Source organism: Falco biarmicus, chromosome 11, assembly GCF_023638135.1.
Source record: "Falco biarmicus isolate bFalBia1 chromosome 11, bFalBia1.pri, whole genome shotgun sequence".
Classification (NCBI taxonomy): Eukaryota; Metazoa; Chordata; class Aves; order Falconiformes; family Falconidae; genus Falco; species Falco biarmicus.
The window spans coordinates 7,538,640-7,610,728 of record NC_079298.1 but is presented as its reverse complement, the minus strand read 5'-3'; positions in this window follow the sequence as shown (position 1 = coordinate 7,610,728).

Below are 72,089 nucleotides of genomic sequence, written 5' to 3'. Positions count from 1 at the left end.
TACAATTACAGAATGCAGAGTAGCACGGGGTTAAGCAATAAGCTTAGGAGGAAAACTTATCTGCAGTATCAGATGTGCGTGTGGTAAAATACTGCTCATGGACCAGCATACCTATCACCTTAAAAAAGTAGAAAAAAAAGATATTGTTTATGTTACTATACTTCAAGATCTTTTTCCAAAGAAACAGAGGAGCATGTCACATTTTCAATTCATTGCCTCCTTTTTTATGTTTGGGCAGCTTTGAAACAGCCTTGTTCTTGACAACCAGTTTGCAGGCCAGAGCATCCTAGTGGCGCTCCTGCTGCAGTCAATCTTTCTTCCATTGCACAAAGGGACCACAGGAAATTATAAACAAAGTCCCCATAGAAGACATAGGCTGTATTCCTCACCCTACAAACAACCCTTGAAAAATACTGAAAGGCCTACTTTTAAACGTGTTTAACATTATCTAAGTCAGTATGCATTAAATACCTAAACCCCTTTATAGTGCTCTCTAGTACTTGTCTTCTGTCTCTATTATTCTGCTGGGTATGGGAGTGTTTCCAGCCACCTCATGACACCCTATAAGCTTCGATGAGTTTGAGTTGGTAAAGCTCACTGAGAAACTTGAATGTGCAGTTAATAATTATAAAGTATCTTGCCCTTACAGATTTGGCTGAAAGTTTGTTACTATTATTATTCTGGAAGGCACAGAAAATCCATACAGAAGTGTCTCAAGACAGTTGAACTGGAATAGGCATGGCCCCATTTTCATCCCTTTATATAAAGAACAGAAAATTAGAAAAGGAAGGATATTACATATATCAACAGCCAGGAGGGAGAACATTTTAAACACAGAAGTTAATACAATCAATATAATTTTATATCAATATAACAGAGTAAACAACATAACTCTCATAACATCACAACCTCACATTTCCTACGTCACCAAAGACATGGATTAAAGATTATTTCTTTCAGCCAATCTTCTCTTTACAAGACAACCTTTTTATCCTGTAAATACATTTGTTGGTTTCCCACAATCCAGTCAAACATATAAGAAAAGCCACAAAGATTTCCAATTACTATTTTAAACTTTCAATTAATTATTTTAAACTTAGAAGCTGCAAAGTAACTGAAATCTATTTATCTATTTGCTATCTATCTATCTAGCAAAAATTGGTAATTGTCACACTGCTTGTGGGATATCAAATATAAACAAACATTTGCACACATACTATGAAATCTTCTCCAGCAACATGAAATAGAAGAATAGACAAAACTGCTTTTATTAAAAAAAAAGGTAATTTTTATCATTTTTGTGTAAGGGATGATCATTTGAAACCTTTCTTTGAGCCAAAAAGAATCACATGACACAAGCAGGTTGACGGATTTTCAGTAATTGTATCTTTCACATCTATCTTCTGCATAGATAGCTATGAAATAAATACTGTGTGTGAGCAAGTATAAAAATGTACTTGAGCTACTTCTGTTAAGATAGAATCTCATCTCCTTGAAATTGCCTTTCACATGAAAGATGCCCAATGACAACCAGCAGTTTAACTAGCTAGGAATATATATAGTCAGCTACCACTCAGCCTTAAACTGTTATCTGATTTGTCCCATAAAGCAAAATATATGAGGTACACGATACAGCATGGGGATAATGTACAATAAACATAACTTACACAGCAGGAAAATGAGTTCCCATTGGATCATCTCACAACAGAATCAACTGTGTAAGAATCTGCCCAATCTGATCAAACTGTTTTCTTGTTTATATTCCTGTATCCCATAAGCATAATTAAAATCAGTCTTTTTGGTAAGATAGTTCTTTGATAGCTTTTAAATTAAATGAAGCCTGTCAAAACTAATTTTTTCCCCCTTTTGAAAATACAATGTGCATTACTTGCTGCAGGGGCAAGGAAATAAAATCATATATTCTCTTCTCAGCCTTTGCCTCTGCATCTTTACAGAGCATGCAATCACCGTTGTCTTTTTAGGCCTCTTCTCAGGACAAGAGAAGCCAAGGTTCATAACGAATGGAAGGTATTTAGAAGACTTTCAAAAATTAAGAAGTTAAAAGCTATCAAGACTTCTGAATAACAGCTCACTAAATATGTTTACCATTTAACAAGGATTATTGACTTATGTCTCCATTAAAAGATTAAGGGAAAATGGATTTCTTTGTAAGACTTTTTACAATAGTTATTTTCTCTTAATGAACGCAGACTGTGTGTCAAGTCTTATCCATAGTGCTGCGGTTACGTAATTCTGTACACCTTAATCATCACTTTAGATGCTCGGCATCTCTTTAAAGGTATAAGCGTTTGGAAAAAAAGTCTTCATAGAGCTTGCATTCTCAGAAAAAAAAATCTAGAGAATCAAAGGCAGAAGTTCTGGGGTAACTTTCTTCACCTAAGCATGCGTTTTATAAATGTTTGCATTGAGGAATTTTGAACATGTCACCCACACACCACAGAAAAGCACAGAAGTTGTGGCTTCAAGGCCCAGGGGCCCGCTATGAGTTTGAACTATTAGATACCGAGTAAAAATAGGTCAGGAGGACCCGTGCCCTGAGGAACTTATCATCTACACAGCTGATACAGTCTTTGGCTGGAAGGGAACCTAGAATGCATATTTTGACAGCAACAAGTTTATTATTCTAATTCATGATTTCTGAATGAAGAAAAAGAGCATTATTAGGTAACCTAATGAGATGAGAACAAAAGGAGATGGAGTAGGGAAGTCTGGCACAGAAAGGATGGTGAGGGAGGCACACGTGCAGGAAAGCTGAAACGGGGATACCGTGCCGAAGGGACAGATGGAGTCAGAGCAAGGCTGTGACACAGGTCCCTCCACAGCTTGTGGGTGGGCAGACAACACAAGCTCGGTTCTAATTGCTGCTTTTGCACAGGCAGGTCTATGCACAACAAATTCATTACTGTTTATAAAAACAAGCATGTCAAAACCAGCTTTTGATTCGTTCTAGCCACATTCCTGATTTACACCATTAATGGGCTTCTAAGTTCTATGGTTTGATAGCATTATGCAGACTTTATTTTGAAGAGTTGGGGGGGGAAAAATCACCATAGCAGGTTGGAACAAATTTGGCCATAATTACGTTTGTAGGAAAGAGTAACTCCCCTCATGGTTCCCCAAACTTCCCCTTATTGTCATAGGTTCACTGCAAACAGTCTGAAATTTTGTCTTTTTTCATTGACCATTTCAATCCAGCTTTTTTCTGTTGTGTTTTTTTAATTATTTCTTAATTAGATTACAAATACTTTCTAGAAAAACTGCAAAGCACTGCCTCTGAGCTGGTTCCTGATAATAGTACAATTTAAATGTATATTAACTCAATGTTTTAATTTCAAACTGAATGCAAATTAAATTAATCTTTCAACAGAAACAGTAACTTGTCATTTTCCTCAGTGCTTGCCTCACGCAAAATTTGTTCACTATTTAAAAAGCCATGTTTTAAACTTAAAGTAAAAAAAAAAAAAAAAGGTAATTGACTTCAGAACAAGCCCTGTGTTGTCTTGTGTAACACCAGATGTGTACTTGGTGGAGGGACGTCACCAAGACAGTTTTATCATTTTCCAGTCAGTGCTCTTGCTACAAGCTTACATACAGTCTTGCAAGCTGTTGGAAATCGTATTATACTTTTCTGGTGTACCACTGTCTGCCTCACTACTGTCTGGGAGCCTACTTTGAGGTATTGACGTACATATTTCTTGATTTTCTTGACTTAGTTAAAGAGCTTGGTTTAACCACAAAATCTGTTTTCCTAATAAAGAGCTATAGGGTGACTAGTTTGTGTAATTAATTCCTTCTCACGCTACAGCACTTGCCAGCTTCGTCCAGAAAGCAGTGGAGTAGGGAGGGACCGCTACTTATAAATAAAGCGATACCAACCCCTTGCTGTTTGGCCAGTGACCCCTCGTGTCCCCAGGGAGGACAGCTGGGGAGGCGTCCCTGATCCCCATGGGACTTCACAGGCCTGGAAAAGGGCAATCAGTGCCAATTGCTCATTAACCTTCTCCTCTGCTGGAAATCTATTAGCACGCCTGGTTATGAAAACATCTTTATGAGAGCAGAGCCAGGGAAATGGAGGTGCAGGGTGTGGTGGGAAGGGTCACACATCATCAGCAAGCAACTAAAGGAAGTGGAAGGAGTGGTGACATTACAGGATTTTAGTTTCCATTAGCATCACAAAAATAACACATTCATCAAAATAATAACTTATTTTCCACAGGACCTATTTACCCCTGAGACCAGAGTCTCTTCCTCCTGACAGTTAAATTATGGAGAAGCATCTCCCAGGATTTATCTTTGATTGTAAGCTATTAGTTATTTCTGTTTAGGACACCTCGGAACAATTTTAGCCAATGCTGCCTCGAAGGGTTTGCGGTGAGTTCTGATATTCGGTATCAGCTCTGTGGGCAGAACACAGAAGTGACCAGTTATTCTCAGAGGTTTTCTATGTCTTGAGTCCTTAAAAATAATGTTAACTGTAGAGCTTAAATCAGCACTGTCGGGGGCACCCAGTGTTCCTCTTAAGACAGCAGCCCAAGGCTGCCAGAGGCATTACCATTGCTCTATTGAAGCTTGCTGTGAGGTGGAAGTACTACCCAGGAGTTCGTGACTTTGTAGCTGTAAAAAAGGATATAACCATCAGATCTTATTATACCATCATATGCACAACCCAGTGGAAAGGGAAAATACAATACAGGAGTCTGGGGACCAAGAAATCCTAGAACAGTTATCCATTGGCAGAAAAAAAAAAAGCCAAAATGCAAACCCCAAACAGGTGGAAGAGCACATTTAACTTTCCAGCTGCATAGTACAGACACCGCCACTAAGAGTACACATCCTTACGATCTTCTTGTGACTGACACACTAATGAGCAAATTTCCTGCAGGCTTGCCCTCCCTACTAGTTTTTAGCTGTGCACACCAACCAGCACAACCTAGTTCATTAATAACATTGCATTTGTCGGAGGCTGTGGAGCAGTCAGTTTGCCTAAAACATTTTTTGCAAAGACTTCATCGATCCAGGATGAATTTTCTGATCAAAATCCATGAAAGAGACAGAGATAAGAGAAATCTAGGTTTAAGTTCATGTCCTCCCTAATTCAAGTCCAAGTATTCAGTCTCTCATTCCCCTCCCCTTTAGCTCACTGAATATTTATTCTTACAAAGTGGAAGGGCTTTAAACAGAAGAGATCAAAAGCAACAGAACAAATCCTCAGCCCTGTGGCTGACTCCCCCTTCACGTGGGCTGTAGGACAACCAGTTAAAAGCCCTGCTCCCAGTTACGTGCTCACCCAGCTTCCCCAGGGCTGCTTCCCCCATCCACGCTGCCACCTCACAGTCCATCAGAGGGCTGGGAATAGGAAAAAGCTTCTGATTCTTGGCCATTACACATGCAGTTAATGCCTTTTTGTGTTGTTATTAATAAACATTACCATTTTTAGAGCTGCAGGTCTGTACTTGATGCTTCCCTCCCCATCCTACCAGCCTTTGTAGGAACGTTTCAAGTATTCACTGTTCTTCCCCTTAATGACAGCTTGTTGAAGGGAAACACTATTAATGTTTCAGTGGTGCTCACTGTATGCAGGATAGCAACGCAATATTATCTTAGGTTATTTTTATGTTAGCTTTGTGCACTGAGTAGTAGTATTGCCAGCAAAGCGATCAGGCAGGACTTCACACGTAATTACAGCCTGAGAATGAAGTTTGATGACTGGCAGAAAACATCAGGAGATTGATCTACTACTGAAGAAATAAGGCCCGACTCTAACAACTATTAGAAATGAAAATAAGCATTCCCTTGCCAGGACACATTTGTTTTAATTTTAACACAGACTGATGAGTGACACTATAAACACTGCTTTTGTTAAAATCTTAATACAAGTATCTATGCACAAGGAAGAAATAATTGGGTGGTGGCTTTGCCTTCTGACAGAGGAAAAAGCCTATTTAAAAAAAACCTATTACTTCCCTCAGACAGGCCTTGTAGGTTAGCTACAAGGAACTCATAGGTCACATAAAAGTGCAATGATAAAAAATGCAGGTGCTGTGAAACATTTATAAAGTGAAAGTATGAGGGAGTATGTAGTTTAGAATCTGAAATGACATTTTGGCATGGAACAGATCTCCCATGGGGCAGTTTTGAAACTTCCAGAAATTCTTAAAATGACATCTTTCAAAATGAACAAACATCAAATGCGATGAAGTCGTTACCTCAAAGTGCTTCACTGATAAGTCAGGCTGGGAATATGCTAAAAATAACTTGCCCAGTTTTACATCTTGCAGGACTGATGTGGCAGGCACGTCGTGCTGGGAGCTGTGACCTGCACGGGGAATGCCCGCACCATCCGCCGGTACCGTCTCTATTAACTCAGGTTTGTTTTGGCAGATGGGGAAACGCATCTAGAGGGGTGAGTCAAGGGCACGCCCACACCACGCAGAGGGGCACAGTGGCTGGACACTGGGCAGGCACTGACACCAGTCAGCACAAGCCATCCAGAGGTGTGGTATGACCCAAAATGGCACTGAGGAGGGGACAATAGTGGCATCTCTGCCCCATGACTGCCAGGACAGCATACGCTTGGTTTATGTGGTTAGTGGCACAAAGAGCACTCTCAAAAGGCTGAGTTTATATTATTGAGGCTGTTTAGTTTAGAGAGGAAACGAGAGTGCAGGAAATGAATGGTACAATCCAGGCATATAACCATTTATTTAATAAGTTCTGTGGAATTCAAGAAAAAAAACTGTTAAGAGGAAATTCCTTTTTTGTGCAATGCATAATTAACCCATGGACCCCTTTTCCCCAGCCCTTACTAAACATTAAAGCACAATAGGATAATATGGATTTGCTACTGTTCTTAGGTTTGCTATGGTTCTTTTCTTTCCTAAAAATGGAAAACCTGAGGTGCTAACCATAAGCTGACAGGAGTCTGGCAATTACAGGTATAGTATTTCACAGTAAGTTTCTTCTCTCTGAATTAAAGTTATTAGCCATGGACAAAAACAGAAGAAAAGAATAAATGTTCCATTGCTTTTGCCCACCACTGATTTTCCTTTAAATGCAGGGATGCTTTCGCATTAATTTCCTTAACTTTTACAGGTACAAGCAGAAGTCTGCCTTCTGCCCCCAGATGAAAAGTTTACTGAAAATAAAACCTCTCCACACAATCAGAATAATGCTTTGTACAAAATCTACTATAAACTTGTAGAGACACTTCTGTCACCTTTGCCTTGACCAGCTGATTCTGAGGGAAGCTGAGTTACCTTGCTGCACCCATGTCAGTCCTTTCTCCATCACCAGAGGTGCTAGCCATGCCGATCTACTGCCACCACTCCACATTTGATCTCTCAGTTCTTCCATTTGGTTCTACCACTGGAATCTGGGTTAATTTTAAGATATGTAAGTAGCAGAGTTTTCTTTCCTCCTATATGCACTTCCATAAATCCAGGTTAGTAAACAACTCTGCGTGCACTCCTTTGCTCTTTGGGCTTCCACACAGCAACTAGGGAAAGGAAACAAAACCTCATGTGAAAACCTGATCTACTTAGTCTCTTGTCCACAGAGGAGCCAAAAGAGAGAAGGGAAACACAGGTTCAGGCTAGACCCAGAGCTGCAGCTCTCACACTGCATTAGAACTGAGACCATTGGGAATGTCTTTCCCACACGGTTTCAGTTCAGCCCTGTTCTCTGCTGCCGCTCGATACAGTCCTTCAGTTCTTGGTTGCAGGCTGGTTATACCAGGAGAGGCCATGAGGGCTGTTCATGCAGCAGGCAGCTAGGCGCGAGTCCTTAATCTGCCGGGCCACTGCATAATCCCACACTGTATTTGCTGCGTGCCATTCAAGACTGTCTCTGAAGAGAGAGGTTGCTCTTTATAGACTATTCTATGCAGCATTATGGAATACAAGCTTTCCACAAGTGTTTGTTAACCTCCATCAAAGAGAATGGGTTATCCCATTTTGTAGACAAGAAGCCAATAAAAAGATTGACTTCGGCATTCAAAATCAAGTGACTGGCTCTTAAGCGTGTAGTCCAAAGCACAAAAGGCTAGAATCTACAAAGAAAAGGTCACAAATATTTTAGGGTACTTCTCTTTACAAAAACAAACAAAAGCTTCCCCTCCACCTTCACCGCATTTTCCAGAGCCTTAGTGTGTGGCATAAAAAATTCCCTGCTCCCCAAAGTCAGCTGAAGGCAGACGCTCACCACAAATACATCCGTCTAGCAGTTTAACGAGGATATATAAAGATCTTGCTTTCAATTGCTCGTATCATCAAAGCTATAGAGGAAAAGTCCACTTCACCAATGGCACAAGGGCAGGACCAGGGCACACGCTACCCAGTGAGTGAATGTTTTCTTTGCAGTTATACAATCCAGCTTTATACCAGTAAGGAAACTTAACAGAAAGAGAATTGGTGCCCATGCAACAACTTAATTCAGAGGGACTAAATTCAGCAACCAGAGCAAATGATGACTTTATTAAGTGCTATCCCAGATATTTGTGTGCTTTTAGTACACCCTGATGTGTAATTGTTCAGCTGTTGAAACAGTGGCACAGCTTCACAGAAGTCAATGAAGCTGTAAGAGTCCAGCTAAGTATGATGTACAGAGCCATATACATGTTTTCCCCTTTATTTCTTTCATCATTAATTCTGGTTCCAGAACTTCAACTCTTGAACAGGGACTGCAAAAGACAGCAACACAAGCTGCCCCTTCTTGCATCTCAACCTATCCCTCTACTAATTGCACAATTTTGCCTTAAGCAAACAGTAAAAACGGGACTTTGTTCGTTTTCTCTGTGTCCTTAATTACTGATGGAAAATATCTGTAATATACTGCACATGACAAATGAACTTCCAGTCCATTTTCAGTCTTAGGTAGCTGCACAGGATCTACCGTGGTGTAAGGCAGTGCAGAAGCATTCCTAATGCTGTCACAACTGAAATCCTGCTGGCTCAGTAACACAACAAAATGCAGATGAAAGGCTTTGAGCTACTTCAGCTTAGATAGTTCTATGCACAAATCACACATAACTAGGTTGACTTAACTTCGCTCTAAAATTCAATGATGGTAATGAATTTTTATATCTTCTCTGCTATTAGTGACTTGCATGTAATAATCCCAATAATATTATCTCAAATTCCTATGATACTACAATATTAATGGAAATGTAAAACTAAACTGCGAAAACTTAAAACCGATTAATAAAATATCCCGTCAAACAGATTCATTTCACTTCCTAAAGCAAAGAACTTCACTTGATCTCAGAGCATTAGCTATTTGAAATGCTAAAACATTTTTCTTTCAGTTGTAAAAGATTTTTCCACAGGCAAGAACTTGTTTGTCACTACTCACATGGCAGCCTTTCCACAAAAACAAGAATCCTGCTCTGTATCCTTGCTTAGGCACTGGAGTGTCTAACAAGAATAGTTAGAGATTATTCCAGTGAGTTAATTGGGTTTCGGAAATGGTTTGGAAAGAGACACTCTCTCAGGTTTTCTCCTCTGTTCAGGGAAATACGGCTTGCCAGTCCAAATTAGGAGCTCTGTTAGGAAGGGCAGCATGAGCAGACCTTCGCTCCCATCTACTTAGATAGTCTGGAGATGAGACTAAAAAAGCCAGACTGAGAAGGGTTCCACAGTAAAGCCCCAGATGTGAAATTTCTCAGATCTGAATATCTGAGTTCAATCTAAAACTGTGCTGACCTTATCGCAGGTGACTTGCTATGGGGACGCGTATCTGAGTTTAACAGAAAAGCCAATTTGAAGTGGTAAAGCAACCCAGTACATCCTCAGAAAAATACAAATGTACTTTTCCTGCTTCTTCTCTGGTTTCAATCAAGTTGAGCCCTCGGTACACTCCCCGGTGACACCGACACAAAGAGAATTCCCAAAACACAGGAAAGTGTGATCCCGATTCAGGCACGTTCATGCTGGATGCCAGCTGGGACCAGCACACCCGCCTTCTATGCATCCAGCTGTGCTACAAATCGCCAAGGAGCCTGCAGAGCAGCGCAAATTAGCATGGCAGTGACAGACATCTCATCCTTCCGTCAGGAGAAGTGCGATTCACAAATGAGAGTGCAGAAGAGAGTGCTTGGGGCGTAGATGCTGAGAATGCACCCCACTGAACTTCACTGCCTCGATTAATCCCACTGAAATCACGATTCTGCACATATGTAAATACTTGCAAAATAGCAATCCTGGGTTTGTGCAAGCGGAGCCCATTGGTACGGCTGACGACTTTAACACAGCACTGCCACCCATGGAACAGAGGGGTCCTTACATGAGATGCATTCAGGCTACCCAGACTCAAAACACTCGCTGGACCAGAAGCCTCCAGCTTTCACGCCACAGCATGAGGAGCAGAGGTGAACTCTGTCCTCCCTGATCTGCCACCATGCGAACCTAGGTAGGCAGGTTTGACTTTCTCAAGGTCACTCCAGGCTCACAGCACCACTCACGGGAGGTGGGACCTACCTGCTGGTCTTTGGCCAGTGAGATGCATTTTGGTCTCCTGGGCTTTAAAACAAATAAGAGAAAGAACCAGAGAACTGGTCATACCTCCATAAAGCACAGCTTTCATTTAAAGACATCTAACACAAAACTACTCACTGGGGCTTCTTTGCTTTCACCAGAAGGTTCTTTGTTTTATAAGGTCCATTATTATGGCACTATTAAAAGGTTTAATGATTTAAACAGCTCTCTTGATTTAAGTCAGATGCTTTCACTCTCTACCGATACCAGACCTATAGGCTACTAATTCATGAGAAATCCTCCACGAAATATTCTAAGGCTGATAGTACTCAATTTAGTATTTTTATTTTAGCCAGAAATTCCCCTGGAAATATTAAAGACTCACAATATTAAAAAATAACCCACTCACTTACTACGTTCTAAATGATATTTATTTTAGCTAACGGCAGTATTTTAAAAATCCTTGGTTCTATAAGCCTATTAACTTCTAATACTACCAAGTTCAACTACAGAAAAAAAAAAAAAAGCCTCCTCTTGCCACTTACTGACACTGGATGTCATCTAAATGGCTAAAACACAATGCTGTTCCTAGGATTATTACTGCATGAGAGAAATACATTTAAGAAGGGACTCGCAGAAGCTGCACCCACAGCCCAAGCAGCACAGAGCTAAGCTGTATGGGCAAACACTGCTTCTAATTCCATTGTATTTATAGGTCAGCTAGTTTTATTTTGAAGCGTAAGAGATTTACTAGGAAAATTCATTACTGCCACTTGCTCTGATTTTCTTTCTCAATATAATTAAGCTTTGCTAATTGTCTATCATGATTAAAATCATGCCAATAACAACCTTGTTCCCCTATTTGGCTGTGCTCCAGACTCTTCAGAGCTCTTGTTTAAGGGCAGTTCTTCCTGTAGCAGTTGTGAAAGGTCTTTTACCAAACACGCAAGGTGAGCTGTTGGCCTGTTTGCCAATAAATTCACAGAAGTCGAGATTCTACCCATGGATTTTCCGAGGGAAAGACGATAGTCAAAAGAAAAGATGTGACCAACAAATGTATTTTAAGTAAGAAGTGAGATTCACTGAAGATTCAGAATTCATTCTTGCAGGTCAGAAAAGTGACCTCGAACTACAGACAAAGATATGGAGGTGTTGAAATGACTGATTACTTCAGGGCTGCATTATCCTCCCAGCAATACAAAGCCGATGTAAGGCATGGAAATTCAGCCAGAACACAGAAAGGGGAGAAAAGGGGAGAGAAAAGGGGTGGGGGTGGGGAGGGGAAAGAAAAAAGAAAGGAAGAATCAGTGCTGTCGTTTTAGCACAAAGTGCTATTTCTTAGTTTCCTCCCGTGTGTGGAAGGCAAACCAGGGGTGCAGAGGGCAGGACCAGGAGCTGAAGACAGCTGTGCTTTGCGTTGGGGTTCACTGCCTGACATGGGGGACCCTGAGAGCACTGTCCGAGGGGGCAGGACACAGCTGGGAGGCCAGAGCCATCCTTGGCTTCTTCATACCTTCCCCTGACTGCCTACCCCTTAGGAACTTCCCTCAGAGCTTGGCTTTTAGCAGTGTTCATCAGCAAATTTCTGACAAAACAGATTTTCAGGGGGAAATATTGATTTATTGACACTGAGATATTTTAACCTTCAATGCTTTTGTTTCCCCAATAGCTCATTTGCTGCTTTGCTCGGGAATCAGGACTCCCACTGCCCGCTGCCTTGGGCACTCCTACCCGGCACACACTTCCCTCTGCACCAGCAATGCAGGGGCACCTAACTCACGACCAGGGGCCTCGAGGTTTGGGGGCTCTGTGCTTCCTAGTAAGGGAGAAAAAACACTGCAGGTACCATGATCTGTTGTAATGTTTTTTTAAAATGCTACCTCCACATAGACACCCAAGCAAGCTTCGAATGAGAGCTTATGTCTGCACATCCTGCGAGTGTCCCAGAGTCCCAATCCAGAAGTCAAATAACCAGATCACTGCGTGCCTCGCCTTTTGGCAGTATAATACATGGATCTGGACCTTTCTAGCTCATTCACAACTAACTCTGCACTTCTGCTACGTAACAGATTCCGTGTCTCATTTCCCCTCAGGAAAAGAAAAAAAGCCACCACCTTTTTCTCCACTTCTAATTTACACTGTAACTAACCTCTTTGGTCCAGGACCTGTTTCTTGTTAGGTGTTCGTACAGTGCCTAACACAAAGGCAACCTCATCTCAGACCCTTTTTTAATGCAAATGTAATAGAGAACTGGGTTGTTTGAACAGAAAGGGTAATTTCGGTTCCCCCTTGGTAATGGACTTTTTCTCTGGGAACAGATAATTGGGCTGTTTTGTCATTATTCTTTTTAAGTGAGGTTAAGGTCCTATTGGGGGTAAAGTGAAATATGTATTGCGGGCTAATCAGCAGTCCATATCAGAAAGTGCTGGGGCAAAGCTCACCCTGCATTTACTGAACTCAATAAATGGGTTGTACTAACACAATTAAAGGAAGAATTTGTCTACGTACACACGTAGATCATTATATTCGCACATCTTCCTTTACTGCAGATGATGCAGAGAAGGGTTTGAAGACTAGAGTCACGTCCATAACAGTTATGGGTTTAGACAGAGACCAGCCCAAAGGCATGAGCTATGGTTAGAGCAGTTTAAGTTACTACCCCCTCCAGAGGAAGCAATCAAAGAGGCAGTGGTACTCATGCCTCCCATCTACCACAGCATGCAGTAAAACAGACTGCAGCCCTGTGGCAGGTTAAGCTGAGTCATTTCACTTGGCTTTGCGGAGGACTAGAAGGACACACGTAATCAGGCAACGCATCTCAACTGGGGGCAATAGCTTTTAAAGCAATGGAAGTGAACTGCTGGCAGCTGGTTACGTTTTCTTGCTCCAGAGTCAATAGGGTCAGTGAAGATGCAACTTGGTAAATCCAGTCCAAGGAACAGTAGATTTGAACCTTCATTCTCACACGCTACAGGTTATCCAAAGGCTGTTTCTCTTCACACAGGGAAGTATGTTTTTTGTGGTGCCAGGGTACAGAACGAAGAAAAAAAAAAATCATCAACTTTGTCGTCAAACACATTTCAAATGCAGCAACCTCTATCCTGGTGCTATTTGTTTCAGTCTGAGAGAAAGCAAAGGACTGTCAGTCTTCCATCATTTCTTAGCATGAAGGTCAACTTATCAGAAAATAACATCAGTGGCAGACATTTAAAATACATTTATTCCAAGGTTTCTCCCACCCTTTCCCATAGATAGTAGATTTTAAACCCCTACTAGATAGTCCAGCTTTTCCAAACCAATAATGGGCTATTAATAATAATGTGCTTTTAATACAGCGAATCCGATTTGCTTCCGAGTGCAAGTCAGAGCATGGACACAAATCACAAAGCCATATATGAAACACACTTTGGATCTATTAGAAACTTTTGTCCCCTGCAACAGTCACGTAACAAGATTTAAATCAAAGAGGTCCTCTCCAGTAGCATGCAGAAAGAAAAATCCTTGGCTCCGGGATTTACACCTTTCTTTAGTAAGATGGATCCTCATTCTGACAACCTCCCACAGACACTGCAAAGAAAACCTGCTCATTCCAGCTGTTACCTGAGTCTCAGAATTCCTTTTACACTTAGATTTTAATCCTCTAATTACATGACTTGTAATAAGCTACTGTATTCTCTGTTCATGAGAAATTGTCCAGGATATCTTGGAGAAAGAAAAAAAGTGGTATGTTTCTGCAATGTTTAATTCTCACAAAATGAAGAAATACTGGACCAAACCTGTAAAAAGCCAATCTGAGTAGGAAAATAATTAGCATACACTCGTCCTTTAAATGCCAGGGAAAGAATCGTCCAATATATTTGAAATTTCAATGCCTTTTTCCCCCAATGCCTTAGGCATTAATGGCTTTTTAACAGGACATAGTATGTCATTTTCTTAAGGCAATTTTCAATGTTTTTTCACCTTCAGAAAGAATGTACCAGGTTAATCTTTCCCTGATGACATCATAAGGATGATTTCTCTAGTTAAAAAGGTCTTCTAAACAAAAGGAATAAAAAGAGTTCATTTACAGTTTCTTTGCTGAGCAGACAAACCATACTTCAGGATCGTTCAATGACAGCCTGTGGGACAACTGTCCATTCAAATGATTATCATATTGCAATATGCGTCCCAGCAGTCCCTGAATAATTTTTTACATTATAGTCCAGAATCTGCTGTATAAAGAATTTAACCATCTCTCATTTGTGACTCGGGGGACCTGAGTTATGCTCCTGGATTTGCCGTTGCCCTCTGGTATGTTGCCTTGCAAAAACCTCTGCCTGTCTCCCTCTGTTTCTCCACGTGTAGATGGGGATCAGGATATCTTTATAACACGCTCTCCTGTAGAAGGATCAATGTATAATTGTTAAGTTTCACCCTTTTGAACAGCTCTCTTGGAAAGCAAAGAGTTTCACTCTTCATTTAAAGTGTGTCTATGGCATTTTTAAAGGCACTTTCACATCAAGCTCTGAGAATGTGTAAATGAAAATACCTCTGAAACAAATTCTGTTTGTTTTTTCATCCACTGCCTGTATACACTGACATGCAGTTCATCTTATCTTCAAGGGAAAAAAAGTTAGCACTTAAGCACTTATTTCTGCTGAAAAACCATCCATATAAATAAAAGAGAGACAGAGAGAGACAAAGTGCTCTGTATGGACACTTTCAGCTGACAGAGAAAATGCTCCTGCCACAACAAACTGGAGCACACTCTGGGAGGACAGCACTACACTTGATTTTCATCTTTTAAAGAAAATGAAGAAGAATGAATAGCTATGCCTCACTTACTCTTGAAGCAAATCAAAAGGAATATTCTGGTATCTATTTTTTATCCTCCTGTTCTTGTTAATGAAAACAAAAGACCTAAAAATTTGATTACTTCCCCTCTGTGTCAAAAATCATAGTTCATGTCCTTTCTAGTTTGACAGAAAGGAGACTTGTTAGATCTAAGTCCTTTCATCTGAAACACTATCACACAGGTTTGTACCAGTCTTAACGTATTAAAATAAAGTTGAGCTGTGAAACCACCACACACACCCCCCGCCCTTTTCCTTTTGGAACTGCACTGCAAGTAATGATTAGATTGCATTTGCCAATAAATCTATAGGGATCAGTGAACGAAAATAGCTATTCCCTCTCAAACCTATCAGTTAACAGGCTTCCTTTGTTAATGGTGTTACCGTTTCACCATTTGCCTTAAACCTTACCCTGTTCTGTCCGGTGCCCTTCAGAACAAAACAGATCAACACTAAGGGCTGTGCAAAATGCATTTAGGACATCCATGTTTGTGAATGTCTATTTTAGCCATTTCAGCATCACTCACGGTTTTAACCAGGTGGAATCTCAGACATGCAGGATCTTTCAAAAATATGTGGTTCAGGTAAAAACGCGTCTCAGCAAGAAAATACTGTGTCGGTACAGAAAAAAAAAATACAGGGACCAGAAACTGATTTGAACTAATGAAGACATAATATGATAAGGAAGGATAATTTTAAGAAATTTGTACGTAGGGATAAAGAATTATATTTCAGAAAATCACATGTAGCATACAATTACAAATAATCAAGGAAGGCACGGGAAGACTGACCTTATTCCACTGAGGTCATTCAAATTATTCTAATAGCAACTTTCTGCTTGTCAGTATTAGCCATAAATATGGGTGGTTTGACTCGTTAGTGGTATGGTTTTTTCCCGATGTACTGAACAGTACATTTTATCACAACACAGATTTCATTTCATTGCCACAATTTCCCCTCCAACTGCATTTCCAGTTCAGCTGTTGACCCAGAGAAGCCAGCCCTTGCACCCAGCTGTTCCCCAGTTCTGCCACTGCCCCACTTTGCCCCCTCATTTTTCCATCTACAGTGGATTTGCTTTACATGGCTCTTGAAAATCAATGCTTAGTATGATGCATATATTTATTTAAACAGAACTTATATTTTCAGTAATTACTGGTGGAGCAGTATTATTCTTGCTAATGTTTTAAGTAACCTGAAGAGAAAAAGAGAGAGAGATAAGGAGATAAAAAAGCATTTTAAATGACTCCAACCTTTTAGTGGATTTGTGCCAGTCTGAAGCTGAATAGATCACTCGATGTGTTCTTTCCAAATGGTTGTGTAACAAAAAAAAAAAAAAAACAAAAAAAGGGCGGGGGGTGGGGGAAGTAAATCAGGGCATGATTAGTCTCTGTAGCAAGAACTAGGTAAAAGAACAAATCAAATTTAACACTAGGGAAGCAATAATGGAAAATGCCTGTCTCACCGACAGTTCCCTTGAGATAAACAACCTGACAGCACTGAGCCGAGCCAAGCCAGTCTTCTCATGGGTACCACGAAAGCCACTTGTCCATGGGAAGAACTTTGTAGAAAAAGGTATCAGCTGCACTCTGTCCCTTGTTAACATTATGAAGCTCTATGTTTAGCAAAGATAAGCAATTTAAGAACATGTTATAGTCCAGAAACTTATTAGCCACCCTCTGAGATACGAATTAACATTTTCACAACTCCAAGAACTTAAAAGGAGCCCAAAACTCTCAAATACCTTTTAAATAGTTAATGCTATATAAAGAGCACAGCATTTTTTTTCTGAGTATTTTCCCTTCCTAACCTCATCATGTTACAGTCTCTAACGTTTCCAGGCTCAGCATCCCGTCATAACTGTGTTAAACACCTCCTACCACGCACTGCCTTCTCACGAGCAAAAAAGTAGTCATGGAGAGTGTGGAGCACTCAGTGCAGACAGGCTGTTGATGTAAGAAAACAAATACGAAAACTACAAAAGCTTTTTTTCCGTATGATAAAAGCCAACATCAGTATGGATTACACCACTCAAGGAGAAGCTAGCTAACAGAGCACTCACAAATCTGAATTCATCCATTTTGCTACCAGAATTCATTTCATACTAATTTTAGAAGAGTAACACGGCCCTGCCTAAGGCACTACCATGTACTCAGGACAACCCAAACAGACATTGCATCGTTCAATGGACTACCAACTGCCTATGTGAAATCACAACTAACGATGGCACGAAATGACCAGATAACTGCATCTTACATACAGCAAATTCACTTGAATGACCGTTACATGGGCTCTTCTTTTCCCACTCCCGTGGCACTAGGCTCAGGCCCACAAGCCAGGCGCAGTATATCGACCCACACGCTCCTGGTTTCTGAGCTCCCAAACTGGTAGGGAAATAGTGAAACAGGTACTCCCTCCACCACGACAGCTGACACAGGTGACATACCCCTGACACAGAGTTAGAGGGGGAGATGGAGCTCCGTGCTGTGAGCTGTGGCTGCAGCCTTCCACCTCACCTTACCACCCATCAGGGCTCCATTTAATCCCTGACTTCTACCAGCCAGGAAAAACGAGATGGTGAGAAATTTATTAGGCTTTATAATCATGCATAACAATCTGCTGTACATCACGACTTAAACTGGAAAATATGCCTGACAGTAGAATTTCACCCTCATTAGATAAAATGAGGAAAGGTGATTGTGTGTGATCCTTGCCCCATGCTTCCATTGTGAGAGAGAAGGGAGACAACTGGCAACAGCGTTTATTATTATTTACACATTACCTCTTTGAATAGACAGGGGTGTAAAGATCCATTTTCTTCTCACTCTTTTCGCCGGTGCAATGTAAAGAAACACTTTATTGTGGACAACAATACATTGGGCTATAAGGTTCTTACACTCCTAAGCCCTACAGATGAATCCTGAAGCTAAGGATGAGGCACTTTCTGATAGAGATCAAGGGGAACCATCAGTGAACATTAACATAACTGAAATTACTAAAAGAGCCCCTCAACACAGCAGCAAAGGAACGTGTGTGCCCAGCGTCCAACCCCCCTCCTGCATAAGAGGCTCTGCCCTCACACGACGTGCCCAGCCTTGAGTTCACTGCCCACACCACTTCTATTAAAAACGGACAAACAAGAAGAGGCATTTGTTGAAAACCAGCTAAAGAAAGTGTCCCTCGCTGTGTTCCTTGGTAGCCCAAGCACTTAGGGTGTCAGAAACCCAAAGTCTACCTAGAGAATCTTCCCCATCTTGTGCGAGAGATCCTGCCTACCACAGGCAACCCTCAAGCAAATTCCAGATAAACTAAAGGAGCCAGGTCCCTGAGTGGTTTCCCTTCCTGCTGGCGGTCCAGCAGGAGCCAACCCTCGTGCAGCGAGCCTGCTGGCTCGCAGGCGGGCAGTCGCTCACCCACCTGCGGCTGCCCCCAGGAGGGCTCTCCCTGGCTCCCTTCAGCCTTTTCTCAGCCCTTCTGAGAATGATCTGAGACCACAGAATTAAAAATCAATGTATATGAGTGTTTATATTTATCTCCTGTTTTGCAGAGAGGTTTTTGAGCATTTCAAGTTCACATTTTTGAAGTTTTTCTCTGTCAACTAGAAGCACTAGTAACTTAAAAGCGGAGCAAGGTGAGAGAGCGAGACCTGATGCCCTGAGAAAAAGACAAGACACCTGAGAGCTGACAAAACTCATTTAAACACTGACATGATGCTGTTACACTGAAGTGCACTGAACATGTCCAGAAGTGACTGGGTTTCTTTAAGTACTTACACTGTGCTATCACAGGATTTCAGAAACCTAAAGCACTAGAGATTAGTGCTTTAAAACCTAACCCGACCTAAAGCAAAAGGGATGGGTGCCAAGGAACAGCCGCTAATCGTTTGTCAGTGATCTTATTTGCCTTACTCCTGTGGTACTCTGATTTTGCTTGATGGGTAATGCCAGCGTAAGGACCATCCCTGCAGACTAACAGTACGGGTCAGTCATGGTACTCTGTATATAAATTGGCTGCGCTCATTTGTAATGTTTTCCTTCCTCTGTTGCACTGCTTCTTGATTAATTAGTGCCATTAAAACACCTACGCAGAGTACACATGACAACTTGCCTTGCGTAACAGTGGGAAGAAAGAGCAGGTCCTTCTGAATTCAGGGAAAAGTCTCTGAAGTGTAAATAGATAAAGATAATCAAATTCAGACGAGATTAAAATTAACAGACTATCAACCAAGTGACACTATTAATAAATGTCCACAACAAGCAGGGACAGAAAGGACTCTGAAAAGACCAAATGTAATTTAATTAAACAAATGAGAACATACGGAAGAAACCATAGCAGATAACTACATGAAAAGACAAATAAAGATTTCAGCAATAATCGATGTTATATTATTCACTGCATAAAATGAACCGTATTGGTGTTCCTTTCTATTTACATAGCCAGATGTAGGTGGAAAACCTTGGGATTTTACCTGTAACCTTGTGCACTATAGATACTTGTCCTTCGCATTAATAAATGTGGGTTTATTCTCTGTGTAGCACATAACATTAGGCCACGTGAGCGTAGAACATACATATGTACTCACAGCAAGCTTGTGATGCAAGGGAATACTATTATTCTGATTTTATGGATAGAGTTTTACAACCTCATTAGTCTTGATGCAACAAAGCTTTGTTGGTAGGGTTTGGCTTGATATTACAGAGCGTGAAAAATCACATCCCATAATCTACATGACTAAAATAGGCAAAGTTTCTGATGTAAATGCAATGAGATTGACAAGACCCTACCCATCATCTGTGCTTGTATTTATTTGTGTAGCTACACTGGCAGAATACTTCTTTTGCTGTTTCTCCACTGAAGAGTCAGCCCACCAGGCTGATCGGGGGAAGGGGGGGGGGGGGGAGGGGAATTTTGTAACAGAGCTACCCCTCGATCCACAGAGCAATGAAGGGACTTGCCAAGGGGCGTGGAGGCCCATGCTACAGCAGGGAACCAGCCTGCACGAGAACAGCCCATCCTGGCAGGCAGGGGGGGAGCAGGCACAGCAGATCAGAGTGGCTGAACAGGGGGCTCTGAGCCCCCATGCAAAAGGGACCTGAACAGGGGTGGGACTGGGACCACAGACAGGATTCAGAAGAAGGAATATGGTTGCATTGGCTGGCCGTGCAAGGATGGAGGAAAGAAAACTCTCTGCTTTAAATCTGTTTCTTCAGCTACTCAAAAGATAACAGGGAAGTCTCTTGTTTCCTCATTAACACTTGAGGAAAGAGTACTAAATGTTACCCTGAACTCAACAACCGCCCAACAGCACGTGCTGAACTTCCCCTGCAATGCCTGTCCTGCTGCTTTTTCAGGCTCAGGAACCTCCATTTCTAGCAAGATAACTCACCATCCTTCACCCACTACACTTGAATAACAATGCAGACTAGTACAGCTAGAGAAGGCGGATCAGAATGCACCAGCTATTTCTGTAACCCTCCTACCACCAGTATGGCTCTGCCTGTCCAGGTGAATATGTACTGGCTCATCAAGGAAAAAACAAGCCCCAAAAGCAAAGAAACTGAAATGAACCACAACCTTTTAAAAATCACAGCCACATCAATACTGAAGATTCTTGCAATATAAAAATTTTGCCTTAAAAAATCTCCGTCCAGAACAACTGTATTTCAACAAGAGGTTATTTTCTCTATTGAGGTAGTCAATAATCTTTAAAAGACAATGCCACCAAACGGTTTGCCATTGAATTCTACCAGCGCAGCATGTCTAAATGTGGCCATTTCCTAATTGTCACTGTTTCCTGTATCACTTCACTAATCAATTCGTTTGATTTTACTGCGTTTCAATCACTCCACACAGAAATCATGGAGCGGTGGGTGTTTCTAATGAGCTCCTGTGAGGACCCTGAGTCATTGACCCTCCACTATACAACATTTTTATCAACAAGCTAGAAGAAAATAAGAAAACATTATTTGATAAAAATGTCAAATGACTGGCAAAGATTAGGAGAATGATAAATAATGAAGTGGAGAAGGTATTGATTCAAAGCAACTGATAAGATCAAGACAAGCAAACATTATATGCTCTGCAGTACAGCCACTGAATGAGTCCTAAATCCTAATTAGGAATTAGGATAAACTGAATCCTAGCAACAAAGAACATACAGCACTTTTACGCGTTGGAGAAGTCCATTTTAGGAAGCCAGGGGCTAAAAACCAGAAAAAAACTTGGATATCATGACCAGGCATTGCTATTGTAGCGAAAGGGCTAACGCATTCCACCACCGTGTTAGCAGAATGAAGCCACACAGGAATAGAAAGATTATATCACACTGTTAACATGAATTGGTACAACCACAACTGTCACGTAGCAGTGCTGTCCCCATGATGGGTCTTGCATGAAACCGCCACAAGAATGATTAAAGGAATAATACGTGTGTGTTAAGTGCAAAAAGTAAGGAACTCAAGCCATTCAGTTTACCAGAAGAAAGGAGAGGGCAGAAGCTGATCACAGCTTATTAATACCCAAAGTTCAGTAATTGAAGCCTCTTTATGAAATAAATGGAGCCATAATACGATCCAGTAGCTGGGAATTAAGCTGGGCAAGTTCTGGCTTGAAATGAGATGCTGGCTTTTGATAGTGGAAGTGAGCAACAACCAGAAATTATTTATTGAGAATTAAGCCCCATTCTTCAATGTTGTAAACCTGTATTTCACAAGTGGATCTTTTCTGACAGGTACCCCCCAGCTCAGCTGGATTAGTTCAGGGTAGCCTTCAGGAGGGCAGAAGAGATTATTGCACTGGTCCCTTCTGGCTTTACAAGCCACAAGTCTCTAGATCAGTCCTCGTTCCTGCACCTCTGGCCTTGAGTGTTTCCTTCAGGTCATTGAGTTTAACATCCACTCTCCTTCCATTTAGAATATGCAATTTATAGCTATAACTACTTCCTTAATTTAATGGTAATTAAACCTGAGCCAGCCTCAGTGTTTTCTGTACCCAACTCACTACTGCAAGGGAAGAGTTGGACACAGCCTTTTGGAGCCACCATCTGACCAGGCTGCCAGAAGGGGACAGGGACAGCAGCACAGCTGAAGGACAGTCACAACCTGAAACTTAGTTAAGGGGCCGTGTCATTAGAAACCATTTCTGGCATGCAGGACCACAAGGTATCAGCTAAGGAGCAGAGATATAGGGAGCCAGCACAGAGTTCGCTGAGTCCTGACATCAAAAGACAATTCTGCCATTGAAATAAACTTCCCTCAGCCCCCGTCCTGTGGTAATGCAGGTCTTGCCTAGTCCATTTTTCCTCATCGGTGGCATGATACAGCTAACGCTCTCCTTCCTGAAAAAGTTTTTCCCAGTCCTCCTCTTCCTCCTGTCCCTCAGCCCCAGGTCTGAGCCCAGTGAAGCCTCGTGCAGGCTCAGTTAGGCACCACACAGTCATTTTGCTGCGGCAAAATAAACCAGTCCCAACACTCAGCCCATGCAGTTTCCCAAAGTGGCTCTTACTGGTGCTGTATGGAGAGACACACACTCTTATTTAAAATAAAGATGATTTTATAAGGTTTACAATGAAAGCTCTTTCAGTGGGTCAACAAAATGTGCAATGTTGCAAATACTATTTACGGCCAGAGAGTGCAGGACGCAATATATTGTAGCTGAATAATGCACTCTAAGCAAGTACCCATTAGTGATGATGATTACGCACCAGAGCACCTCATTAAGCCTTTGACTCCCTGGTATCCATCTAATCAAGACAACTGCGCACCATTGTCATGTTTCTCAACTATGACACGACCTGCCATGCTTGAAAAGGGGCAACTTTGGAAACTGCAAAGTCACTGCTGCCAGCAGCAGAGTGACAAATGGGAAAGGCACCATATGCTCAAATGGCTCCAGAGGGAATGTTTAAAAACAGGCTCCCATTACTCTGGTCCTGAACGGCTGATGTTTCCTCTGAAGGAGGTGCACACACACACAACTACATCAGGAATGCTAAAATGGAAGCAAAGTCCATCTGCTCCTCTTTGCATACTCACACACTTCTCACTGCGTATAACGAGAGTTAAATGTCCGTACTCAGTTTTTAGAGAACTACAAAGAGAAATGCCTTTAATCTTAATAAATATATATGCCTTTCCTAAGTTTTACATTAAATTGAATGAAATAAAATAGCACTCTTTGGCCTAGGCCAATGGAGATACAAACTGGAAAACTAAACCAAAGGCTGAACTGTTTTTTCATACAACATGCAGATGGGCTGTGGATCCCTTTCCTCCCGCTGCCCGAGACAGGCGGCAGAGAATTAACTTTTAAAGTGTTAATCATGCTGTGACCACCAACCAGGTATTTTGTACTTTTTCATCTGCAAAACACTTTCCAATGATTAGCTAAGTTATCTAACAACTACTTAGCAATAAACTCTCCCACATACAAAACAAAAACCGGCATGCGTATGGTGGTCTGGGAAATCAAATCTAGCAGGTATGCTCTAAAATCCCTTCTAGTTAATGCAGAAGGCAGAAAGGAATTATAATATATCATCATGAACATGACTAATAAAGGACTCAATAAATTGTTAGTTTATAGAGAATGGGGTATGGGATTTATTTAACTACATTGTTTAGCAGGGATGACACAATCCATAACCTCATCACTGAAATAAGTAAGAGAGCCTTAAAGCAAGATATAGATTGCTGCCACCACCACCATGCGCCACTTAAGATGACACTATACATAAGCAAAATATTTTAAGATAGATAACCTCAGATGAAAAACATTACATTGCTGTCTGGATTTTGGTCTGGTCTTAAAATACAGCTTGTTTTTTTATATAAATGCAACTGTGTTTAAAAATAAAAACTAATGTTTCTGTACCAACCTATTTGCAGTGCTATAGATCTACCAGCTGAAGTGATAAGGAAGAACGAGCCCCAAACATACCATGCAATTTAGTTTCATTCCTGTTATTACTGGAGGTAATTTATTCAATGCTGTAAACACACGCAGCTCTTGGAAACTACCTGAGGCCTGAGTGGAGAGGACTTTGCTGAGTTGCTTTGGTGAAAGCAGCTTTCCTTTTACTGAACCATCAGCATAGAGGTCAGCAATAAAAAACTTAATGTCTTAACTCAAGTGGAATACTTAAAATCTTCTAAAATGAAATTCATTTTCCTGCTGTACTCATGGGAGTTCACATGGAGATAAAGAACGCGAGTGTCGCATTTACTCCTCAAATGCCTGATCACGCAGAATGCATAAGCCTTTACGCTGAACAGGTTTTAGTCGCAGCAGTGAGAACCTCCGTTTGGTAAGGCTGGGTGGCTTCTCCAGCAAGGCAGCATCTCTCTTGCTGATCCGCAAAGGAGATGTGGGCACCATGAAGGTTTCTTCCTTGCAATGATGCTGATAGCACAGCAGGACCACCTCATAAGTTTCAGTAACATAATAAAAGTCTCTGTGCTCTGAAATAAAATTAGGAGACTAATGTGACTCCAGCTTTCTCAACAGACCGAAGACTTGGTGGTTTATTGCACGCAATTCAGTGATAGTCATACCTTTCAGGGGGTGCAAAAGTGCCTTTTTTTTTTTTTTTTTTAATAACATCTACAGAAAATCAATAGATTTCATGAGTTCAATTAATCCCGGCAGCTGCTCTGCCAGGGTCAGGAGAAAACAAATAAATTTTCCATTTCTAAGTTTTGGGACTAAGCTCCCCCACTGTCATCTGCAGAGGATGGTGGCCCTTGAGTACCTCAGACCGTGGTACCCATTAAAGCAAGTTTTCCTGTAATTTATGATTTTTAAGGGTAAGCCCCTGTACTTTATAAAGGTGAGCCAGTGCTAGACCATGTTCTGAACTAACAAGAGTCATGCAGTCATTTATATTTCAATGTGTTGGACAGCCCTTAAATACAAAGCCCCCAGGATTTAGGCTTGGATAATGGATCGAGGTCCTCAGGGCAGCTCCCTCTTAGCCTTGCTGAATTACATGGAGGTCCATGCTAGAAGACTTACCTACTACTAGTACTTATTCTTAAGTAATTAGAGGAACACTGGCTACTTGAAAATCCATTTTTAGATATTTTTTCTTTAGGTGCTGTCTTTTCTGACAGCGGATATTCAGCAGCAGTCTGGAGAGCCCTTGCAGGCAACGTTCCAGGGAAAAGTCCAATGCTGAGCGCCTGTGCTCTGGGTATCGCCAAAGCACATCAGACTTTATGATGTCTTCTGCGGGGACAACTAGGTATGCTGTTTGATTCCCGTTTAACCCCTTTCATCTGCATGATTCAAACCTGCAAGACACCTCTCCTTTATGATGTATTTCCTTGTCCAAACTCCAAGTCAGCTTTGACAACCAACTGCCTGACAGGGCCTGGGCACCTACGGTGCTGACCTGTGCACACAGGGGACCTCGCTGAAATGTGTGACATGCAGCCTACATCTTCTCCAGGAAAAAGGTTAATGTTTTATTTCCCCTTCTAAATAGCCAGTTTGGGTCCTTTAAAGGGCCTATAAAGCTGGTCTTCACTAATTACACTGTGGTAAAAGCAGTGACCTCAAGTAGATCATTGTCTTTTATTGCTGCCAGATTTTATACCAAGACAGTTATCCTGGTGTGAAAAGGTGCCTTTTCACATCACAGACAAAGTAAAAGCCTTTGCGTTTCCAACTCTCATGTGGAATTTTTTGCCAGTGGCAAATCCGAGTTAAATTTGAAATGTTTATCAAGTGATTCACCTTTTGCACAGCCCAGAACGGCTGCCTCGTGACAATGTCACTTCCCCAAAAAGCAACTTCTACACAAGCATGCAGCGCAGTGTGAGTCCAGGGGACATACTGAGGAGCTGCAACGGCCAAAAGGACAGCGATGAGCCTCAGCTCAGTGCCGTGCTCCCGAACAAGTGGTTTGTAGCCCTCATGACATAAGTAGCAACCTTTGTCAGACTCGGGTGCAGGGCTTTTGCAGCAACAGACCATTCCACTGCACTCCATCTATCAGAAGGGGGATGGAAAAGGCCAGTACTGGGATCTCTGAACTTCTGGTATGTGACAAGCTCTTTTTGTGCCCTGTGCATACTACAGCATCGTGGGCGCTCGCGTGCCCGCTGAAGGAGGACCGGGAGCGTTTTCTCCTGTTGGAGTGCGGATCAGTTTGTATTTTTCAACATGACGATTGTGGCTGCCAAACCCGATAATGAAAAATTGAAAGTCAAATAACCCCTATTAGTCTGTCAAAGGTTGATGGAGCTGGTATTCTATTTTCCCATTGTGAACGACTACCATTGTTAAGAGCTGACAGGCAAATCTCTGCAGAAATATGGACTCTTTGTGAGAGCTATTTATAGTAACATATGACAATGCAGTGCTATAATATGCATACTAAAGCATTGCCTGGGATAGACAAGAACCCCCTGCTACCATTTCTGGATTGTAAGGCAAAATTCCATTACGATAGCATTTGAGATGCCCAAACAGATAAGACATGGAGAAGTGGGGAGGAATGATTTCGGTTTTGTTATGGCATGGCACCAACAGCATAAGTATGTACAAGAGCCTTTTAGGGATAAGTAGAGAGCACATTTATCAATAGCACAAGAGCAAAACCATCAGGTTTGTGTTTATTTTGCTCTGCTTTTTTTTTTTTTTTTTTTTTTTTTTTGTTTGTTTCATTTTGTGGCAGGTTAAAAAGCAAACCAGGGTAGATCCCAGGAGAAGAGGGAAGTGCTGTTGACGATGATCATTAAGGAACAACAGCAGGATGGATGGCTGCGGGGGGGATTCAGATGCACTCTCTAACAAGTACCGAATATTAGCTGGGACCGGGTACCTAGTGTGCTCAATGTATGCAGGTGCAGGTCCAGGCTTTTCAGCAGTGTCAGCAAAGTCAGGACACAGCCCAAAGATGAGGACCAGATGAATGATTTCAGCCATTTCTGAAGGACTGGATGACGCACTGGGAAGAAGCAAACACAGAGTGCAATGGCAAGATAAAACAGCCAACACGGCTGAGCATACACCAGTATGATTAAGCCTCATGCAGATGGCCTTCCCCTCCTCCTTGGATGCCAAAATTCATTTGGAAGAGGCAGAGTGGAGTCCTCAGTGCCACCCAGTCCCCTCCACAGCACACCTTTTTCTGTGGGCAGCTGGTCCTCTTCAAGCACAAAGAGCAGCTGTTGCTGCTTTTAGCAGATGTTTTCTCATGCACATGGCTTTGAAAAGAGGGGAAAAGGAAGCAGGGTGGAAAAGGAAAAAGAAAAAGTGGTACCAGGACAGTATTTTTTGTGACAGTGTTTGCTGCATACATTTGAAGATCTGTCATGTCTGCACTAGCCCACAGCCTAAAAAGGCAAAGCAAGTCAGCGTTTCTCCTGGCACTCACGAAACCAGATTTCTGGTTTTTTGCCTTTTTTTCCCATTTTTAACTCTGAAACACTGCTGTGCTTTGTACTGTCAGGAGCTGGTAAATAGAAGCATTTGGAATGGATAGCAGAAGGTATCAATCAACATAACGCTGCATGCTTTGTAGATTGCCCACTCTGCAAATCGGGGTTCACTGCTACTGTGCTGGCTCTGGGGGATTTTGACCAGTCGTGGGTGCTGTCAAATAGCCTTAATGCTTTTGAACCCTATGGCGTATCAATTAGAATAGTAAAACCCAGAGTTAACAGACAAGAACTCAAAGATAGAGACAGTATGTGGTAACAGCACAGGCAGTAGAAATGCAGGCAGGTTCCTCGCTGCCCTATTGCAAGTAGAAATTTTGCAAAGCTTCTGCAGTTTGCATTCACTTACCTGACAGAAAACTTCTGAGCTTACAGATAACACACTTATAGGCACCAAATATTTATCTAGCCTGCTAGATACTATTATTGTATAGAGATAAGATACCAACATACACACATATAAAGGAAAGAAGCTAAGACTGATAAAACTCCACGAGCAGAGAGCAGCTTAAGACTCACCATCTTCTTTGGCTCTCATTACCAGCTCTTTTAACTAAAAAAACCCCACAAACCTCAGAGGAAATCTTTAAAATCCTTGAACAGTTACAGCAAGGTCACCAAATTCCACCCAAGCCGCCAGTGCCTCGTGCACTTCTCACAGTCACACACACAAGCTTGCTTTTGCTCCAATCTCACTGGTTATATTTTCTTCCCTTTCTGGCCTAATTTTCCAGTTATCAAAAGAACAGTGTATACAAGAGGCAATCTGCATTATGCACGGGTTTACATTAATGGCATGTGGCCCTTCATGGCATAGCTAGACACTGTCAGGAGAATGGAAGGTGAATATTAATCTCCCTTAAACTACATACAAGTGTTAATGAAGCTCCCTTTGAGGGGCAGAAAGAAAGAAAATTGTGCATTTAAGTGATGATTATGAGTTATACTGGCTCTGAAAAACACCTTGTCCCTTCTAAGAAACATTTTAGTTTTAAAATGGGGTTTTCAAATAGGGTTTTCATTTGGTGCTGGCCTCTCCCTGGTCACAGGGCGTCCCATCACTGATCTCAAGGAAAGAAGGGTTGGCCAGCAAAAGCTACTTTAAAACCTCTTGTGAAATATCTTCTACTGCCGCTTTGCTGTTTTCACAAAACGTCAGAGCTGCTCCAAGCAGCAGCCTCTCGCAGGAGATGCTGCCACACTGAACACCAAACCTTTCTCCTATTTCAACCCTTCTAGTAAAATAAAAATGGAGAAATAATTTCCTCACAACTAGCAAAAGATTTGCTGTAATAATGCTAAACTGCTTCAGATTGAGATAATGACAGATAATTTTGGATCATAACACAAGAGCACGTATGCATGTGCTATGAATGTGTATAATCAGGGTTAGTGTTTAAGTATGATCTGAAGCATTAAAATACATCTGAACAAAACAGCAACATGAAAATATTTTACAGTATCGAAATGCAACAACAAAATCTTAATTATCTGCCATGATTTCCTCGTCAGAAAGTTTTCAGACTTTTCAAGCTCAACAATTCCTTCACAATTCTGTCATTGAAGCATTTCCAATGACCCTCTCTGTCCTGGCCCTCGGCACGGGCTGCTTAAAAAGCTGATGCAACTTCTCCCATTTTATTTTCTTTGCTTTTCTGTTTGTTTCCTTCTAACACGTATTAAATAGAAATAAAATTTCAGAATTGTCCACTATTAACTCAAAGTTATCTGCTGATTTCTAAAGGCTTTGTATCGGGCCTGTAGGTTTGGCTGTCACTGCTGTAGGGGTAGAGGAACCTGTGGATAACTGGCTAGCTGAAAAGGGTCACATAGACATAGTCCAGCTGGCTGAACAAAAATGCACATCGCTCTCAGCTTATCTGAAGTAAAGCAAAATACACTGTCTTTGGCTGTCCTTGTTACACAATAACAGGAAGATTTTGGTGGGAAAAGAATGTTGCAAGTGGGAACAGAAAACTACAGAAGAGAAACAAGGGGCGGACTTGATATTTAGGCAACTAACCAATAATGAGCTTAACTTTTGTAATGTGTATGAGCTAATTATAACAAGGCATAAAAGGTGACTGTAAGGGACAATAAACGAAGTCTGCTGATCACTCATATTGAGTGACTGTGTCTTCCCTCCATCGCGACAGGAAACCTCAATGCCATAAAACTTTCTTTACCACCTTTAATTCTCCATAAATGAACCTTATTTTCATTGACTTCCTGCATCATCTTACTTCTCTGTTAGTAGTTGCTTTGTGACCCTCCCTCTGGACTACCAATCTGGTTACAGGTTCAGGAATTACCCCATATCTATTTTTTTAAAAAGAAAAGATTTTTTTTTTTTTTTTTTATCAGATCTGCACTGCCCAATCACATTTGACAACTAATTGTCTCCCACACTTAAAGGACACAACTTATGTATGATTTAAAATAATTAGAATCTTAAATAATGTGATTTCGGGGGTAGAGCTAGCCTTAAAGCGAGGATTTCCCTTCTAATCCTGGATGAATAATTAGCTGATTCAGACATGTATTTATGGGGACAATAGCGTTCCACTAGGCAGAAAGACACTAAAATAATGACAAGTGAATTAAAGAACCTGCATTACCGACGTGAGGAGGGGACAGCTGATGCCCGTGTTGTCATGTAAGAGGGTGGGTTTGCTATTATTTGGGCCCCTGGAACCTTTTGTGAAGCCTTTACACTGCTGACTGATTCAGAAGGTGGAATTATGTTTGATTATGGGTACTCAAAATATTTTGTTCAATCATGCAGTGCATTTCTGATGAGAAAGGAAGGAAAGGGTGGGAAGGCAGGAGCCGAACTTGCCGTGAGACAACCTTCTCCACAGCTATGGCGAAGGCAGGTGATAAAAAAAGGCAAATTAATAATAATTCCCTACTAGACCATAGTGGCTGGCTGCATGCGGGCTCCTTACCCTGTAACCATGTTGGGCGCACATGCCCTGGTATGGGTCACAGGAAAGATCCTCTTCTCCTTAATGAATGGTGCCACGGCTAGCCCTGTGCCCCCTCGCCATCCCAGGAGTGCCCTCCGTGTACCCCACCGAGCAGCCTCCCGGCAGCGCCCCTCAGACCACGCACCCCTCCGGGAAGCGCAGCCGCCACTGCACATTGCTCCAAAGGAAAACATCCACACTCGGTCCTCAGACTGTTTCTCAAGGCTCTCAGAAAACACCTGTACAGTGTAACAGGGGTTGATTCAGGTGCTGAACTGCCAAACGCGCCAGCCCTAAAGAGGAGAACGCACTCACAAGTCTCTGTGTGGCATAAGAATTAGTGATGTAGTTCCTTAAGTACTTTAAATAAGAGAGTTTTGACTTTAAATCAATAGAAAATCTCAGAAAACTAAATACAGAACACAACAGATTATGCAGAAAATGATGCTTGAAATTTTTTGCACTTATGCAATACTGGAAGATTTTATTTCCTCCAAGACCGGAGGTCTTAGCTTGTTAAACATCAATATTTTGGTGTATTACTCAGTTTGTATTGTGGTACCGAGCCTGTAAATATGACGTGTGTGTATGCAAACAGCTGCACTGGCGGGGGTGGGGGGTGTAGCCATAAAAAATATATGGCAGGTCACTGGATCTTCAGCAAGGAGGAAAGTTGTTGTTCTTCACACAAATCTAAGGAGATTAAGCAATGGAAAAGTGTGTCACACAGTGGGATTTCACGGTCCAGAAAATCAAAAATAAGATAAAACTCCAAAATTGAATTACCATTTCTGCCAATAAGCTATTACTGTGCAGTTATTAAATACACACAGACATTCACATGACCACGTTGCACTGTAAATCACACTTGCAGACAGTTCATTTAATGAACAGGGTTTGAGCAGACAATCTGTTTTGGATTATATTAAATATATAACTCCACCCTTGCTCCAAAATGCATTCGTACTTAAACTTTGTCGCAATCTTTGCTTACAAAAAGCAGGGGGTGGGTGGGGTGGGTGGGGAGGAGAGAAGAATAACTCATCATTGCCAACTGGCAATTTTCAGTTTTAAAAAGCAGCAAGTGGGAACCAAAGCTTAACTTCATTTAATAATTTACCTTTACAGAATTTATGCTGTAAAGCTGGATGATAGCCCAGAAGAAAATACGTAGGATTTCGCCTGAAGTTTTTAGCAATTAAAATGTTACACCACTGATTTAATTTACTTGTGTTACAGCAAATGTTTTGTGCCTTGAAATGCACTTTGAGGATGTAAACATAACATACAGCCTCCCTCTAGCTGCTCCTATGTTACAGCAGTTCCCAGTGCCCTGCAGTCAGCAGTTACCTGGGTCCTACCTGCAATGCTGAGCATCCCTCTGGTCCTAAGTACAGAGCCAGCCCCTTCTCGGGCTGCATTTCCCTGCCCGCTTTGCAGCCCAAGGTTCCGGGACTGCATCTCACCATGTGCTGGGCAGCAGTCGCCGACGATGCCTGACCCAGATATGCCGCAATCCCCATTCCCTGTTTCACAGGGCAGCTCAGCCACCTTCTCCCAGGGGCAGCTCGTAGCTGTGCCCGGCGCTCCGTGGCTGTAGCCCCCGCCGCCACCAAGACGGGAGGGCAGGAAAGGTGACTTACCCGGTAACTGACCTGTGCCACGTTTTAACTGTGTTGGGGGGGATACCTGATGGAAATGGGGATAATGTGAATACTGGAGCTGGAATGTGTATTTTACAAATAGAGGAGATTTGAAGGAGATATACAATCTCATGCCGCAGGGGTTTAGCCAGACTCCATTAGGATTTAGGTGCAGATTCCGCTGGAGAAAAAGATGTTGTCTTATCAGGGATCTGCTGCCGGGGGGCTTTCTTGCATTTTCTTTGGAAACATCTGGTGGCCTCTTGGCCCTCATCCATAGCAGCAATTTTTAAATCACACCATTACGCTGCAGCCTCACGCTAATGTGCCATAAGGCTGTCCTGGCTGAGCAGGGGGATGGCACCAGCCCTGTTCCTGCTGGGAACTGAAGGTCACGAGCCCCCGTGACTACGAAGCAGATGCCCGGACGGTCCCCATACAGTCCCCGAAGCTATCAAGGACACTGCTTCTGGGTCTGTTAAATCACGTTAAAGAGCATCTCAGAATGCTTAGCCAGATGGATCTCTTGAATAGCTAAACACTCTAATACATCTTTTTGAGAAAAGATATTGGCTTGTGCAATGAAACAGATAATTGACTATTCCAGGGAAACTGTTAGGGCTTTACCTCTGGGATCGGCAGGAACCCATCTCTCTTGCTACAGAGGTAAGCTGCAAGTCTTTGGGTTTGATTTTATTCTTCCTTCCTTCCAGGAGGAAGATTTGTAACATAGACCAAGAAGCCCAGGCTAGTCTTTTTGCATCAATCCACCTGCCGACGTACTGCAATAATCTCCAATTGAGCGCGAGTGCAGCAGCCTCATAAATCAATGCAAATAGCATAAGCTTCTAAAATAGCCACGGATACGGGATAACCCGTCCTCAGCCCAGGTGGGTCAGATTGAAAGGAGCTCTTCAAACCCCCACCATCAATTGCAGTAAAACCTTCCCTCACCTCATCGATAACATGAATCCAGTGTTTACTCTCTGATCCGCTGTTACGCTGATGGACATGGTGATACCAAGGAAATACCTACTTTTTTTTATCCTGGATTGTGGTAGAAGTGGATGAGATGAGAGCATGCCACCCCCACCCTGATCTGGCCCTTCCCTCTTCCAAACATGACACCAGCTCCACAATTTCAGAAACTGTGGTATTTTGGTTTGTTTGGCTGTTGTTTTTTTTTTTTAAAAAATATGAAAAATGAATGAAATCGAGGTTATGGAGCTGTAATTCCAGGGCAGAGCTCCACCAAACGCGTGGGGCTCTTAGCGCTTTATTTCTGTGGTTTCTCAGGACACAAGCTCCTTGATGGAATTACAGTGCTGTCATTCAAATTGCTTGTTATTTGTTCTGTATGTAAATAAAGGGAATGCATTTAAAGGACTGCACTAATGTATTCAAATATTTGTAGATAATCCACTGTAAATCTCCAGACTGGAGGATTTTGCATAAATGCTTGAATCTGTAACAGCTAGGAGGGAATTCCAACTCCCTGACCAAGTAAATTACACAAAAAATAGCAGGATGATTAGACCAAGCACATTAATATTCACAATAAGTTTTGTCTGTCAGCACATAGACTGAATTCAAGGATTGCATCCTTCTTAGTATTTGTATGGCAGGAGGAGAAGCCAGCCACAATCAGGGTATAATAATAACAGCAGTACACATCATTTCATTTTTACACAGCAGCTCAAAACATAAGGGATTGGGCTGCTTATTGTATTTACTTATAATTTTCATGCAAGTTTTGAGTGACAGTTGATCAGCTGAGAATTTTTACTGTCCAAATATTCCTGCTCCCTACATTTTGGTAAATTAGAGAGAGGTTTCAACAGCCCTGAGTCATTTGGATCTTCCACAAATCGCTTGTACATTTGTCTAACAGGAAGAGAACCATCTCCATCAGTAAAGGTGTTAATAATATATACACATATTATTAACTGAACTTATTTTCATTTCTTGCCCTGGAGTCATCATTAGTGAAGATTAAACATGCATAAATCAGTCTCTCTTAAATTAGTGAACATCATCAAATGTCACCTTGTTGAAACTAAAATACATTTATTTCTTCCTTTATTTATCAGAAATTGCACGATGTTGAAAGACAGACACAATTATTTCAGCATCCACCACTTTTTCAGCCAGGCCACTGGGCTGCACCCGGTCACTCGTCCTGTAAGTCTCTCATTATCTCTAAACCAGCGGGAACCAAGGTCAGATCGGGAATTGCTGGCTTTTGCCCACACGTCTTATACACCTTAATTTTACGAAAAAATCCTGGGTGGTTTGGAAATCCTGTGTGGGGAGGACCAAATTATGTCTTCAACTACATATATCCTCTGCTATGCCAATCACTGGAAGTCACACACGTACAATAGAGAGGAGATTAGCTGTCAATATTGCAAATAAAAACTAATTAAGAGCAAATGGTTTAACGATAGAGGCTCATATTTCAACATTGCCAGTTTCTGCTATTTTATCATGAGTCTCTTGGAGTATATTTAAAAGCCTTGCTCCTGAAATAAGGTGATTACACGAGAATCTCACTGTCATTAACCAGGAGTAATTTCCCAGCCTTTCAGTCGCAAAGAAAAGCTTAAAGGTGTTAGCTACGTACACCTTCAAGGCTCAGAAACAAAAACATTCAACATTTATTAATCTCGGTAATTTTTGAGAGCCTGCTCACATTATTCAGTGTTTGGGGTTGGTTACACTGAGATAGCAAAAGTACCAGAGACATCCCAAATACCAGGAGGCTCTTCATCCTTCCAAGAACGGGAACGCTGACGCTGTTCATTCATAGCTGCTAAGTTTAGCACAGCTCCAGGTATGAAGTATTAAAAAACGTACTTAGGTGGATTTGCATTTCTGCTAATTATTTGCACAGAGCTGTCACTTCCAACATTGCCAGAAAGAATTAGCTCCCCTAGAGGGGTGGGTCAGATCCGAGACCAGGCAACCACAACTGTTCTGGGCACCCTCCCTTGGCAAAAACATGGGAATTCGCTGTTCCAGGTTGCAGTTGCCTAAATGTGTTATGCACACATTGGGGTAACCTAGTGGTAGAAGTGTACACATCACTTCTTTGTACAGCATCTGCAACATCTTGCTTCAGCTTTTCTACATTTTCTTGCTGATCCAGCGTCTTTCTACAAACAGATAATTAATTGGGTTAGGTTTTGAAAGCCCTTTAGCTGCCTGACAGCTCAGACTTCACTGCAAGTCAGGCACAGAAACGCTTCTGAAAAGTCCCCGTGTAAGGGAACAGGGAAGACATTTCCCCCTCTGCAGCTGCCTTGGACACTCTCTAACTCCCACTTTTCCAACCCTAAGTTCTGAGCCCATCATGAACACGCTTGCCCTGGCAGCCACCCAAATCTTTAGGTCTTGCTGGCCTTGGCTGGCATCTTCCTGGGAGCTGCCTGGACCCCCAGAACCCCCGTGGCACTGACAGCTGCCCTGGCCCTTACTAGCAGTGGGACGGAGGCCGAGCAAGCACAGGAAGGTCTCTGGTGCTTGTGGCTAAGGTGGCCCTGCTTCAACCAGAGTCTGAGCCCGGGCTCACCGTTACCTGAGCACCGTAATTTGGGGCTGCCCGTGTAATGGAGACTGGCTTTAAAATCTCTGAGTTCTCCCCCTTTACAACGCTGATAAAATTCAGCACGTTAAGTGCTGTGCTGACACAGGGCATTAATCTTTACATCCTTGCACGCTTTGCAAGCGTTGATGCAGAATGACAGAAATACTGCAAAAATCACCAATAGCAAAATCAAAATCTGATCTTAAAAAGAATGCTTTAAAAGCTAATTTGAAGCATTTCTATAATCTTTGAGAGAAGCACCCCAAGACAGACCACGGAATCACCCCAAAATTGGAGCTAAAAGTGGTTTTGGTTTCGATCGCATGACTGCTCTTCTCCCAGTTAGCACTGCTAAAAACGTTTGCTGTAGAGCTGAGAAATACTGTTCCCCTTAACAGCTTGACGGTTGCGTACAGCAAGCATGAACACACAGGCAGATTTTTGGTGTAGCATTACCCTTGCACGTCAGTGCAGAGGACACGCCTGCATACCAGGTCTTGGCTAAATACACACAGGGGTACAATACAGGATAGAAACAACGACAGAAGTGTAGTTCACATCGTTCCCCGTTCCATACCAGGATCTAGGGGCTGCGGGAAGGCAGCCTTCTCCTAGTGTCATCTACCACAGCTCTTCTATCCATAGAAACAATTAAAAATTAACTAGGCAAGGAAGACAGATTGACTTTATCGGGTACTGCAGAGATCAGATTAACATTCCACTGGCACAGGGAGTTCGAAGTTCAGGTTCTTGCATTACTGAAAGTTTAATTTTTAATCTTTCTTTAACAGTAAAGGCCTAGATGAGTATCCTAGATAGGTCCTGCCCTGACATGAAGGAACCTCAGACCATAAACCTCAAAAGCATTGATGTTTGCATCTCCAAAAGTAGCGAGGTCTCTTGCCTGCTCCACTAGAGGTACTGTGAGAATTAACCACATCTCCACTGCTCTTGTTTTGACCAAACGTACTATCCTGCTCTAAAGGATAAATGCAGCAATGAGAGAAAAGGAGGGATGCCTCCCACCTGATGCCAGTGCCACCTCTAAGGACCCAAAACACCCGTCCTTCACCCCAGCTCGAGGCTTCAGTGCACCAATGACTATAAAGTCAGCAAGTATTTGCAACGTACACAAGCGTGTACCAATGCTGTTCCGTCTGACCCCTCACTGCAGAAAGACCCCAGCCGTCAGAAGACACGTACTCTTAAAAACTTGGGATGTTCCGCATTTCAGCCACCGTTTTATTGTCTGTTTTTACTGTACTTATTGAGGCTGCTAGCAGAATTACTTAGCCTAACATCAATAAATACTTAACAACAAATGTTTTACACATGACAAATCCTTTGCCGCCGGCCTTTTTAGATGCTCACATTTTATCTCACACAACAGAGCTTTGGTTAGACTCTCACACCAGCTGCTACAGAAGAAATGAGGGACCTCAACTCCCACTCAGCTGCACTGTCCTTTCAAAACCAAACCGATGGCTCTCGGATGTAGATGGGGGACGTTTGGTACCTTCACATATGGAGCACATATTCTATATGTTGAACATGCCTGTGAGGCAGTAGTTCAGCCGAATCTATTGTCTGTCACATCTGGTATTTTGAATAATCAGTTAAGTGAACCATAAATTAAATTAAGGCAAGGCAGTGTCATAAACCTAAAGTGCATTTCCAGAGGTTCTCCCATATGAAAAGGGAGTTGGCTTAGAAGGCTTTAACATCCTGACTCTGAGATCCTTAATTGCAAATAAATCAACAGTCTGTGTGGTTGTAGCCATGGAATAGCCCCCTAGAGTGGATTGAAAATACTTGTGAGGAGAGAAAGTGATAACATAGATGGATTGTCTTTCATAGAAACATGCCACAAATGAAGGGCTTATGATGATGGCAACTGGAGTGAAGAGGCTAGAAATACCTGGGGCGACCCTACGGCGGAGGTGCTTCCCTTCCAGCCCTGGGTCCGATGGGGTGGCTCTGGAAGACCCCAGCTGTGCGGCACCCGTGCCAGCCCTGCCAGCCGCCTCGTCCAGCTCTGGTGGCAAAGCAGCTGCAGGAAAGATGAGGTTGTTTTATCTGCCTGACACCGGGATGAGTGAGTCTGGTGTCCTAAACAGCTGCTATCCAGAGGGCTCTGGATGTACCCCAATGTTTTCTCCCATCTCCTGGAGCTACTGGCTGGATCACTCCAGTATCAGCTGAGAGAACGCGCTCACGGTCAAGTAACATAAAGCGGGAGCTAATCTGTAAGCTTGTCCTTGGGGATGCTCTACACAGCCTTGTAAATGCAATGTTGGTACTGATTTCAGCTAAAGGATTGCCTTTTCGTACACCTCTAACATCACTGAGCACCATGCTTTACCAATAAAGGGCTAATGAACCAAAACAGTTGTTCATATGTTTTCTTACTCCTTCTCCAAAATGTCACAATAAATCTATATTGCTGGATAACAGCAAGCAGATGGATATCGTAGCTTGTAATTTGGCATAGGTGTTCTCAATCAAGTCAAAGATTAATTCTCCCCAATGATCACCAGCTTTCTCATCTGTTAGAAGCCCATTATCATTTTCTAAAAGGTTTTTCTCAGGACAAGGGTAAAACCAGCTCTCTTTGTCCTACTGCTTTATCCATTGCAGAGCAGAATGAGGGACCGATTTCTGGAGTCAGGGCAGAGTTAACCACAAAAAATGACATCTTCAAACAAGCACATAAAAATGGCAAAAAAGAGCCTAGAAACACTCTTTGCTGGAGTACACGGCTTCATGGAAGGTACCTCCTGTTGTTTTGTGAGCAGCCCAGGAAATACTTTCTGCCAGCTTTGTTAGGATTACTATTTCCTCAATGAGACTGGAAAATAAAAAAAGATCAAAACCAGAGAAAAAACTCTTTCCTGAGATACAGTCCTCTTGAAATAGCAAAAGGAATGCGTTCTCTTTTCTGAAACCATCAACTAAACAACAGAATAGAAAAACGATATGGATTTTATTAACTGGGCAAAATAAGATGGGCGTACAGTGCCATTTGTAATGCTATGGGAAGGCCTAATGTTTCGAAGTGAACGCGAACCCTGGCAAATAAGGTGACCTTCAGTCCTGACTTCCAGACCCGCCTTGTCCCCGGTCCTGCAGGAGGTGTGCAGCATCTCTGGGAAGAAAATTTACATGTCCGCACTCCTCTTACTCTAATTTTAGGATTTCATTAAATACTCCTAAAAACATCCCCTTAAGGCATTTGTTACCCTTCAATTTTGTTTGCTAATGAGCTCCTAACTGTGGCATAGCAAGTCCATCAACTACTGTACTTTTATACAACAAACAGGTACTGCAGCTAATTATTTGTTAAAGTCATTATCAGAGCTCTGCTACTGCAGAATTTTATAGCTATTGAATTTTCCAGCTGACACCCTGCTGCAGGACATCTGCAAAGGGCTTCTCTTCTACCAGACCTCGCCGGGGCAGTGCAGATCTTAGAGGTGCGTAGAATCACAGAATCATTTAAGTTGGAAAAGGCCTTTGAGATCACCAGGTCCAACCGTTAACCCAGCACTGCCAAGTCCATCACTAAACCATGTCGCTAAGCACCTCATCTATGATCTGGGTACATACTAATGCGTCCCGCTGAACCATGAGGAGCAGGAAAACGTGGACACTTCCTCCTCCTTCCTCCTGCTTTAGAAGTGATAATCACTGGCAGGGAAGAACGTACATCGCTTGTCCCAGCAAGGCTCACCAGTGTCTATGCAAACCCACCTTACACATCATACCCCGATTTAAAGGATTTTAGTGTCAGTGTTATTTTCTTTCCTAGTGGAAAAGGTGGGTTTGAATCAAATTCACCAATAAATGCCTTTCAAGGAAAATAAATTCAGAAGATACCTTAAAAAAAAGTCTTAACCCAAGCCTACCGATATGAATTGGGGTTAGCGCTGCTTTAAAACCTTGACGTGATAAAACAGCAGCGATGTGTGAGGGGCTTTAGAGTTCCTGCTTTTCTTGCAACCCTTAGCACCTCCAATGGGGCATCTCAGGCCACCCCTAGACACTGAACCGAAATCCAGGGAAATCTCTCCACCGACCTCGTGGGCACTGGCGAGGATCAGTACAGGTAATTGACAAGTTTTCACGCTCTGCACACTAAAGAACAATATATTAGTAGAAAATTAATAGCTTGGTTGGTTATCGATTAACAGAAATGCTACAGTGCTCTTACAATTTCAAATTGTTCCTGATTAATGGAAAAGGCAATGAAATTTAAACAATGATCTCATTGTGTTGGAAGCATCACTGGCAGAGCAGAGGCAGAAGAGCACGGGCAGGGAGATGACTGTAACATTGACTACGGCGTCTTACACCTGGCCCTGCACAGGTGGATTAGCCAAGCCTGGCTAAATAGGGAACCTGAACTGAAAAATGTTTCTGTCTTAATCCTGGGGTTAAGGCACTGTAGGATTCGGCCCCCACAGACACCTGTATTTCTTTAATCTGTCGGGTGAATGTTCCATTCCTTTTTCTGCCTCTGTGTTAGTACTCAGGTACCTGGTGCGAGCCTCCCTCACCAGGGAGGTCCCCCATCCCAAAAACCGTCGTTACGTGGTGCTGGGTAATAGCTGCTCCTGGCCATTCCCACCTCCTCTTTCTACTCCCTGCTCTAGTGCCTTGAGATTAAGGAACAACGAATAAACAACAAGCCCATGTCTCCACCAGAGAAATGAAACATTCCAGCCTGAACACATCACAGCTGGAAAAGATTTAAATACCATTTTGGGTCACCCACTCCGGCTTTGTGGACCTGAGCTGCGAGGCAGCCATCCTCTTCTAAATCAGTGCAATTGCAGTGTCCTCCGATAACAAGCCCTGCGGCTCTCCCCACAGCCCCAGGGGACGCAGACTTCTGGGAAGAGTCAGAAGCCAGCACTGAGGTGGCAGAAACAAAACCTACTAAAACCGTTCGAGCGCTTGCTTGGCAATGGCATCCCTTAAACCAGTGCAGATTGAATCAGCGAGTCTCTTCCAAAGAGCGCCTGCATGCAGAGGAGCCAGCCAGAGCACCTTCCAACACCAACATTAGATGCCATATAGACTAGAGAAGCCACTGAAATCATCTGTTTGGACAAGGGGAAAATCAGATTTCCAGAACTGCTAATGCCAGTTTAGTCTAGGAAGTTTTGAGAAGGGGGACCATGGTTCCAGTTCCCCCATCGACTTGCTCTGGATGTGAACATGGTCTTTGCTCGCTGATTAACATGTAACACAAGCCTGCCATGCAGTGAGGCAAAGAAATGGCAAAAAAAATTGGGAATCTCCAAGGTAAAACTATTATATCACAAAATCACATTGCTACATAATACTCATTCTTCTGACTATTTAGGCTGCATGTGAATGCAGGCTACTAGAACTCTGTATTATAATGAAAACATCAGTTAAAAAAAAAAAAAAAGAAAAAAAAAGATGTACAAACCTCTACTACAGATATAATCAAAACAGATTTTATTGACCTGAAGGCAGTATTTCATCATGCATATCAAAAATAGTTATGCATTTATACTTAAAAAAATAACAACCCTACACCGTTTGACAGTTGGTAATACTGAATTAATAATTTTAGTAAATCAGAAGGAAGTTAATGTAATCCGCAATTTGCTTTGCATCTTCAAAGTCACCTACGGCATTTTACAAGGCAGGTAATATTATCACAGCTGGACACCTAGGTAATCCGTTGAGCTCTTTTTTCTTTTTAAAATAAATGTTGCAAATTTACCATGATACTGAAAGAAAACAGGTGAATTAACAGAACCTTGACCTCCATCAAACTGAACAGAAACGCCACCAGAGCACAACACAAACGCGAGACGCGAGGCTGCAGACGGAGCGGCCGGGAGAGCCTCCTGCCACAGCTCCCGGTCTCGGGGTCCCGGTCTCATAGATCTAATGAATCTAAGTTCATTAGATATGGGGGAAAAACAAGTCCCAGTCTTCGTCTCCCTTTGATCCCAAGCTGTGTGACCCGCAGGTGGGGGCAGACCCTCCACAGGAGCTACCTGGCTGTTTGAAGACATGAGGCCCTGTGAGGCCGGAACGGAGCGCAGAGCTAACGAGGACCCGGCGCTGAGCTGTATTCCTCTTTTCAGCCTGGTGATTGCACTCTGGAAACCACTCAGCTCCAAACACTGAGACTAGGAAAGATTCAGTTTTAATTACTATCCCGTTAACAATACCGATAACTAGCCCTTCTTCTCTGGGGCACAACCCCTGTGGAGTGCAACCAGTGTCTCACCTCCTGGAAAAAGCTGCCCACAAACGGTTTGTCTTTCTGCAGAGGACAGACGTTGGATTTGCCGTCAGCCAGACTCCTTTCTCACGGAAAAATCTTTCAACCATGAAGTGCCCACGTAAGACCTGCCGCACCTGCCCACGCAGGGCTGCTCAGAGCCCCAGGGTGCAGCGTCGGGACCCGACGCAGGGGTGATTGCCACCACCCGCATCATCTCGAGCTCCCCATGACCCCAGCGGTGCTCTCTCATGTGCACCTGGCAAAAAATCACTAATGACGTACTCCATAGAAAAATGCTATTAAAATAAATCTCAGGGGATTATTTATCCCTCTGTCGCCTCCCAGTACCACTCCGGACATCTCAAAGACAGCAGGCACAAGGCACACACTCACCACTCGTCATCAACGGTGTGAGCCAGCACTGACGTCCCTGCGTAAGGACCTGGTATAGGAAATCACTTGCAAGTTCATGGTAGTAGTTTGGTTTTATCAAGTTTTTTACTGGACAACCATTTCATTTTGTATCCGACCATGGTTCCTGTCTAACTTATAGAAATTATGAAATATTATAGCCAAGGCACACTGACTGTGCAAGAGCTCAGTGTAAATACTTGGTGAATACTAAAGGGTCTCTCCACTAACTTTCTGCATAGAGTAGTCAATGTTTACTCTCAGAGTTCCTTTAAATACATATCACATACACATTCATCTCAGGCTCTTTCTTTAACGTGCAACTGCTATGGGATACTATTGCCTGCTTTCTAAATACAACTACAAAAAAAATTATATATATAATTCATTTACAAACATTTACATATCAGAAAAGCCTAATCAAAACCTCCCTGATTTCCATGTCAACTGCCATAGATGTTTTAGCAATCAGCAAGCTTATATAAAAAATATCAAAACATATTTGTCTTCTTACATAAACTATTATAGCAATATAATGTAAAAAGTTAGAGATCTAAATGACACTTGAATAGGGGAAGCTATAAAAGCTGGAATGATTGATTTCATAATGTTTTCAGGCATTATAAATAACCTTTAAGTGTCTCTTCTGCTTGGATTTGCATAAGCAATTGACAGTTCATTAGATATCGGGGAAAAACAAGACAAAAACGAAGTTGAGACAATAGCGGGGACGCGGGTCTGAGCAAGGACCTGGGGGGTGACTGTGGCTTTGTGAAAGCAAAAGGTGGGCACAGCGCCCTTCTGCAGGGCTTTGATCAGGGAGGGTCGGTCAGGGCTGCGTCGGTGCAGCTCACCAAAGCACCTACCGCTGATCGCACTGGCTTTGAGCGGCAAGGCTGGGGGGTACGGGGGCGGCTGGGGGGGGCGGCTGCGGGGAGCTGCCCCCGTGCCCGATGCAGCCGGTGCCGCCGGCTCCCAGCCGGACCCACCGCTGCCGGGGGGCCCCGAGCCGAGTCTGCTTTGGCCGTGACGGCACCTGCTGAGCCTCCCTCCCCCTCCTCATCGCCACCCACGAGCCTCTCCGTGTGCTTTCTCCCTGGCCCAGCTGAGGAGGGGGGTGACGGAGCGGCTTTGGCGGGCGCCTGGGCTCCAGCCAGGGCCAGGCCCCCACACGGATTCACCAGGATTAGCACTGAGTTCACACTGTGCTCTGGAAAAGCTGTGAAAATTAATGTACAAGCCAGGGCTGGAGACCATCACAGCCAGAGGCAGTGTGGGACCTCCATAGGAAACTCCCCCCAAGGTCCAAAGCGCTGCCCACCGCTGCCGGGGCTGGGAGCTCACCTCCTCCCGCCGCTCGGTGAGCACCCACACAGCCCCACGAACACAGCCCAGCTCGCAGCACTTCTGCCCTGCGTACAAAACGGAAGGCTTTCGCTCGCCGACCGACCGAGCCATTTGCTCTGAGCTGCAGCCCAAGGCAGCAGCTACAGGGCATGAAAAGGGAGGATGGGAGAGCAGGGGAAAGAATGAAGACAAGGGAAGATAATTGAAAGTACCAGTGCATCAGTTATGTTGCATATATCTAATGTAATTAGTATTAATAAGCTGTCAGTCAGAAGATGTAGTTGTTAAAAGGCAGTTTCAATGGAGGAAAATGCTAATTCAGCTCCTCCATGGATTTATCTGTACTTATTTATTCCACGCTTTTTTTTTTAGGTCATTGCAATGGATGCATGTTTAGCAAAAGTGAAAGAAAAAAACTTCCACTTTACTGCTCTGAGTTGTGCCAGCCATAGGAGGAAAGCCCAGGGAGGTCAATGGTTCAGTTCCACACTCGGTTCTCACACAAACCACAACATTTTCAAGCAGTAATTTAAACTAATTCTGGTTTGCTGTACGTATACTCGTTCCTGTGGCATCTGGCATGGTACTGCTGCTCCCTTATTCTCTACTAGTGGGTAAAGACAACCCAGATGCTCTGCAGGGTCCTGTCTTGTGGTTTAACACTGCAGTTCCTAAAGCTGCTCAATTCATAAAAGCATAGGATCGTACAGGTTGGAAAAGACCTTTAAGATCACCAGGTCCAACCGTTAACTCGGTCCAAGCCCACCACTAAACCACATCCCTCAGTGCCACATCCACACATCTCTTAAATCCCTCCAGGAATGGTGACTGATCCACGTCCCTGGGCAGCCTGTTCCAATGCTCCACAACCCTTCCGTGAAGCAATCTTCCCTAACATCCAACCTAAACCTCCCCGGGCATAATCTGAGTCCATTTTCTCATGTCCTGTGAGCAGTGAATAACATAATCAGTAATTTCCCTTTTTTTTTTTTTTTTTTTTTTTTACTTTTCAATTGTCTGCAAGCAGCTTAAAGTGTTCCCCAAAGCATCTGTAATGAGAAATTAGTCACTAAATATTTTATACAAATAGTTTTATACGAATAGTTATTAGACTGTATCTTGATCACAAGCAGTTTGCTGTGGATTCGAGTGGGATGAAGGATTTGGATTGGATTTGCACCTCTGACTGTAACTCGGCCGCATGCAGCTCCTGGGGACAGCTTGCTTTCTCTGCTTCTCAAAGCAGCGCTGATGACAGCAGTCGGGCTGTTCCAGGCTTCAGGCTTCAGGTGGCCAAGCTCGAAGTTACATGAGCCGTGATCCCTCCCAAACATCCCCAGCACGTTACCTCCACTGGGGTGCCTCCTAGTTTCAGAGCTACAACAAACACCTGCCACCTCCCTGTTTTAGAGTGGGGGAAGCAGAGAGAGTCTTGCTTGCTGCACGTGACCTTGGCTGCACGGGGCGGGTCTTGACCTACGGAGAACTCCTGATGTTTATACCCAACGCCAATAAACCTCTCCTCTCTGCCTTCCCACAGAGCCTAGCCCATGTGCGACTGAGCATCCCTCACCGCATGGTGCCTCAGGCCCCCTCAGTACCGTTCCCTGCCTCCCACCACCCCTCGCAGCCCAACGCAGCACCGGGAGTTCATGTTAACGCCAAGAATTTCTCTTCTGTGTGTCATACAAGTAAGAAATGCTATTTTTTTAGTCATTTAAATCACCTGTGAAATGTAAGGAGTCTGTAAGTTGTAAGACCATGGCTCGTTTTCCACAAAGGCTGGAAAACGCTAAGAGCACCACTCTGACCACAGCAACCGATTTTTAGATTTTGAGTTTGTAAAATCCGGGACAAAGTATCTGAAGGTCTCATGGGGCTGTAGCAGTGCCCATCAGCTCATGTTCTCAAAACGAACCGTTTCTGAACGGGTACCGTTTCAGGCAGCGGATACCTGATATTTTCTGACTCAGGCTACTAAAGGAAAAAACAGATCTTAGAGGTGACCAGGAAGAGGAATGGCAGCTGCGACACTGCCTGAGCCCCTGCTCGCGTCCGACACCCTGCCCAGGGCCACGGGGAAGCCCACGTGGGGCTGCAGAGACACCAGACCCCTGGCCAGGCTGTATCGGGGCTCTCCAACTGATGTGACTGATTTGGATTGTTGCAGTCGGAGCTTTGTTTGAAAGATGTTGATTGTTTTTTAACTGTAATTCATTGCCACCATGTGTTGTGGTCATGGAGAACGAGGCCCCACGTAGTGCTCGGCAGAATGTGAGGATGCAGAGAAGCTCATGGTCCATCAGCACCGTCCTGGGAACTGCCCTAGACCCCAGCAGGCAGACAGGCACATGGTGGAAACAGCTCCTGGAGCTATTTGGGACCTCCCTTTGGTGCTTCCTTCCTTTCCTTCTCCTCCTGCCAAGCTCCAAAGCAAAAATATCTGATTCCAGTGTTTTTAAGCACAGGGAAGTCTGAAGAGGAACTGATGTCCTTCCAAGGCCTTTCACCTTCTCAGGATGGAACATTTGCAAGGAGCTTTGGACAGGGGGGGAGTTTGTGGTGTGGTCATTAAATAGCTTGTGGCATAATTGCAAATAAGGATCTAGCTGAGGCACACCTCAGAGAACCCAATTCTGAACTTCATGCCAAGAGGCTGGGCTCATTCTCGTGACACGTGGCTGCTCCTCAGCCTCCCCAGCCATGGGGGACCACCCGCCCATCCACCTACAGAGCAAGAGGCTCCCCAGAGACACAGGGACCACTGCTGGGGCTCTTCTGCTCAAGGCACTGCTGACGTAGGAGCTGGCCACGCCACTGGAGACAAGATTTCAATCCATTTCCCGAATTGTTTATAGACACAGGGACAAAAATAATTTTCTTCCAACCAGGTTTTCTTATGTCAGTCATTCAACATGTTCCTATGGTTTTTCCCTCCCTTTCTTATTACCTTTTCTGATAGTAAAGACGTTGCAGATGGGCATCAAACTGTGCAAAATGTAAATTATGATTGGGTAGAGTCGGAACATAAAAAATAAGTTATTTGGATGCATTTCTTTTCCTAAGGACCACAGCACATATGGCATGCTAAAAAAATGTCTCGTGTTCATTAAGGCTAAATGAGACAGGTTAGAGAATCATGGGCACCAAATGGAAAACTCGGGGAAAAAAATGCTGGCTGGCAACTCGTTCTGCTGATAATATTTTTTGGATGTTTCCCTCCTGCCCTCTCTCCCTCTTTTTTTTTAAACTGCAAGGACATCTTTGCAAATATTTCACAAATATCTGATGGTTGTTGCTTAGGAATCTGTCCTCCCCGCTGTGCCTTCCTCATTTGAAGGTCATAATCTTCAGTTTGTGAAATCATAATTATCTTGCTAGCCACTAACTCTGATGTCACAAATGGAGGATTATGATGACTTCAATGAAAAAAGCAGCAGCGGGAGAAAATGAACTCCTCAGCCACTGAGAGTTTGTTTTCCTCCCCCCCCCCCCCCAAAAAAAAATACAGTGGAGAAAAAATATCAGCAGAATGATCTCCAAATAGACTATTTTCTGCGTGGTATCACTGCCTCTGTCAGAATATGAGGGTAATTTCTGCCTTGCGCCAGTTGAACACAGACTTCCACTTTATTTTAACACATAGCAGGTTTTATATTTAATGTAACGACAGAATCTTGCTACTTCTTGTGGAGCTCATACAGAGACCTCAGAGTTCTTCTATAAAAATGAAACGAGTGTCCCTTTAACCCTTAGCAAAATGAAATGGCCAAGATTCACCACAAGGTCACCAGCGCCTGAGGCTTCACTACTGCCAGATAATTTGCTTCTGTATCAAAAAATATAACAAACAAACACTGTCAGATTAATAAAGTGTATTTATTGTGCAACTTCCCTTATGGCTTGTTATTAAGCATCCCTGCCAGCCTAACTCACAAAACTCTGTGACTCACAGCGGGTGACAACTTCTCTGCCCAAAACTGGGGGGGGAAGGGGGACCACAGCGGAGCCGGGACCAACCTGACGCACCTCCGCTCTCTGTACTCACGGGTTACCCTCTCCCTGTAGTACAGACCAGACAACATGTATGCCTCACTTAGATATGATTTAATTATTGGAAATACCACTGGAAGGATGGCACTGACTTTCCTCCAGGATAGGCGCGCTGGGAACTCGATTCAGCAATTCTGAATGCCATTATTTTGAATAAAGCTATCAATGTTTCTCCCGAAGAGTTTGGAATACAAGAAGATTTCTATTGTCACTATAAATGCTAGCGTGTGTCTCTTGGGCATCAAATAAAATACATTTCAATGTTACTGCCTGCTTGAATAAGACATTCAAAGAGCTAAATTCTGAATTCCTGCCGGTTTATAAAAATATGAACTAATAGTGTGATGACACGGTTCTACTGTCTCTTCTAATTGCTGATGCCAGGCACTACCCTGCAATACATGGATGTGCAAAAGCAGCGGTACACCGGGACCAACCCCAACGTGTGGAAAGCGCAATGGATTCTGCCACACAAATGAGAACAAAAGTATTTAATGCCTGAGGTTCAGAAAAACCTGAAATTCCCAAAGTGCAACCATGTTCCCTGCCACTTGGCCCTGGTACTGGGCTGTGTCACTCGGGGGGGCACGGGTAGCAGCAACTGCATCCTCACAGAAGAGCCGCCTTCCACAGGCGTATCACAGCAACAGCATCCCCAACTTCCCGGCTGCAGATTTCCGCGGCAGAGAGGAGAATATGTGGGGAAATAAAAGCACAACAGCTGTGGTGCCACAGGCCCCTGGCCTAAGGAGTATGTTGGGAGACCGATGCGCACACCCACTATTCTCAATCATTAGAAACAACATATGGTGGGTTGGTGTTCGTGCTGCCTTTCTCTGCCTGCCCTCTTTCTGCTCAAGGTATAAGTAAATTAGGAGAGTCAGGCTGCACATGTGAGCAGAGCATTGTGGAGAACAGAGCTGTATGGGGTCAGAGGGATGCGTAAATTCTTTATCAGGGTCATTTAAAATCTTTACCGCATCTTCATCAATTCTAAAAGCTCCAAAGGCACTGAAAAATTATCCCGTTTTGCCTTTGCGTGGCCAAAACCTCCCTGTGCATTTTTCTGTTCCCACTGCAGCTGATAGACCCCATCATCACCATGGCTGTACACCAACTCCCAAAGCACCAAGCATAAAAGAATAACATGGTATCTGCAAGCAGGGTGACAGCGACTGCGATGGCTCACCCATCCCCAGGAGCACCCCACAACCTCCTCCTGCCTCTTACCCGTGACAGAGATACACATCGGCTCATGAAATGGGCCAGCCCAGGCATTGCTCTCCCTGGGAACACCCCAGACAGCCTGGCCTCTGCGGGGTGGCCCGCGGGTTCTCAGGCGTGGGAGACTGGTCCTGCAAAACCTTCCACGGGGGCTGCCCTGCAGCAGCCACCGCTGCCACACCGGTACGGTGGGCAAAGATCGGTAGAAGAAAACACGGGGATGGGATGGGAGTTCAGATAAAGGCACAGGCTGACAGCATGGCAAGGACATCAGCTGAGATAGATCCGTCCGTAATGCCAGAGGTTGGGGGCCAGCAGGAGCAGGACCCTGCCCCGGGAGGGCTATTGCGGAGTGTGCGGCAACACACGCCAGAGAGGGGCTGGGACCCCGCTGCTCGCACAAGACACCCCCAGGAAAACAGAACAACAGGCTTTAATTCCACCTCTGCCCAAAGCAGGATTATGAACACCTCCTCACATTTAGGCTGCTTTTGATGTTGCAGAAGGTGATGTGAGAAATGCCACTGCTGCCAGAGGACCTGGGGACAGCAGCGCCGGGCACTGCTGCAATACCGACACATCGCGAGAGCTCAGGAGAAATGACACTAGAGTTGGTGTCACGACTGTGGAGTTAACCTTTGTCACCTCCCTATTTAGCTGACTGAGTTCCTCCCTTAATGAAGCAGTCTGATTTATGTACGAGTCATTTGCCTTCATAATAAATTTATTAAATGATCATCTTTTTTTCCCCTCCAGATTTGTCACTTGAAACGTGGTAATTGGTGTTTAAACCTGCAATGGCATGTCATCAAATGAGTTCAAACAATGGTACACGTTCCTTGCTCTCAGTATCGTAACGAAGCTCAGCTGTCAGCACTAACTTGGGGACAGGTCTCCAAAGACAAGGAAAAATCCTGGAGTGAAGAAACTGCCTCGGGATGCTGACAGCCCGGCAACTGCAGCTTCTTCTCACTCCCTCGGTGACGCGAGACTTAATGAGAACTGGGGAGCAGCACGACATGCAGTGGTACCCGAAGCAGTAATCTGGGGGTCAGTGCCAGCTCGAAAACACCATCACAGTTCAGCAAAGCGCTTCGGCCAGCAATAAATCCAATTAATTCAATGAGGGCTTACTACATGGTTAGCATTAGACATGTTTGAGTATGTTGCTGAATCGGATCCTAATCTCACTCTCTTGGCATCTGAAAACCTGAAAATAAGTAAGACTGTGCCAAGAATCTGCTATAAGAATAATTGCTTTTAGTTTAAAAAACTAAGTTATAAAATACCTATAGAGTTGCAATTGGTCTTACTCTCTCTCTGCAAGCTTCATTTTACATTAGATCATTGTTTTCCATTTACAATTGGAATCAAAAAAGTACTTCTCTTTTAATTAGTTTTATAAATTTGCTGAGCTAAATGAATACAGTAGAAAAATCACAACTACAGAAAATGTGCGTAATCTGAGAAAACTGTATTACTTGTGGAACAAATTGTAAATCTATTGCTTAATTAAAATTATTTGAAATGCCAAGATGTGAAAACTCTGAATTATGCTGCCATACAAAATCTAGAGCTCATCTTAATAAATTACAATAGCCTCAGCTACAAAATTTTGTCATTTGAAATTTTTCCATCTATACATGTAAATTTTCCCCCGCATTATATATATACTTTCCGGACCTCATTTGCATCCTTATTTGATCAATGATGGCATCAAACAGCACCCAGGCTCCTGCTTGGAGCTGCAACGACTGGGCAAGTAATGCAACTGGAAGACATGAAGTTCTAGAACACACCTTGCGAGGTGTTGATACATCACCCCATTGAACCGGTCAGTCCTTACAGCTTTTGTGGTTTAGCCGAGAGGAACAGCACGCCAGACTCACCCGAAAAGGGTGGCTCCTCCACAGAGCCGGGCAACCTCGAAAACACAGCGCTGCCTCACCCTGGGGGCGGTCCAGCCAGCATCTTGCCACGTTTTTGCAAGGACCGCAGCCCAGATGCGAGCCTTTCTTCCCCATGGGATCACAGACCGCCAGCCAGATGAAACCCAATGCCCCAGAGGCGGTTTGTGGGAGAATCCGAACGCGCACCCTGCTGCAGACAGCTTCTGGTGCCCTGACACACAGCCAGACCTGGCCTGGGAGGCTTCTGCGGGCGACCTGCTCTGCAGAAATTTGCCACTGTGCCAAGCAGAGCAGTCCCACGCGGCCAAAGGTTTAGATGGAGAGTGGAAGAGTTTTAAATTCATTCTCTGACACTAATTGGAGACTTTTGTTCTAGATGATAATCTTAGTTTTCCCATTATAACCAAAATATAACTTAAACTATGTCCCTCTCTCCTTGTGATGGCTCACTGTCAAAGCACTGTGAGTGGCAGAGATTAGCAATATTTTATTTCAGCTTTCAGGGCCTCAATAATCATGTGAAATTGCTCTTATAATCAGGGTTTCCTTGCCCACTGGCTGCTCTGTAGATTGCTAAGACAAAACCTACCCGGAAATACAGGAATTGTATTTCTGTACAGCTGTGCCAGCTGGCTATGCCATTATGCACTTAATTTCTTCGACTTGGGTTTCTCAGTAGGAAAAAAACCCAAATCCTAAATTGAATACATCTTAGGAATTTCAATTTAATTAAGAGGATGACAAGAGGCGATAAAGGCAGGAGGGTGTTTGTTATCATAACAGATTTCTACCTGCACTGCACTGATACACCGATGCCCATGTACTGTTATGTTCTGGAGGAAGAGCTGTGCAATCTGTACTATGTTGTGGCAGACATCAGTATCACACATACCTGTTTGGAACTGAGCAAAGGAGACAAAAATCTCCCTCTGTGCTGCAGGAAAGGGAACAGATGGTGCAAAAATTCATACACACACAAATTCACACTTTTTTATGACACAGGGTTACTAGTAAGAGCCTTCCATACTTATGTTTAAAACGATTATGGCTAGAGTTAGGCATTCTGGATTAGCCGCTAAAATCAAGCTGTGAAAGGACTCCAGCAGGCAAGGAGCCGCGTGGTGGAACAAGGGATCGGCAGAGTTCTGCAGCCCTGGATGGAGCAGGGAGTGAGCCATGCCACGCTCTCTTCCCAGGCTCAGAGACACCGGCTCCTCCCTTCGGGTGACTGCCAGGTACTTCCAGGCACAGCTCCACCCGTTCCTACAAACCCCACGGAGCCGCCTGTGGGTACCCACCACAGCCCAACACATACAAATGGCAACCCAGCAGCTGCAAAGAGTCCCCTGTGTTTTATTTAAGAACATATATGCAGACGGTTGCCTAGAAAGCACACTCGATAAATAAAACATGTTTAATAACCCAAGTAAGCCAAACAAAATAAATAAACCATGCTACTGAATGGCAGCTTCCTCTGCAGAACAATCTGTAAAACATTTTCTGGGGTTTGCAAAGGCCGGGCTCCAAAATATTTGGCATGATACAGTACTACTCCTTCAACAGCTGCGAAGGTCTGCACGGTGCGGCAGCTAACCAGCACCCTGCTTCACAGCTCTCCTGCTCTGAACCGGTACAAACCAAACATCAGCTTGAGTCGGTGCTTAATTTTATGACTGCAAGTTCTAATTGATTAGAAAACAATAACTTATTACTTCATTTTCCTACTGCTGGGAGTCAGTGCAGCACCAGTGAGGTGAGTAACGCTGGGCCAACTCACACCAGCTCACCACCCAGCCTGGCAGATCCCCGCAGACCACTAAGGAACGCAGCTAAGCCCGTGTGCCGAGTGATGTTCCAACGGGATGCCATCTTACTCCTAAAGATGCTTCTTCCGCCTGCAGAGTGGGGTGACACGAATGACACCGAGGTCTGAGCTTATTCTGGGTTTATTTCCAGCTCTCAGAGGGAGGGCCGAAGCCAACCCGAGCTGTGCCGATGCTGGAAGGGATGAGGCAGCAGTCCTGCCTCGGCTCCTGCTGCGGGGACAAGGGCGAGCGGCAGGGTGCAGGGGAGAAGCATCCCATCCCAGGCAGCCGGGAGGGAGGCAGCGCGGGTGCAGGCTGCTGACAGCTGCCGGGAAACGGCTCCAATAAATCCCTGTGGCTGCCTCTGCCAAGGGGCTTGTCTGTTCCCACTGCTCTGTGTGGGCGGGGGGCTCATTTCTATCGGAAGGTTTGGCAGGACTGAAGCCACGCTTGTAAGAAGTGGTTTCCAGAGTCAATTTGTTCTTCTCTGCCCTTTTTTATTCTCCGTATAAAGCTAAGCATGCAGGAGAAGAACTGAGTCCAATTCAGCATCGACTAATTTTTCTCAAGACAGAAGCTCCCTTTCATTAAAAAAAAAAAAAATAAAATTCCTCTGTATTTCCATACATGCCACAATCTGGTGAATTACCAGAATGTATTATTTATATAAAGCCTCCTGCTTTGGAGAGATCCGTAATTGTTGGCTCCCTTGCTATGCGCTACAGCACAGCTTGCCTTGTTTCACAGCCAGAAGTGCTGCTGTATCTTTTTGTCTTCCTCTCCCCAGCAACTCAGCTATTCTTTTGAGACATACTGTAAGTGTCAACAGGTGGGACGGGGCATTAGGAGGTAGAGGCTGCCGCATTACTACAAAGGACCATCTGGGCACAACGTGCAGGCACAGAATGCAGAATCCGCAGCCAACAACACTGGAACATCTGTCTGCCTCCAGCCTCTTCACCTATGGTAAAGGTTATGTACCACCACGGTGCCAGCTGTGTCAGGTACTAGGATTTTTTTTAAAAAAAAAACACAACACAAAAACCAATACTACCCCACCCCCATCCCAGCAGTAGCCTGTGGGGACATATTTTTCACATCTTTATACATCTTAAAAATACACAATTCTGCTTCATTCAAAACTAAAGCATCCTCCCACTTCTGCCCGCACAGATCTTACCAGAATGTGCTTGCTGGGTGAGACTCGCCTGTGCAGGTGCAGAACCCCACTCCACATGGCAGTGGTGGATACTATGTGCTTTGCCTGCATAAAACTTGGGGTTATACAGGCAGCCAAATAATTTTCAGCTAGATTTCCCCCACTATATTATTGAAGCAGGAAATTATTAACATGCTATCAATCATGATCTTACAAACCCACAAAGTATGCCAGAGACAACAATTTCCCCCATATTCCTAATGGATTTTACTATGAATAAACAAAAGCATTCCCATTCTGCACTTTCCTTTTCCAAGACTGCTGCCAGCTCTGACATTTTTTGTATTCCTCTGAGTAAACCAGTGCCAAAAATTCCCCTATCTTTAACAGCAACCAAAGCAGCAGCTACTGAGGACTCCTACAATCCCCAACCCACACTGCAACGACCGAGCCAAACCCCAAAACTTGCAAACAATTCCTTTGGCTAAGTTCCAGAGTTTCTCCCGGCTTTTCAAAACTGCACCGTGCTTCGAGCAAAGTGTGGTCCTCACTGATAGGTGGGCAAGAAGCAAGGAGGAAGAGGTTACGTGTCTCAGGTGGTTGGAGCTCCGCAGCCCAAGGATGCTCCCAGCTGTCAGCGTCGGAGGCTGAGCTGCGTGGGTACAGCGACGTTCCCCAGTTGGCGTCTGAAGACGAGAAAGACTGAAAGCTGTCCGGTTACCTAGCCAGGCTAACATAACCTGGGGACTTTTGGTTCTTTTTGTTTGTTTGTTTGTTTGAAAATAGTGCTTTTTAAACATGTTTTGTTAATGCTTTACGGCTCTTTTAGGAAATACTCGGCAGGACACACCACCTAAGGGAATAGGACCTCCATCTTCAAATCACAGAGCCAGCCTTCACATGTAGCTCTTCTCCACATGACATCCGATTCCCAAAACTGGAACTTGTTTCATTTTTTGTGAAGCTTTTTGACACCCATTTGTAAACTCTCTGCACCTCTGCAGGCCTCCTCCCTATTCCTCAGAGCCACGAGCTTGCTCGCTGAACGGCCCTGACGTGGCTGGCGCCGCAGCACTCCCACCCCGCCAGGCACCGCTTGCCAGGGATTGTTTGTTACACCAGCCGCTGGTAAATGAGGCTCGTGTGACAGACCGGTGCTGGATAATGAGCTCATTCTCCAGACCCACCGAGAGCAAGGTACTTTCCTGGCCCATCTGTTCACCGAGCTCCTCACGGCATGGCTCCGGGAATGCTGTTTCTGCAGAGAGCGGCAAACACCCGGCGGACCGCTGATGTGCAATAGACCCCGGGTTGATGGCCTCTGTAACACACGGTGCAAAGCTTTCTCAGCCAAAAAATGGAAAGAGACAGAGCACTGGGATTACTTCAGAGCCATTGCTGGAAATTCTTAAACTGGGGGAAAAAAAAAAAAAATCAGGGGGGAAGAAAGCCTCCAGAAGGCTAAAACAAATCTTCCAGCGGCACAGTGCTCTTCCTCGGCCACCTCTATTTCCTCCACATTTTTTAGGAGAAATAAAAGCTCCAGGAAAGTCACAGGTCTGTAAACAGAAGCGGTCAGAAAGCCAAAGCAAAGATCTAGAGAGACTACAACAAGAAATGACACTTAAAATACCAAGCCAGGAAGCGTATCCAACCTCAACTGAAAATCTGGCACACCTGACCTCAAAAAGAAAAGAAAACAAACCACTGAAAAGCTTAGATGTCACCTGCAAATATTTTTACAGGCAAGGAAAACTAGTATCTTCTTCGATTTGGGGAAGGGATGAATAAAAAGTGATGGGGGTTGGTATACTTGGGTGGCGAGTGGTTTAACGAAGATGAAGCAGGCTCTCTAGCACACCATCTTCTCAGTACAGAAACATGGCAACAGATGACTCTGGAAAACGTCGCATTTAATATTGCCTTTAAAAAAAATGTCATGTATGTTTTCAAACACATTGTCCCACAGAACTTGCTGCTATTTGATAGGAACAAGGTGCAGATGTAGGTGCTTCATCAATGCATTGAGACTGATGAAGGTCAGGAGAACATCCTCAGTCACGTCCAGTAGGGCTTTTTAACATTGAACTCTCATGGTTCGGGCTGGGATATGAGCCAGCTATTAGCAGACAGAGCTTTCTCCGGGTGAATCCTTCCATAGCTGTCTATTACCCCATACCACATTATTTTTTTTTTGACACACATAGGACTGTCCATGTAGAAACAGGACCAGACACAGCAGAGGTGCGATCCACTCTGGGAAACCCTATTTGGTTGTGCAATTACATTACAGTCTTCTCCCTGACTGTACTAATGTCTGAATTAAACTGTAATATCTCATGACTGGGACCTTTCTTTAATTCATGCTGAAGAGTCCTCACACAATCTGTGGCACTGAACAAAGTAGTAAATTCACCTCAACATCTTTATGCTTTCGCGTAGTCTTTAAATCATTCATATCCAGACTTTCTGTGTGTTCTGGATTGGACAGAAATGTTTCTAGCCTATAACTTTTCCATTAACGTTTTTGAGGAATGAACCCTTTAAAGAGAAAGCTTTGTTCTTTAATCATCAGGAGGAAGAGCAATGCCCACGCTTCACTGACGCAGGATGACCCCTGAGAAGCCCCTGAGCTCTGAGCCATCTTGGAGCAGGTCGCTTTGAACACGGGCAGAAACCGAGCCCTAAACACATCCCCAGTGACGGGCACACGCTGCAAACCAATGGCTGGTGCGATGCCATCTCCCTCCCTCTGCTTGCTTGCAAGGGAAGGAGGGGTTAATGGTGCCCGAGATGTCCTCCCCCGTGCGGGCAATGTTAGGCAAACACTCCTGTCTGTGACACGATGTGCTGCTGTGCGTGGAACTCTCCAAATGTGCTTCCCTGTAACATGTAATGCAACTACTCCCCAAGACTTGGCAAAAGTTTGAAGACAAGTTTGAGAAGAGGCTCCCCTGCATCATCTGAAGAAGCCAAGTGTGCGAACACCAGAGCTGCGTGGTCAGAGATTGCAGGCCTCGCTGCACTGCAGCTTTGAACACCACAACGACGCGTGAGGCACCCCCAACATTATCTCCGCTGAGAAACAGCATGCCAAGGGCTCACAGGTAAAAACCACCACTGAATACAGCAAAATAAATTAAAACAACATTAAGGGGATTGACTTAAATATGCAGAGTTCTGTAAAGTTCAGAAAAAGACCTTCCTCAGTCAGGACCCTACACACCACAGCATCGCAGCCTCCAGGCTACTGATGACATGGACTGTCCCTCTCTTCTGACAACTGCCCTTTTCTCCATGAACTCTTTTTCCTCCACGGGTTTAAACTCGATTCATAAGGTCCCCATAATCATTGCTGTAGGGGCTGGTAGGAGAGAAGGACCCCACAGGCATTTGCTATGCGTGAAATCCTCCTAGCCAAACTTCATCAAACATAATTTAGCAACCACACAAGGCAGACCTGCAGGGGACAGCTTTCCCTTTCTTTGGGGGTCTGCACCGGCAGCTATGGAGCCGCCTTCCACCGCTCTGACCACGAACCACCCAACACGACCAGTAGCTCTGCTTCACCCCAGGGAGCTTCTGGGAAAGAGACTCTTGGGGGAAACCACTTCCAAAGCGTGACACGAAGGTACAGGACGCACGACTTCAGAGCCTTGTAGGGCCAAGGAGCATGTTGCTGAAAGCACACCACTTACTTTCAAAACAGCAGAATATTGCAAGCAAACACAAGCACAACACGACAGCACGCTGTTGCCTGTATATTGTTTCCTTAGCTGCTCCGAAGGCCTGGCTTGAGGCCAGCCTCCCAAACACACCGGGCTCCCCCCGGCGCCATGTGGTACCGCAGGTCTCTCCCTACTTCTGAAACTGCTCTGAGATGGTTTGGCCTCCTGCAGTGCTCTCCAGCTCCCCTCTTCCCAGCTGCTCACAGCTGCTGCCTCCAGCCTCTGACCTTTCGGTGGCTACCTGGGAAATCCCAAATTCAGTGAGAGACTTTTTAAAGCAAACAGTTTACATATGATTAATTCTTCCTGTAGACCTCCAAAAAAAAATTTCTTCTGGTTAACAAAGGTCACTGAATCTCAAAAGTTTACTGCAAACAATTCCAACACATTACAGCCCTCCTTTAAAAAAATGAAGTCAAAGCAAAACTGGTTGTGTCTGGAGAAAATAGATGCAGTGGAAAAAAAGGCAGAAGCCAGGCAGACACAAACTGAACTGCCGAGGGAAGATCAGCTGTAACACCATCAGCAACTTGGCCTTATCAAGTAGAGGGGGACAGGGCAGGACCTCTTACCACAGCAATCCCCTGTCACAGAGAAAAAGAGTATGTATCCTAAGAGCATGTATCCTAAGAGCACGTATCCTAAGAGCACGCGCTGCCCGGAGCGCCTGTTGGAGCCACTTGGCAGCAGGATAGTCTCTGCATGCTCTGAGGCTGCACTTTTCCTTCATAGATGTCAAAACACTTTGTAGAGGTATGACATGACGTTATCTTCATTTTACAGACAGGGGAACTGAGAGGCGGTGACGGTAAGTTATTTTTCTCAAGATGAGATAGTGGGTCACCGGCAAAGTCAGAGTCGTGGTCCTTACCCCCCAGCATCGCTGCCAGCCTCCGCAGCCTCCTCGGGAAGGCGAGGTTTAAATGCGGCAGTGATGCCCATGGCAGGTGCCGTGCCTCAGAGCACGCCAGGACTTCTCATTGGTGACACATGGTGACAGAGTCAAATAAAGCTCAGCACCTAGGGCCTTCCAGCTGGGCTGGCACACCACAGAGCTGTGGTGGCACAGAGACCGTCCCCTCACAGAGCAGGTGCTCCTCGGGCAGGGATGCTCCAGCCCTCGGTGGGCTTTCACAGCTCTCTGGGGCCGGCAGAAGGATTTTTGCTGAGAAGCATATAAAAATATTAAGAAGGAATCCTCAATCATCTTCCCTCCCGTTCCCATCATACCTTTCTCTATTAGGCAGCTGTGACTTTGCTAACCTGACTGATCCATAATTCATAACTATTATCCATGCTCAATAATTACAATGTTAATATTTTGCTAATTTAAAAGTACCTTTCTCTGGCAGAGTTCAGCCTGTACCACTGACTAATGCACAATTTAATATTTAAGTGTTTATGAACAAAACCATTCTCTCTCCTCTTTCTTTTCCCCCCTGACTCATGCCTTCAAAATGTTGGGGAAAAGAGGAAATCTCATTACTTTAAGGCCAAATTTAAAAATGATGAAATGCATAATGCCTTATCTATCCATCAAAGCCAATTCTGCAGTACAGACACACTGAAAGCCCTTCACTTTTTAATCACTAATAGGTAACACTATCAAATTCAGCCCTACACTCTATTAGAATTGCGGTAGAAAAGCACTTAGTGTAATATCCAAAGACAGCTTACCAACTACCGCTCACTTGGCTCCAAGACAAGCCCAAATATGCTAATAATTTGAAAGCTTCCTTAAACAATGTGCTTTATCAATATGCTCAGAAGAGGAAATAAAAATACCTAAACAGAACCTTCATAGATGAAAAAAAAATAATAATATTAAAAATATCTAACTTGTGTCCAGCCAGAGGATTATGACTTTTTCACAATGTAGGCATCGATCAGTGAATTACACGTGGCTGTGCTGCTGCCCTGGCTGCCGAGTCCGTCATCTCCCGGTTGTAAAGCACAGGAACCATTTCCATTCCCTGCTGCTCCCCACCCTGTTCACCCTTCCTTCTGACCACATTCACTTCAGGCTTGTTCGTAGCAGGATTTTTTATGCCCCCATCTCCTATTTCCTCATTTCCCCATCAGCCTCCTAAGCACCAGGAACGTACGGTGTTGGCAGGGCAGCGACGAACTTTATCCAGCCTCCTCTCTCCAAGCCGCAGCTTCCTTGACCTCCTCCAAGGGGAGGACATGCAGAGATGCTAAAGCATCTGTGACCAGGTCCAGTGCTCATATCCACTCTTTTCCTATCATTGTCAACCTCACACTTAAGATTCTCTAAGGTTTTCTTGCATCCAGAGTGCCATCGACAGCGTGCTGCTGTAGAACACCCAGAGATTTAGCAGAACCGCCCACCTGCCGGCAGCAGCAGAGTTTTGACGAAGGGATGTAGCAAACATCGAGTTTACATGTATACAGAGACACTGTGCGCTGGTGACAAGTAGTACAAAGGCTTATTTGATGCGAAGACAGAATGACTGCATTGCTCATGTCAAGAAAAGATCAGTGGAAGCATAACAACAGACCATTCTGCATGCTACACACGCCACATAAAGCACAAAAAATACTCTTTATGTTTCCTGTGCTTTTTTAGCCTGGTTTCTCAGAAAAAAAAACAAGAGACATGCAATTGTTCTGTCAGTCATTGCTTCCCCAAATAACTTTTGAACCTGTTGGCTGATCTCAGATTTGACAGATAGGCAGAGGTCTCCAGGGGATCACATTCCTACCAGACGTGTGAAAATAATAGAGACTCAAACTAGTGCCTTTACTGAACTCACCTACGCGCCGTGCCTTCCTCTGGTCTGTACCTCAGGGGTACCAATTAGACCACAAGCCAGAGCAGCTCTGCGGATGAGGGAACAGCTGGGGGAAATGCTTACTTATATCATCAGGCAACGCACATGGGAAAAATGATGTTGCAAACGCTCCAACCGCAGGACACGCTGAGATGAGGGCTCCTGCCTTCTCAGATCCATCCTCCCCCAAGCACAGAAATCCAGAGAAGAATCCAGAAACGCCCATGCCAGTGGCCTGGGCAGCTTGCCTTGGCATCTTTAGCACCTACTTTGCTCTCAAAACCAACGTCGCTTATGACATTTGCAAACTCCCGTGTGATGTCAGTGCTAATGCCCCACGGACCGCCCTGCTTCCCCAAGGCACAGCAATAAGTGGCATTACCTTCTTCCAGCTCCCCTGTGTGCCCCCCCGGAGCTGCAAACATGAATGCATCCTCTGAGCTACTAAAGCACAGGTACATCTTGCTGGTGTTACAAAATAATAATAATATAGAGAAGCATTGCCTGGCGAAGAGTAAGATTTCTATTTGGTTTTAAGGGGATGCATATGACAGGGAAGCTACAGGACTCTCATTCTAATAGCCAATGCTGCTAATTAAAACTGTTTTGGAAGATCTGCAGCTAGCATATAAATCACCCCACTATATGCTATAAATAAGAGGCAGATACTGAATTGAATAGCTCCCATTTGTCAACAGAATGAAGAGATTTGATTGTGCCTTTTTGAATAATAAATCCAGACATACCTAGCAGGGCACCGAGAGTTGCTAGAAGTGTCTCTTTTATCAAACAACAATGATTATATTATAGGGTATGCATTATGGGGGATCATCCATTTCTCTTGTTTTCTCATTTATCGCTGACATCCTCCCTCCCAGGCGAAGCATTTTGCTCCATACAGCATGTGTTCATGCGAAGATCTCAGAAGTGAGGCAGGAGCGAACACTACAGAGTCTCCCAACGTGCCCCTGCTAGGATGTATCCCAGAGCACCAGGAAGATATGTGGGGAAACTGAGCTGCGGAAGACTAAATACACAGGTTTTTCTTCCTGTCCTTTTTCCCGTAGCACTTCCAAAGGATGCTCAAAATGTACCGGGTCTCAGATAGAGCAGTCACGTAGTTCTTATTGGCAATGGATGGCCATTTGTACAAAACAACACAGAGACGCCAAGCTAAATACCTTAAGGTCTCTAATAACATCACTGAACAATGGAAACCCCAAAAGGCATTCACACACAAGCAACAGATTTGCACTAGTAACAACAACAATAATAATAAAAATCATAAAAGTTACCTCACTCCTGTGCGGAAAGCTCTTCTCAACCATGAACACTAGATTCCACTCACAGCCACCATGTCTTTCTCACTGTAAAAACCAAACAAATAGGCACTAATTAGGAAACAGCACTTATTAATGCTAAGTTCAGAGTAGCTTCAAATCTTGCACATACACTCATAAAAAAAGAAGATTTAGGATTCCCTGTCACACGGCAAGCTGCAGAAGGTTAATTGAGTTCACTGTAGAGGTATCGTTACCTCTATAACATATCTAAGGAAAAAAGCAGTGCAGTCGGGTTATGAAGACAGATCCACTTTAAGCCTCTAAAACTATTTGTGAAATTTTTGCCCCCTCCAAACCCTCTACAACTGAACAGCAACTTTCTCAGCATCCCCTGGACCAGCAGGTTTTGCACCTTCCCACAGGCAGATGCTCTCATCCCACCCGCTGGCAGACGTCAGCTGCATGTGAGCCCTCACCTCTGGCACCCCTCCCCTTTTCCCAAAGGAAAAACATCCTCTGGGACTGACCGTGGGATTTAGTGCAGGCTTTTCTCTCCACTGCCGAAGAAGTGACTGCTGGCTGGAAGCCAGCGAAATGAGCCCACGGGGCTGCTTCCTAGGGGCTGTGCCTTTACCTTCGCTTCTGCTGGGGCTGAAGTGGGGAGAAAAAAGGGGGAAATCTCCCCATCTGGGGCCTCTCTTCCCCCCCTCCAAAATGGCAGCAACTGCCTACCATCCTTTCCACATCCCTGAGACCAATAGCATCTTTCTTGCAGCCTGCTCCTCATCTGCTCAGGCTAGTAAAGCTGTGACCTATGTGCACGTCTCTTATCAACAACAACTGTAAATGGGGATGGTTTTATTATTTTGGGGTTATGTTTGCCGATAAAAGGAAAAGACAGTACTAGGCTGAAAGAATTTGATGGCTATGCATTGATTTTGAAATCCTGGCCATGCTGCCTGCATCCTGGAGCGCTTACTTTGCTGTCTGCCCTCCCTTTGCTTCTGTGACTGCTTGAGTTCCTGAGTCGAAACAATGTTCTAGGCACCGTAAGTCAGGCCACGACTTGCATGTCACCAGCTCTGCAAAGGCTCCACAGTCACTGTTTAGCGCCTGATGATGCCAAAAGCTACTGCAGAACAATTCACGACATACACACGCACACAAAGCACAAATAGCGCTTGCCCCACTAAAGCAAGCAGATGGGACTTGGAGCACCAAGAGGATAAACCACCATTTTAACAAAATCAGTTTGTTCCGATGACCTGAACTTGAAATTAAGGTGTTAAAATCCCAGACAAAGAGAATTTCTGATTGGCAGCCAGTGATGTCATATCTGTGCCAATTACGGAGGTAATTCATGCGGCTGCCTTTAAAAAGAAATAATTCCCTCTCTGATACAGCAATAAGACATTGTAGACAGCCCATTTGCAGGGGATTACATGGCACTTCTCAGGTAGTTAAAGCCACTGAGCCTTTTGACCTTGTGCCTCCTAACGCTACTGGAGGCATAATCACAAAGGAACGCACTGCTTATCATGTGTGTCTTATTGCTTAAATAAAGTCCAGCCATCCAGCAACCCGAGCTGCGGACCTCAGGCTCATTTTCAATTAATTATTATGCGAAAACAACATGGATGTAATAAACACTGCTATTAATTAGGTTATTATATCATTTCAGGGGTGGACTACACAGACTAAGAAATATTAGAGGAAGCCTGCGCCAGGCCAGAATAAAAGCATTTCTCAGGTCATTGCCTCAAACGCAGATATTTGATGCTACCACCACGCTCACACAAGACAGTAAATCTTTGCACGTTGCAGTCTTGAAGTCACTAGATCTAATTGTCTCACCAGATGAGATCCTAGCTTACCACCTGTCATAATGTTCAGCACATAATGAACATCAGGCAAGGTGAAAATTGGTATCGAGAGCATTTCCAAGAGCTAAAAAGTTAACAGTTAAATTGGAAATCAATATATGCTTTAAGTATTGATCAGCAGAACAGAAATCTTCAGGTTTTTGCTTCTGCTGAATGAATAGTGTTATAGGTTGAGATCAAGCCCACTGAAGCACCCTACCTTTTAACAGTTACTTTAAAAAAACAAACACAAAGCAACCCAACCCTAGGCTTTAGAGAATGATTGCCTAACTCTACCACAAGCATTTGCATCTGTGAAGAACCACCAGGAACAGGCTAAGCCAGGTGTCAGCCGTGACTTTTTTACTGTCTCTTAGTTTCTGAAGTTGTGTTTGCCTCCTCGAAACAAAGAGCAAAGACCAGAAGAAACCACAGCTGAGGGGCACCCCCTTTGAGGGGCACCCCGTCTGAGGAGGACGGCCTTTGGTACAGGCATGGGAAGGGCAGGTCTACGCCTGGTGACGGAACACAGGGCAAAGATTTTGGACTTGCTCAGTACATGGAAGCCCAGATGTTGTCTCTGCAATGCAATGCACAGGCCTTCCCACTATTCTGTGTGCAGAACTGCACGAAGGCAACTATTTTGCTTCTGGGAGCAAAGTTAGTATCTCTGCACAGTAGTCTGCCCTATGGTGGGGACTCATCTCCTTGGGTCAGTACTAGGTGAAGAGCAGCTGCAGCATATATCATCACATGCTGTATAAGTGCTCAAAGCAAGCTTTTCAGACTCACTGATGAATGAAATAGCTGTGAAAAACAAATGTCTTATTGTTTGAGTCCTCCAGCCTGCAAGGAAGCAGGAATTTCTGTGCACTACATCAAAGAAACACTTGACCCGATGTGATCAATTCCTCCTCCTAATTATTACACACCAAAAGACCTGAATTTCTGCTATGTTCGTTAGGTGAAAAGGGGCAAGAACATCTCAGAAAAGGTTAGAAAAACTGTACATCTCTATAAATATTTGTTGGTCTGCATTCCTTTAACTTTGCATGATTAAATACAGCCTGCTTCTGTTCTTCCACTTTATCCTCCGGGGAAATTTATCATCAAAATTATTGTACAGCATTCATTACTCTAGCCTCATTTAAAACCTTGCCCTACTTATTATTTAGGCTGAAAAAAAATAATAATATGTTGCTTTGTATAGTATTTCCTATAATAGTCTCAATCATTACATTTAAAAGATTGCTGTAAGGCAGCTTAGCCTGCATTAGAGAAAAATAAAGCGGAATCCCATAGTTAAGTGTTACAGTTCTTATTCAGCTTTTGTTTCCCAAATCATAACAATGCAATGTTTCAATTCCTTAAAAGGCTCTTGCTGCTAATTAGCAACAAGCAGGACTTCAGTCCCTGGCTTTGAAAGGGACATCTAATGGTTCTTCTCTGGCTTAAAAGGTAATGGGGAAAGGCAGAGAGGTGGGAAGGGAAGGCAGGCGGGAGGCTTCGTCGGCTCAGAGGGGCGGCCGTCTTAAATCAGCGGTGCAGGGAACACGCTCAGCTGCGACAGAGCAGCAGGCAAAGCGGACGACATATTTTTCTAACTCTTATTCAAAACTTCTTGTTTGTCCTAAAGACAGAAGTGGCTATTTACAAGAAACGAGATGTGCTGTCTGAAGGGAAGGAGGAATTCTAATGTAAATCCCAGCAGTAATTTAGGAAACTGTTCATACTGATACATGGAGCCTCTTCATACGGGCTCCTTCACTAGCAGGACTGTTCTGATGCCGAGTACCATTGCTGGTATTTTAGATAACACTATGTGTGTGTTTGTCTAACCCTTCTGTACTTCTGCAGAAGGACCACCGATGGGGGCCTGAGGTCGCTGGTACAGTTCTCCCTGCGACGCAGAGCTGCCGGGGGAGGTCAGCGGGGAGAGCCCACCTCTTCTCCCTCCAGCAGCCCCAACAAGACCTTCTTCCACACGGACTGCAGAACCGAAGGCCGCCTTACTTCTGGTTTGACCACAGCAAACTCAAACAGAAACCACAAGGTAGGCGAAAGCCATATATTAACACTGAACACTTTTTGGAGGTTATGTCACGTATTTATTGGCTTGTTTAGGTTGTTCTGACCTTCCTCACTGCCTTCCCTGGATCTGACCGACCTCAGTGGCTCTTTGCTGCCTATAAAGTTGGCTCCCCTTCCACTTCTTCTCCATCCCAGATCAAAGACCTGATACAGGGCTTAGGAACAAAAAAAGGACCCCCTGGCTTAACCCTCTGCAATGGTGAAAATTGCCCGGTTATACCTAATCTTCACTTCAGGTTGTGATTCACAACTATACTTTTCCCTTTCACCCGCCTACCCTGTCTATTTGACTGCTTTCTGTGAGAGGCCTTACTAAAGACCTTTCAATATCGTAAATAAATGAGATAAGCCAGTTCCTCTCTCTTCCTTTCTTATTGACAAGTTCAAAGACTTCCAAGAGATTAAGAGTGAAAGACTGTAAGTGACCTGCTGGGTCATCAAGCCTAGGCTTTTCCTATCACTTCCAGCCATATCCTATAGTACCTTTCTACTGGATAAGCCTGATCTTATCAGCATCTCCCAAATGTTTTCCTTTTTTCTTATCATTTGAACCAGTTTACCAGGTACAAATGAAAGGCTTAGTGGTCTGTAACTCCCTGGATCATTTTCTTTCTGGTGTCACAAGAAGGCATTTTGTCCTTTCTATCCATCGAGCAGACACACTCCTCATCACCCACAGGAAGGGAAAGAAAAAGAGGTAAGTCTTGGTGGATGGAAGGGAAGCAGAGCTGATGCTCATACAAGATGTACTGCCAAGTCCAGTATGGGCAATGCACTGACAACCCTGTGAAACACTGAAAATTCCTATTTTAGAAGAGAAAGAGGTCAAGGCAGGGATCAATATTTTCCTTGGGTATTATTTTATCATTAGACTTAACAGATAAAAATATTATTATTTTCTTTTTTACCCCTAATTGTATGGATTCAGAGTTAATAATGAAAAATATGCAACATCCTGCTGTTTGCCATGCACAAAATACAGCGCTCTCATGAGTCCGGTCAGCAGAGGCTGTTTCCAATCTATACTGATGAGCGTCTGTGAGCTTCCTGCGATGGAGGGACTGTACTCATTAGCTGTGCTGTGCTCTAGAGGGACAAATTACCATCCGCCAACCTTGCAGCCGCCCAACACCCAGCCCTGCGCGCCAGCAGCTGTGCAGCACATCCAGATGCACGCTGGCAATCTCGCTGCCTTTCAACAAAATTTGTTAGGAAAATGCATAATGCTAAGATATACCTATGGCCGTAAAAGGGGCTTTCGCAAGAGGGACGTATTCTGTGCCGCCTCTCGCCGGCAGCCATTTCGAGTGCATGAAAAGCTTTAGACTTGCAGCTTGCTGAGATGAGCAGCAGAGATCTCACCCAAAGGGGACACTGCTCTGGTTCAGGGCCAGGAGAGGTCAAACGTCACCCCAGTGCTACGGTCACGGGCAATTTCCAGTGAGTCTGAGCCACGGCCCATTAACCCACGTGCTACGCACACGCGCTGGGTTGTAACACTCACACGAGAGGGAGCAGCATGCCACTCTCTCTGGGTCTGCAACAGCCCCAGACCTTCTCTCACACGCGGAAAGTATTTTAATACGACAGGAGTTCGCCTCCAGAGGTTGACCCACAAACAACTTTGGTACAGCAAAAACATCTCCCCAAAACAGGTTCCTGAGGCAAACCCAAGAGCGCGCTGGGGTGTGCAGGGCCCCAAGAGGGGAGCGCCCACTGATGCAGCAAAAAGAAGCAAGAGGGTGAACGTTAGCAGACCCTCAGTACTTCGAGAGGAAGGGAAGAAGCTTGCTTTTTTTTTTGCTTTTTTTTTTTTTTGAGTGATGCATTAATTCTATAACTTGCAATTAAATCAATAAATTAGCATTGTCCTCTATTTTGTAAACAAAGGCTATTTATACTTTGATATTCTGAAATATAGCCAATCCCTTACATAGCAAAAATTACCTTACGAAATGCTTACAGCTTAACGCATCTCTCAGAAGGGGAGACCGCAGCTGCCACGTGACAGACACAAAGCAAAGCCATGTTTTGGAACTGCCAGGAAAACACATCTAAACCACCTCCTTGCATCACGGATCCACAAACACAGCACGGGACCCCACCGCTGCCAGCTGCAAACCCCCCTGCAAGCAGAAGCCGATTCCTCCTGGACAGGGCAGCTCCGGTGCCTCCGCTCACCAGGCAAAATTCCTGCAGGTATTTCCCTGCAGCCCACCGACAGGACCACACCAGAGCAGATATCCACACTGAAGACCCTGGAGACCCCACACTGGAGCAGCAGGGTATGTCCTGAAGGAACCCCAGCCCTCGAGAGCCCACCTGGGGAAGGTTTATCCTGAAGGACTGAAGCCCGTGCAAGGGTCCAGGCTGGGGCAGGAGAAGCGTAGGAGGAAGGAGCGTCAGAGAGGGGCTGTTACAGACTGACCACAACCCCCAGTTCCCACCCTCCCTGGCACTGCTGTTGGGAGGAGGAGGTAGAGGAGTTGGGAATGACCAAGTGGAGCTGAGCCTGGGAAGAAGTGGGGAGCAGATGTTTTTGTTTCTCACCATCCTACTCTATTTTTAAGTTGCAATAAATTAAATCAATTTTCCCCACACGTTGAGTCTGTTTTGCCCACGCCGGTAACTGCGAAGTGATCTCCTGTCTTGATCCCAACCCATGAGCTTCCCCATCACCTTTTCTCCCTCCACCCTGTTGAAGGGGGGAGTGAGAGCAGCTGGGTGGGATCTGGCAGCCGGCCAAGGCCGACCCACCGCACTCACCCATTCCCTGGCAGGCATGTCTTTCTTTCCAAGAGTTTATTTGGAAGAGCTTGCTGTTCAACCAGCATCCCGCCGAGCGACAAGTGCGTTGTGCAGGACCTGCAGATGGTGTTTGAACGGCATGACAGTGACCACTGGCCACAGGCAGGGATCCTGATAACCACCACTGCAACAGTGCTGCTCCCTAACTCTAAGCTACGGGGGCTGGGAACTGGCTAGTCCAAAAGAGAGAAAAGTTGATCCCAGCATGACAGCCTTTCTGTCAATCCAGCCTCTATCATTTATTTAAGTGTTCTTCTAATCTTCCAGGCTGTGGCTCATACATTTATATTTTTAAATTCTTTATGAGCAGTAGGATTAACACCTCTTTCATCACGCTGGAAGTAAGGCTGATCCTGAACAGTTCTGATCTATTCCAGGAACCCCAAAGCTTTCTGTAGTTGCTATATTCTGAGCTGTGGTTTTCCCCAAAGGGGTAGCTGCAGCTTTTCCTGTGGTACTGCCTATGACGTCATGGTTCTATCCCACCATTTCTATGGGAAAGCCATCTGCCTCCTGACCCCCCAACGACTTTCCATTCAGCAGGAAAAGAAACTACCAGCACTGAGGGGATGGTTGGGGAATTATCAGTTGGTTATCAGAACCAGAGTGACAGAAATCACACACCGCCTCCTCCATCTCAAACCAGAAAAAATGAGCTGTCAGGTTGGCAAGAGTCTTTTCTGTTCCAGACCTTCAAAAAGAACTGATTTTCAACATTTTAAGCAGAAGGGTCCAGGTCCCCAAGTCAAAGGGCCACCTCTTTTTCTGAGATCCTTTTTGCAGATTTTGTAAGAGTTCAGTTAGCAGAACAAGATGGTCCGATCATCAGATGCTTGCTGTGACGTCTCCCACAGCTACATGTCAGTGCAGATGCTTCTCTTGCTGTCCCACATGTAGCACAAAAGTGGCCCAGAAACAGGCTGCCTGGCCAGGGTATGTCTGTGATCACGGTCTGAGCCCAGCTTCTCTCCAGCCCTTACACTCATGATCACTCAGACAAGAATGGGATCTTGGTCAGGTCTTCTGCCCTGGATTTGCCCCTAAATGTCATTTCACATCTGGACACACTTTCTACATTTGTTTTCCAGATGCTTCGGGCAGTGTCTGCCCTTTCGCAGTCCTTCACACCAGCAGCATCCCTGTGGTGAGTGTCAGAGGGTCAGAGGAGGTTATTTCAAGGGGCATGGAGCAGGAGCTGATTGTGCTTTGGCTGATTCTTCTCTGAGGGCGAGCTCCCGTGTCCTGCCATCAGCCAACCCTCACCTCAAGGAGAAGCCACCCCTAGGCAAGAAAATCGTCCTGGGCTCCCTGCCACCTCCAGGGCCACCCTACAGCCATGGCTCGGGCCTCGGACGGTGAAATGAGCCTTTCCCTCCCTAACACCACTCTTGCAACTGAGGAGGAGGAACAGTTCTCACCGTCCTGTTTAGGGGACCAAACATGAACAGCTCAAGGCTGTGGACCTTCCCTTCTGCGCCAGATCTTCTCTCTCTCAGGGATATTACTGCATTTACCCTGCCTCTGCCCTGCCTGTTGTTTGGGCAGGCTCCACTCCCGTTTCCCATGGAATCCCTCTCTTCCACAGATGTGTGGACTTCACGCAGCTAAAAGCTGTCTGATAACGTCCATCACCATCCTGCGCACTCTGGGTTTCAACCTGTGCGTGAGTGTTATGACTTTGATGAAAACAATGAGAAATTATTATCTTGTTATGTCATTTGCAGTGGAAACAAAGGCTGATTTTGACTTCTGAGTAGTTGGATCTAATTCTCTGTCATGAGTTCACTGTCACCTCCCCCTCCCGAGGCGTTGTGCCGCTTCTCTGTTAAAAAATGAGAGGTTCTGAACAGGCACGGGCGAGGGTCAGCTCTGCCTGTGCTTCCATTCCACAGCCAGTGTTGTAGAACACATACTGATGAGGATCATGATGATAATGAGGAAAATAATAATGAGCATTGATCTCGATGGAGATGCTCCTCCATTCTACCAGGCCACTGAGATGAGAATCAGGAATCCCCTGACATAAAGGATGTGTCACACTAAAGTTTAATTAACAGCAAATCACAACCCAAATGACACATTCTCCCCCCGCCCCTCGTGCTCTCAATTTTCATAACTGACTTTTCAAAACAAAACTCCAGGGGACATTTGGAAATAGAGGAGAAAGTAAAAAAAAAAAAAAAAAAAACCGTAAAAAATTCTGCTTCTTGCGACACTGAGGGAGCCAGTCATCCATGATTCCTCTCTGATTTTCTGCAGTGTGTAAATCCTGAGCAACTTCAGCGCGGTCCATGGAGATACATCAATACAGATGAGAGGAGAATTAGGTCCAACGCGCTTCAAGCAGACACACTTGGCATGTTATTTCACAGCTCCACGTGCTAATGGCAACGCGTCACCTCCTGATAATGGTGCCATCAGCGCGTGTCAGCTGAGCACACAGGACTGCTCCTTTCAGCTCTTTTACTGCTAAAAAAAGGGGACTATTTACGTCCAGTCAGAACACTTTGCACTTCTCCAGCACTGCCTCCCAGCATTTTCCCAACACAAACAACTTAACCCAGGTGAAGCGCTCAGGAGAGGACCATTAGAGAGGCAGCATGAGGCTTTGCTTGCAAGGTCAGTTCAGTGAGGCATCAAACCCTGCTGCGGCACGGGAGGTGGGCTTGCTTCCAGACCCCACACCCAACTTCCTCCTGCCTGCTGCCCCTTGGCTTCCATAGAACCATGCAGAAACCCACAGCAAACAACTGCTCATCGCTGAAAACGTTGTTTGGTTTTTTTATTTTTTGTTTTAATTACTTTTCAGCCAGATTTTTAACTTGATCTAGGTCCCTATGAACACCGCTGGTGGAGCAGCGGAGCCAAACCAAGAGGTGTGGGGGAAGCAGGGCCTCCCCTTTTTTTGCAGAAAGGAGGATTTGCACTGGAGTCACTTGTGGCACTACGACATAAGAGGCTCTACAGATTTATAAGGTTGCTCCTAGCTTGTATCAGGATCAGAAGAAATCAATGCTCGGGGAAATTCATGTAGTTGTAAATAATCAAGAAATAGTGTTCAGGAGTGAAATAATCACTTTTCAGATATGATTTTTGTTATTGGTGTTTCCGTAATATAAACATTTTTATCTTGCTTTCAAGTGCAAGACATTTAAAAGTTTTTTCCCAATAAATGTAAAAACCGTTTTTGATTGACATACTCCTCTGTAACTGCTCATACAAGATACCATGCAGGCAAACATGGGTTCCCTCTCTGTCAAGACCTAAAAGAAATCTTGTTTATGAAAAAGTGCAACCTGTAGAATTCTTTAAAAGCCTTTTTTTTTTAATAACTACCATGAAGTAGTTGGTTCATTTTACAAAATAAGTAGGAGGAAGT